Source organism: Crocuta crocuta, unplaced genomic scaffold (assembly GCF_008692635.1).
Source record: "Crocuta crocuta isolate KB4526 unplaced genomic scaffold, BGI_CrCroc_1.0 scaffold133, whole genome shotgun sequence".
Classification (NCBI taxonomy): Eukaryota; Metazoa; Chordata; class Mammalia; order Carnivora; family Hyaenidae; genus Crocuta; species Crocuta crocuta.
Window position 1 is genome coordinate 5,579,885 of NW_027529438.1, and position 71,647 is coordinate 5,651,531.

Genomic DNA, 71,647 nt, shown 5'->3' on the forward strand with positions numbered 1-71,647 from the left:
TCCAGAATGATTCAGGGCGTGCAGCGAGCAGAGCAGAGATTAGAAAGATTGGTTAAAAGCAGAAGTAGAAGAAGACACGGGATGAAAGGCACAGCAGAGGGAATATAGTCACTGGTACTGTAAGAGCGCTGCATGGTGACAGATGGCGGTGACACTCGTGGTGAGCTGGGCATAACCCATGGAGTCAGGGTGTACACCTGAAGCCAGCGTAACATTGTGTGTGAACTGTACCTCGATTAAAAAAGGTGTAAAGGTGAGAAAGACAAATATATGATTTCACTCATGTGGAGTTTAAGAAACAAAACTAGTGAGCAAAGGGGGAACAGAGACACACACACACAACAAGAAACAGACTCTTTTTAAATTTTTAAATGTTTTTATTTATTTCTGAGAGATACAGCATGAGCAGGGGAGGATCAGAGAGAGAGGGAGATACAGAATCTGAAACAGGCTCCAGGCTCTGAGCTGGCTGTTAGCACAGAGCCCGACGTGGGGCTTGAACCCACAAACCGTGAGATCATGACCAGAGCCCAAGTCAGATGCTTAAGCGACTGAGCCACCCAGGTGCCCCAAAACAGACTCTTAACTATAGAGAACACTGCTGGTCACCAGAGGGGATATGGGGGAGGAGATGGGGGACCTAGGGGATGGGGATCAAGAGCGCACTTGTGAGGGGGCACGTAGGTGGCTCAGTCTGTTAAGTGGCCAACTTCAGCTCAGGTCATGAACTCATGGTTTATGAGTTCAAGCTCCTCATTGGGCTCTATGCTGACAGTTTGGAGCCTGGAGCCTACATCTAATTCTTTGTCTCCCTCTCTCTCTGACCCTCCCCTTCTCATGCTCTGTTTCTGTCTCTCAAAAAATGAATAAAAACGTTAAGAATTAAAAATAGTGCCCATATGATGATCACCAGGTGGTGGATGGAAGTGTCGAGTCACCATATTGTACACCTGAAACTAATTATTACACTGAGTGTTAACTCTGCTGGAATTTAAATAAAAGCGTAAAGGTGATTTTACAAGAGAATTCAGGGCATAGATTGATGATTGTACCTAGTACTTTAAACCAGCTTCAGGTGCAATGTATCTGAAAGTCAGCCCTCTGTGGACATGGCTGCAGGGTCCATGCTTAAATCCTACTTGGGAATTGTTGTTTCCCTTCCTCCCCGTGTGAAGCATCCTTTGCATAAGGTCTTAATCTCCTCAGCTTCGGCACCAGAGAAATGGACAAAACGTATGACAAGTACCTTAGTGGGACAATGATCCAACCTAACAAGTTCTGAAATCAGCCTTATCCCCCCACCCCGCCCCCCAGAGATTCCTCCTAATTGCCAAGCCAGCACTACCTTTCAAAATGTTAGTCCCAGGATGAGGCAATGAGCCTCCTGAGTAATGAGGTCCCTGGACGCACTGCCGTTTGAGTTGTGTCCTCTGCTCCTGGTCACTTGGGAGTAGTCGGTGCTGTTTTGGGGAGAGAGACCCATGAGTCTGGACAGGAAATCTGCACCTTATTAAGAAACCTCAAGCCAGAGTTACTACTGCTTTGTGACCCAAAGAAGAGTTCTGTCTGAGGAAGCTGTGGGAATCCAAAGGACTTTTCCTGTCCATCACTTGTAGGCTCAGGCACTAGAAGACTGTGTATCCTTCCCTTCCTTTCTAGTTTCTTTTCAGTATCCCCTTCTGGTCAGTATCTCGAGAGTAGCCAGTAAAGGGGGGAGTTCCTATGAAACCACAGCTCTGCTCAGTAAGACGTTAGTGATCATCAGATAAGAAAATACGGAGAATTTTGGTAAGATGGCGTTAGTTTTACAAAGTGACTCAGACTTGAGTAACTGATGGATTTTAAATAATCTCAGGAAGGGCATTGACAAAAATCTGGGAAATGCTTTGTAACCATGAGTCCAAATCCATACGTTTTGTTGCAGGCAGTCCCGTTTCCCAAGTTGGGGGATGTGACTCTCAGAAGACCAGAGAAACGGGCTGCTGGTGAGTTTCACTTCCTCATATGCCGGGACAGTGCATGTTGATTGCAGCGTGATAGCCAGTCATCACAGAGCCAGCGATGATCTATAGAAGGAGGACCATAATCTCTCATGGAGAACTTGGGCTTTTTATCATTTTGGAAATGTGTATGTGTGAACTAATGTGGGGAGGAGGGACACAAGACTCGAGGGGTCTTTATTTGGGTCTGAGACAAAAGGCTGTCCAGAAATCTAAGCTCTGCGAGGGCACGGACCCTTGCCTGGTTATCTTTGTGTTCCTGATACTAGCACGGTGCTTACTCTGTGACGTACTCTGCACATGGAGCTCCTGAAGAAATGGTTTTGCTTGGATTCAAAACAAAATTTTGTTATTTACAGGAAACTTAAAAAAAAAATCTGAGAACAATGAGGTAAATAAGTTCTCTTACCTGGAGAAAAACTGTAAGATTGGGTCAGGGAGAAGCTTCGGTTCCCTTTTTTTGTTGTTGGCGTTTATTTGAGAGAAAGAAAAAGTATTAACTCCAAAGTCCACTATGGTCTGAATTTGGAGGTTTCTTTCCATCTGTACCCTCCCTACATTTCTCTCTCTCTCTCTCCTTCCTCACCTCTATTTCCTACACCCAAGATGAGTAGCACTCTTCTTGGCAATGTTTCTCATCTCGCCATCCCACCATGTGCCCCTTTCCTGGTGGTTTTGGTAGAGCCCATCACCACAATGGTACTGGGGTAGAATTGTTTCAGGTGATATAATTTAGAGCTGACTAATGGTCTGGAGGAGGAAGAAAGCAAATATTCTAGGCTATGGGCATGAGTAAAATCTTTTGCCAGGAAAGTGGAATGAAGTTATAAGAATAACCTGGATGAATTTCAATGTAAGTGTGCAAATACAATAAGATCTGTGGTTTTCGAGTGATGGGTTCCGAACTATCCATCAAAACCCAAGAAGGCAACCTGTATGTTACTACAGACTATTCCTACCTGCATAAGCTGGATGGGCCTAAGGGAGAAAGAAAATGTTGGACATTTCCAGGAAGGGGATTCAAAGCAAAACTAAAAATCTTGCTCTACTGGATCCACACTCTATTGGGTTAGTACATGTAGGACCACATTGATCTGGTCTGTGTACCGCAAGGAAGACTTTAAAAGCGCGTGATGAAGTTTATATGAACAATTGGAAGGGAAGTGATAAAATGTATAAAAATCAAGTCTGGATAATCACAGACTTGTTTACAAATCCTTGAACGCTGGGCTGAAGCAGATTAAAGAATTCTTTTTAATGTTTATCGTTTTAGAGAAAGAGCATGATCAAGGGAGGGGCAGAGAGAGAAGGAGACCCAGAATCCGAAGCAGGCTCCAGGCTCTGAGCTGTCAGCACAGAGCCCAACTCGGGGCTCAACCCACGAACCATGAAATCATGACTTGTGCTGAAGTCGGACGCTTCACCGACTGAGCCACCCAGGCACCCCCAAATTTTTATTTTACTTCCGGTATAGTTAACATACAGTATTATATTAGTTTCAAGTGTGCAACCTAATGATTCAACAGTTGCATACATTACTCAGTGCTCTCACAGTAAGTAGGCTCTTCATCCCCTCCACCTCTCTCTCCCATCCCCCACCGCCCCTCTGGCGACCAGCAGTGGGTTCTCTATAGTTAAGAGAATGGGATGTTTTGGTTTGTTTCTTAAATTCCACATATAAGTGAGATCATACGGTATTTGTCTTTCTCTGACTGGCTTATTTCGCTTAGCACTGCACCCTCTAGATCCATCCATGTTGCTGCAGGTGGCAAGATTTCATTCTTTTTGAGGACTGAGTAATAGTCCATTGTGTATATATACACCACATCTTCTTTACCCATTCATCTATTGATGGACACTGGAGCTGCTCACATAATGTGGCTATTTTATTTTAACTTTTTTAAATGTTTTATTTATTTCTGAGAGAGAGACAAGGATGAGCAGGGGAGGGTCAGAGAGAGGGAGATACAGAATCTGAAACAAGTTCTAGGCTCTGAACTATCAGCACAGAGCCCCACGTGGGGCTTGGACCCATGAACTGTGAGATCATGACCTGAGCCGAAGTCGGACGCTTAACCAACTGAGCCACCCAGGTGCCCCGCCTTTTTTTTTTTTTTTTTTAATAATGTGGCTATTTTAAATAATGCTGCAATAAACCTAGGGTTGCATAAATCATTTTGAGGTAGTGTTTTCATATTCTTTGGGTAAATACCATCAGCAGATTTCTTCCATTCAGGAGGCTGGCTTGGACTTGACTAAGGTCAATTCAATGAGGGACCTTGGTCGGGAGACCATTGCGTCTCTGCAGAGAATGACCGTTGTTTGTGCTCACAAGGTAGGTGTTGGTGGAAAACATAGGGAAGAGGGGACAGAGAATACAGAATTTCTATGTTTTCCACGTAGAAAAGGATGGTGTTCCGTTTTCTGAATGGAGGTCATGGTTAACCATGGTGGGGTCTATGAGAAGTAGATATGGGTTTAAAGGGCAAGACTAAATCTGCCGCTGTCCAAGTCTGCAGTTCTCAGCTCCTATGAGATGAGCCCATTTCTATCACTGTATCAACTTGGAATATACACAGTTGAAGAAAACAGAATAGAATATCTGGCCCTTCTCCAATTAGATGAATTTATCTCTGCTCTCACACTAGGAAAACCCATTCCCTTCTGGAAAGGATATCCTCGGATTGTTTCCATCTTATTTTCTGGTTGAATTTAAGGAGATAAACCGCATACCTGCAGCGCCCTACCAACCTTCTCCATGGCTTGAGAGGTCACTTGGTGCAGGGATTTCAGGAGGGCAAGCTTGTTGAAATGCTCCCTTTTCTAGTCTTTCATGATCACTGGGGATTTTAGGTGCTGGGCTTAGTGAAGTGAAGCTGAGGACTTCCAGGGGCATTTGGCAGTGCCAGTGCCTTCCGGCAGGCGTTGCAAGGGTATCAGCTTCAGATGTGTTCTGTCTTTTACCTCAGTTACTATCCTCACTAGATCCATCCCGGCAAATTCAAGAGTGTTTGAGGACAAACCTCTTCCCTGACCCGGACTCGCCTCTTCTATGTCTGGGTAATTATTTCTATGGATCTCTATGGATCCCTGTACTTGGTTGCCACCTTTCCTCTGGGATCTGTCTCTGCTGTCAGTCTTGGGGTCCTGGAGTAGAGCCCAAGAAGAGGGTGGGTAGACGTAATGACAGCAGCCAACACTGATGACCAATGAGGTCTGGAGCATTTGCTCAGACAATGTACACGCTCTTTACTGAAGGCTTTGGGTTACCCTTATGTCTTGTACAATGGGCTTATCACACCTGTCCTTTGCCCAGACCCAGACCTCCCTCAGAGCCAATGTCAAACTCTACCACTGTGACTGAATTCCTCTTTGAAGGGTTCTCCAGCTTTGGGTGGCTGCACAGGGTGGTCTTCTTTGCCATCTTTCTGAGTTTGCACCTGCTGACTCTGTCCAGCAATGTCATCATCATGACTGTTATTCATCTGGACCGTCACCTCCACACCCCCATGTACTTTTTCCTGAGCATGCTGTCCCTCTCTGAGACCTGCTACACTGTGGCCATCATCCCCCGGATGCTTTGGGGCCTCCTGAGTCCCCACCAGCCCATCACTGCCCAAGCCTGTGCCACTCAGCTCTTCTTCTATCTCACCTTTGGCATCAACAACTGCTTCCTGCTCACAGCCATGGGGTATGACCGCTACGTAGCCATCTGCAACCCCTTGAGATATTCAGTCATCATGAGTAAAGAAGCCTGTGTCCAGTTAGCAAGCGGATCCCTGGGAATTGGCCTGGGCATGGCCATTGTCCAGGTAACGTCTGTGTTTGGCCTGCCATTCTGTGATGCCTTTGTCATCTCTCACTTCTTCTGTGATGTGAGGCCCCTGCTGAAGCTGGCCTGTGCAGATACCACTGTCAATGAGATCATCAACTTTGTTGTCAGTGTCTGTGTCCTGGTTCTACCCATGGGCCTGGTCTTCATCTCCTACATCCTCATCATCGCCACCATCCTCAAGATCCCCTCCGCCCAGGGCCGGAAGAAGGCCTTTGCCACGTGCGCCTCCCACATCACGGTGGTCATCGTTCACTACGGCTGTGCCTCCATCATTTACCTCAAGCCCAAATCCCAGAGTTCCCTGGGGCAGGACAGACTCATTTCTGTGACCTACACCATTCTCACTCCCCTGCTGAACCCTGTCGTGTACAGCCTGAGGAACAAGGAGGTCAAAGATGCCCTGTGCAGAGCCGTGGGGCAGAAGCCCCTTTCCTCTTAACCAGGACAGATTGGTGAAAGGCTTTTATTTGATTTTGTAAATATGTATTAATTTTAATGCTGTTTCAAAAATGCCGTTAAATATGGGATCAAGAAGGGCGCTGGGGTGGCTTAATCGGTTAAGAGCCTGACTTGGCTCAGGTCATGATCTCACGACTCCTAAGTTCGAGCCCTGCATTGGGCTGTATGCTGAAACCTCAAAGCCTGGAGTCTGCTTCGGATTCTATGTCTGCCTCTCTCTCTGCCCCTCCCCCACTAGCACTCTGTCTCTCTCTTCTTCAACAATAAATAAACATTAAAACATTTTTTAAAAATTTCCGCTAAGCTCCTAAACTTGCAGAGGTTAATCTTGAGAAGTTTCTTCTTAGATCCTCCCAACTTAAAACCAGACTTAAAGCCAGCATTCCTGTCTGAGCATCACAGAAGGTGAGCACGTGCACTCTGGTGCAAGGCAGGTCCTTTCTCCCTCATCCTTCTGTGCACGCTGGCATTCCATGCTGGGGAATGAGATACCCTGACTTACAGACACCACTCCTGCAATGCTCAGAATCCAGCTGGCCCCACAGGGTGACCCTACATGGGCAAAATATCACTTGTGAGAGTGTCACAGAGTCTGCTGGTTATGAAGGATGGGACAAGGCAATGGAAATGAGTAAGTTCTCCAAGTCAAGTTAACATGTCTGACTTTGCAAAAAACACTAGTACATAGAGTCAGCCTGAAGATCAAAGATACCTTTGCCTTCAGGTCTGAATTTGTAGAAATGATAGCACCAGCACCTTGTTATGAGGATAGTCAAAATCATTTTCAGAATGTTTGGCTTAGTCATTCTGCTTAATCCAGATAAAAAAAACTGTTAGGTAGAGGTCTGATGGCTGGGGTCTCGCTCTCTTCTACCACAGTTGTACTCACGGACGCCACGCTAGCCTACCTGGATTACTTAACTTTGGGACTCACACCTCCGTTCCCTCAGCTGCTGGGAGGGTCTGAGGCAATAGTGGTCAGTTGAGTGGCTCTTCAGAAATTGCTCTTGGTGAAGACCTACTCTCTCTTCACCAAGAAGAGTTTCACACCTTCTGCCAGGGCACACTGGCTGCAAAGACAGGTCTACTTCCGGGTGTAAAGAATGGCCCCTCTTCCTCCATCTAAGATGATTAAAAAAGGCTCTTCCCAGCTCCAAGACTCTTATGAGGGAGCTGGTTTGACGTTTTCTGTGACTATATCACATTTCATCCTCTCCCTCTGCCAGGGTCTGCTCCCGTCACTCTCACACGGATGTTGATGCCCAGGGCACTCTCTGAGAAACGTGTTACATTTCAATCAGTTTCAGCATCTGTTTTCTTTTCTTTTTCTATTTTTTTAAATAATGTTTATTTACATTTGAGATAGCATGAACAGGAGAGGGACAGAGAGAGAGAGAGAGAGAGAGAATCCAAAGCAGGCTTCAGGCTTCGAGCTGTCAGCACAGAGCCCGATGCAGGGCTCGAACTCACGAGCTGTGAGATCATGACCTGAGCCGAAGTCAGACGCTCAACTGACTGAGCCACCCAGGTGTGTCCCTGAGAATCTGTTTTCTGAGGATCCTAATCTGCAACAGTTCAGCATCCCATTTCTAGAACAGTCCTTGGGAAGCAGAGAACCCAGATTTTTAGGCTTGATACATTCTAGTGAAGGCAGAAGGCTAGTGGCTTATATATTTTAATTAAACAATCATTTCCCCCCATTAATTGAACTATCTTTACTTGTGGCTCAATTTGATTGGTTGTAGTGCAGTATTATCCTCTTGGAAACTGGCAAAAAAAAAAGTTAAAATGAACTTTTCTCAGAATCCACAAGAAGTTATTCCTTTATCTTCAGAATTTTTTCTGTGAGCAATTTTCAGTTGCCTGGCAGCCTTGAATCTCCTTTCAATTACCTTGCAGTGAGATTGCTGACCACTCTCAGTGATATTTTTTAAATTTCAAATACAGGAAAGGCTAAATGTGAGGATATGTCATCTCAGTTTTCAGGAAAGGAAAGAGTGTGGATGCTATAACTGATATGGACAAGTCAACTAGCCAGTGACTCTGTGCACATTTTTAGGTGAAAGGTTTGGGGTGGAAATGTCATGAAGATTGGTGAAGCAGCAGATGGGACTTGGGCTTCATAAGTAACTGTCCAGAGCAGAGCTAACAGCTTGACACAGGAAGGCAGCACTCCTCTCTGAGGTTATCTAGGGACCCAGACTGGCAGGTGCCTCTGGCCTTCTGGACATAAAGTTCCCATTGCTGGGTTCAACGAGGTGGTCCTGTTGTCCTATTTCCCATTTCATGAGTAGAGAGACAGAGCAGACTCTCTCTTCAAGTGCTCAATTCCCCAACACACTAATGAGGTGAATGTTTTGTCTGAGTTCCCATGCTTAAGGTGACCAAGAGAATTTCACTTTCTCTGGCCACCAGAGGGGAGCTAACTGACTTGATCTTCCAAGAACCAATCTCTAACTATTGGGAACTCATGATGATTTGTGGCCCCAATTTGGAAGGGCAACTATGGGGAAGAAAATTTACTCTATGAGCTGGCTTAGTCCAATTTGGTAAGAAGCTGGAGGTAGCAGAGGAGACCCTAAGAGTGATGTGGCGGTGGATTATTTCCATTTCAATTGTCCCTAAAATATACATGCTCCCTCTCTGGCATAGACAGAGTATTTTATGTATATAAAAATAAAAACATTCTTTTATTTTTATTTTTTAAAATGTTTTTATTTATTTTTGAGAGGGAGACAAAGCATGAGCCGAGGAGGGGCAAAGAGAGAGAAAGACACACACACAGAATCTGAAGCAGGCTCCAGGTTCTGAGCTGTCAGCACAGAGCACGATGCAGGGCTCGAACTCACAAACCGTGAGATCCTGACCTGGGCTGATATTGGACGCTTAACCGACTGAGCCACCCAGGTGCCCCGAAAACATTCTTTTAAATGCCATATTTTGGAGCTCCACTAAACAGAGCCCTAACTCTGTTCCACATTTCTTATGGAACAAGAGATGTATGAAGAAGAAGGAAATAGGAAGAAATGAATGGTAGACATATGTCTCAGACAAACCTGAAATTCACATCCGTGGAAGAGAACAGTGAAGATAATGTGTGGAAGATGAAGAAAAAAATGCCCATTAAGAGCTTCTTGGGGATGTGTTCTGAGCCTTTGAGCCTGTGTAGTTACCACATGGGAAGTAGGCTTCCAAGTGACAGAGGACAGAACATCTGGGGTCAAGGGAGCTTAGAGGCCACCTAGTCCAAACCCCCTCTTTTTACAAAGAAGGAATGGGATCTCAGAGATGGGGAGGTGGCTTGTTCCAGTCACACAGCTAGCTCATGGCGGCTTGAACGTCCAGGTGTGTTCTCTCAGCAGAGCTCTTGCAAGCTTGGGAGCTTGGGTGGGGATAAAGGGGAAGTGAAGGTGACTTGTGATACACCAGAATCTAGAAAAACCCTCAGAAGATGTGTCTTGAGCTGACCAAGCCTGGACTTTCTATCCATGTTAAATATCCCTCAGTTCTTAACTCTGGGTCATCTGGCCTCAGATCCTCAAAGGAGTTAAGTCACTCAATCTCTCGTCTGATGGGTATGATGCTGTGTATAGGACACTGTGAAGCAAGATGTTGTTAGTGATGGTGGTGGCAAGACCATGGTCTCAAGGCTATAACCTAAAGTGGATCTTCTGTCTTTCCTTAAAGGCAGAGAAAGTATCTGGGACAATGCCAAGGATCCTCCTGTGGGGACTTTTCCTGTTTCTCCTTTTTCTGTTTCAGGAAACTCATAAAGCCTGTTTATATGAAGCCAAGGGACTAGGCTGTTCACTGGGAATCTAGTCATTTCTTCTGTCTCTGAAATGATTTGGGGAAAAAAAGTAGAGGGTCAAGGAGGTTCATCCCAGATACCTATATTTAAAAACAAAACAAACAAGCAAACAAAGCCCACCAATAGTTCCCTCTGCTTTGTGGTCCAAAAACATCTTTTGGAGAAAATGGGACTTGTCAGTCTCATGGGAATTTATGAACCACCCACCACCCCCGCCAGATTTACTTCCTCCTTATGTTAGTAATTGTTCTAAAATATGTGAAGTTATAGGTGCTCTGATCTCTTGTTGACTGTTGTGAGCTCATGGTCAGTGTCGACAATAGGTTGCCTCTCTTCCCTAACCCCCTCCGGGCACCCAGGATAAGTGTGCCCATGGGCAAGGGTGGTGTGGGGGTGGGAGAGCAAAAATTGGGTCTTCGCCTGAGATCTTTCTCAGCCCTGGGCTGTTTGCAGAGCTGAGGGTTCTGGTGATTCTTATGTGCTGGAATTTCTCCAACATGTTTAGTTCAGGTGCTCTGAGAGGAGTTTCAAGCACAGATTTGGGAGATATTAGAGAGAGAAACAATCACAGGGAAATCTTAGACTGAGTCTCATCCCTGGGGTCCTAAGGCTCAAGACTGCCCCAGCTTCAGCATGAGCTAGAAGCTCATAAATGGTAAGTTGAAGTGGGAGCATAACAATGAGAGATCTCACCAGCATACTGCCATGTCTTCATCGGCCGGGTTCAGATTTACAATAGTTAAGAGAAAACATTCTTAACCTAGAACCTTATGGTTCTTGCCTCTAGAAACAAAAACAAAAACAAAACAAACAAACAAACAAACAAACAACAACAAAAAAAGAAACTAGCAAGCATCAAATACTTAGATGCATCATGTTACCTGGTTCCATACCCCTTTTATTCAAATTGGAGATCTTACAGATGCTAATAAATGAATGCATTCATTCTTTCATTTGTTTAACTGATGTTTATTGAGCAGTTGCTATTACATGCCACTCAACCAGTTTCAGTTGGTGTAATGAAGCAGTTCTGTAAAGCCTTGTTTACGGACACTCCCGTGTGCACTGTGAGCTGTGTTTGACCGTGGAGAAGTGATTACTAATGCCGGAAAGAAGTTGCTGTTGCAAATGTGTCTTGAGCAGCAATATCAGTTGATTTTGGGGTCTGGCTTGCGACGTGGGTCCATAAGGTTCTTGCCCTTCCTGGTCCTCTTCATCTTCAAGAGCAGTTTCAACTGCTGCTGGGTCAAGATAAACAGCCCTGTGTCCACAGCAAACAGAATCACCACCAACAATGGGATCACAAATTGTAGCCAGTAGTATTTGCTTTCAAGTTCTGTGGGGAAATCTGGATGCAACAGGAAACATAAGCCATATGAGGAATTGAAGAATGGGGCTCAGGGCTTCATCCTCCCTAAAAGAAGAACCTAGCATGGTCTTCTGTCTTCTAGCACTAACATGATATGCTGTCCAGGACCTGAGGGCAACGCTCAGGGATTTGGGAGGTGCAGGACTCCTGAGACCTTCCCCCAAGGCCCAGGCTATAGGTCCTCTGGCCAGTGTGCCCAGTGGGGAAGGTCATAGGAAAGGTGATCTCCTTCTTGGATCTCACATATGACTTGAGGCTGGAAAGGAGACAGCGAGGGATGATGGGCATTCACCAGTGCCTCATTTCTGAATCATTCATCATTTACTGCATGTCTGTTGGGTGACATGAGAACACTGGGCCAGAGCCTCTTTAAGCTGCCTTACAATCCCCTTCTCTTGTGATTCTATTATTTTGTTTACAAGACACCGATTTTTGTGATTATTGTAGAATTACAGAGCTCCAGAATGTTACAGCCACAAATCCCGTAGAGATCACCTAGACTCCATGGCTCTCAACACTGGCTGCCCATGACCATTACCTGAAAGGGCTTTTAAAAATACTGATGCTCAGTCCTCCAAACCAGTGAAATCAGAATCTCAAGAGGTAAGATGCAAACATCAGTATTTTTAACGTTCCTCAAGGGGCATCTAGACCAAGCCCTTTATTTCACAGATAAAGATACCAGAAGGCCAATGACAATTAAATAGCATTTAGGTCTCAGGCTAGTTAACAGAATATTGACATTAAAGCTTAATTCTGGCTTATAGTCTCCTGCTGTTTTAGACATTAATATGAACCAGGTCTGCCAAGCAAAAAGTCTAATTTCCTCCTTGCAAGGCAGGCATTCCAAAGACTCTCTCTCTTCTTTGGAGTTTGGAAAGAGCATCTTCATATCTGGCCCCTGAGGCAGCGCACCTGCCCAGGTCTCCTCTTGAGGCTCTGTCTCCTCACCACCTGGTCACACCACCCACTGGTGTGTGGGTCTCTGTCCCCCGCCCTCCTCCCCGAGTATGGTGTCTCCAAGCTCCTCACCACCTTCATTCCTCCAACACGGAGGCTCTCTTTCAATTTGACAACTAGAAGTGTTCTCCCGAGGAGCAACAGAGGACTCTGGGATCGGACCGATGACTATGATCCTTTATGCTTGTGTAGTGCTTCACAGGCTGCACATACATTTCACAAATATCACCGCATTTAGTGTTCATACAAATTCCACCATGTGAGCAGGTATTACTATCACCAGCAAACAAATAAGGACTCCAACAGAGACTGAGAGATGTGCCGTCCCCCCCAACCCCGTGCTCCTCCCTGCAGGCCTGTGGGCTTGACAAAGTGCCCCAGCTGTCCCATTCTGCACGCCGCAGCCATTTCAGGCTCCGGTGTCCTCTCTCTCCCCTCCCCTGTGGTGGCCTCCCTTCCTTCTTTACCAACTCACCTTTTGTCACAGCAATGTTCAGGAAGTTAGAGGTGTGATTTATTTTCCAAATCAAGCCGGTGCAGTAATAGGTACCACTGTCTCTTACTGTGGCATTGTTAAAGGAGATGTTGTGGTTTTCGTACCAGTACTTGAGGGCTTTGCCATTCCTGTAGTAGGTCACTTTTCTGACATCCCGATTCTTCCAACCATGGCACCTGATGAGGAAGGACTCACCCTCCATCACCACCTCAGGAGAGACCTGGAGGAGCAGCCACTCTGAAGAGCAGTCATTATGTTATTTAACAGCAAATGGATAGATAGACACAGAAAGACAGAAAAAATAAGAGTGGCCATGTACAGAGTCTGTGTCAGGATCCACAGTTTATCATTAATCCATTTCTTGGCTCATAAGAGCAATTAAAAGGAAAAACAAAATCATGCTTAGAGTCTGTCCTCTATATGGATACATCTCTCCTCCTGAAAGGCAAGTCTGGGGCTATAAAACCACTCTGACATTTCTGCTGAGCCCATCCATGGAAGGCTTGAAAGCCAGTATTCCCTTCAGCTCTGTTGATGCAAGCTCTGGCCACTAAGGGAGAATAAGACAATTCTGTCCAGGGAGTCCTCACCTAGGGGGCAGATTTGTTTTGTCCTCTTGCTTTTTAGGGACTCCTTAGTTCTACTGTTAATCGTAGTTGGTTCCCAAAGTTCCCCAGTACATGTATGCTAATTCTAATTATGTATGTAGTTACTCACTTAATGTCCTCTTCCTCATTTGGTTTCATACTTCAGGAGGCCAGGGACCATGTCTGATCCTTACATTAGATCCCCAGTGCCTAACAAGATTAATTCAGAGTCCGTAGGTACTCAAAGAATGCTTGTTAACAATGAGTCTGTAAAGTCTAAGAGTTGGGTCCTATGGCTAATGTCATTGTAAGAATTGAAGAGCATTCAACGAAGGAGAATTTGGAACAAAACTCTGGCTAGGCTGTGCAGGGCACAGTTGATTTAGAAGCGATTCTTGAGGATTTTCTAGAATCTACTCCAAGGAAATAAAGAAGCTATTCCCTCCTGCTTTCATTTGTATTTGGAATTTGCATATGGATGTTGCCATGCCTCCAGTCACTCGAAAAATATAAAGTATGTTTAGCCTTTAAAATATATTTGTATTAAAAAGATAAAGCAAAATATATCCATGACCTAGCCATTTAAATGAAATCATTTCTTTGTTCATCCAGCATTTACTAACTAACCCACATGTGACTGAACTAATGTGCTGTGCTAATGGTTGGCGGCAACAGTCACGAAATTTAAGCAAACATAACATTTGTCCATTAGTAGCCATGGAAGTTGTGAGAGGTCTACCTGGATGTCTTTCAAAACTAAGAATGCAACCTAATATCCAGGTCATGGCTCATGGAAATTGTTGAGCAAACTGGACCTTTTGATCCTATTTCAGATGTTCAGCTCTTTGCAGTGTTCACAGATCCAACAGGCCATGTGACCATATCATGTACATCTCCCCCAAGCAGAAAAAGAGAGGTGAGGTGGACTGGAAGGATACCACTGGGAGACGGGAGATGGCCAGAACATGGAAAGGACACAGGGCCATGCAGGGGTAGCAGTGGAAGGACACAGGCAGGTCTTGAGTGAGAGACCCTGAGTCACGCCCCAGTGTGCCAAGCCCTGGAATAACTTGATCTCTCCCCATCCTCACATGGGCCCTTCCTCACATGGAGGAATCTATTTTTCCATAGCCCTGGAACTTACCACGGAGGACTTTTAGGTACACAGGTTTACTCAGGATGGATCCTTTGTTCCGACACCGGTACTCCCCACTATCCTGGGCTTGGGCTTTCACAATGTCCAGATGTGAAGTTGTCACTCCCAAAAGGGTCTTGTTATGGAACCACATAGTAGAGCTGAGTTCAAGGGAATTGTTTACTTTACATGTAAGAGTCACATTGTCAACTTCCAATATGGTAGTCCATGGTGGATTCAAGGACACTGTAGATTGCCGGATGTCTTTGAGGAGACAAATTGTGGAAAGAGATATAGAGGAGGTGCAAAGGGTTCCAAAATACAGATGGCAATAGTCAGACAGTTAGTGGTCAGTCTACCCTTGTACTGCCACCAATAAGAAACTGTCTTGATTCCTAGGATTACAAGAATGAGGAAACAGTGCTGTGGCCCCAGGGAGTCCTAAACTCAGGGGAAAGGTGGAACACAAATGTGACATGTTAGAAAACAAACAAGTGAACTCACTTACTGTGTGACAGAGGATAACCACTTCGGTCCTCCTGATTTCAATACCAGTATCTGTCAGTGAGGACTAGAGCCTCTGATCAGGCAGAGACAATGTCTGTCCTGTTCAGCCCTAGCTCAGCACAATGGCTGGGACATAGGACGTATTCATTAAATATTTACTGAGTGGATGAACGTGTGAATAATGGATGAATAAATGTGTTAGACTAGATGAAACATAGTCTCTCCCAGCTCTAAATTTTTATGACTATTTAACTGTGAGTGGATATGGAGTGAAAAATGCGTGTCAGTTCTGGGAGGAAGTGAGAAGCACCGAGAGAATCAGTCCTAATAGGTTTTCAGGAACAAAGAGATGTGGTACAAATTTAACCAAACCCTAGGAAGTGGCCAGTGGCGATGAGGTACAGAAACAGAACTGGATTTGGACCCCAGGGGTTTCTGTTAGAAGCTGGCCCTTGGTCAGCCATGTGACCTCCAGCAAGGCACTTAATCAGGCAAAGCCCTCAATTCTAAAATGTCGGCACTACTAACCATGATGATGATGTAAGAATTGAGTGAGATTGTGTGGCAGTGCCTGGGCAGGGGTGGGGCAGGGCAGGGCAGGTGAGACATTTAGATCTTCCACTGACATGGTTGTTGCCATAGAAAGAGGTGGGGTGCCTCGAGAGAATGAGGTGGTACATGAGAAGTTGTTGAAGGGGGAAAGAAGGCAGGCAGGCAGGGAGTAAGTGGGGCTCAGGCTGGGCAGGAAGGGACAGATGCCTAATCATTAGAAAGCAGAGGAGGTGGCGTGAAGGGAAACAATGTAGTGGGGAGTGTGCCCAGCCATGTTGAGACTGATGGAGCAAGGACCAAGGACTCACTCACCTGCTGACATGCCACCTGGATCTGCAAAATTCCAGAAAGGATAAGTTAGTGTCTCTGTCCAGCCTTCTGGAACTCCTGAGGATGGGGGTCTGGGGATGGTGATGAGGTCTATGTACATGGAGGGTTTTGTTTTGTTTTGTTGGGTTTTTAAATTTTTTTTAATGTTTGGGGCGCCTGGGTGGCTTAGTCGGTTAAGCGTCCGACTTTCGCTTAGGTCATGATCTCGTGGTTCGTGGGTTCGAGCCCCGTGTTGGGCTCTGTGCTGACTGCCAGCTCAGAGCCTGGAGCCTGTTTCGGTCTGTGACTCCCTCTCTCTCTGACCCTCCCCTGCTCACGCTGTCTCTCTCTCTCCTAGAAATAAATAAAACTATTAAAAAAAAACTTTTTTTAATAGTTTTATTTATTTCTAGGAGAGAGACACACACATACAGCACGAGCAGGGGAGGGTCAGAGAGAGAGGGAGATACAGAGTCTGAAACAGGCTCCAGGCTCTGAGCTAGCTGTCAGCACAGAGCTTGATGTGGGGCTCAAACCCACAAACTGTGAGATCATGACCTGAGCTAAAGTTGAATACTTAACTGACTGAGCCACCCAGGTGCCCGATTTTTTAAAATTTATTGGGAGAGAGAGAGAGAGAGAGAGAGAGAGAGAGAGAGAGAGAATCCCAAGCAGGCTCCATGCTGTCAGTGTAGAGCCCAACACAGGGTTTGATCCCATGAACCATGAGATCATGACCTGAGCAGAAATCAAGAGTCGGACACCAACTCTTAACCAACTGAGCCACCCAAGTGCCCCCAACATCCATGGAGGTTTAAAGGGTCAACTATCTTCTCAGGAATCTGACCCAGGGAGAGAAGAAACTTCCCTCTTTCCTCTGCCCTCCCTCTCTTGCCCTCTGGGAGATGCCAGAGTGAGTGCAAGAACAGGCTTTCGGGCTGGCTCCCCTGTGGGTGTTGCTCAGCCCGGTTCGCTCTGCTCCCCAGCTGTGTCCACTATGGATTCCCGGGAGAATCCTCTGCGATTTGCACAGAGCCCATGAAACTTCGTCACGAAAAGTGTCAACGTTTCTACCCCCTCCGCTCCCCAGATCCATGTTGGCCTCTCCAGGAGGGGTCACCAAGCCTCTACTTACAGAGGAGCAGCAGTGCTGTCCATAGCAGAGCAGGGCTTCCCAGGAAAACAGCCATCTCCTCCCTGGTCCCCAGATGCCAACTGTACTGGAGAGACCTAACGCCTTAATATAGACCTGAAACCAGAAAGGAGAAGTAAATTTCTTCTGTACCATATCTGGTTACCTCATCAGCCACGCCTGGGTTTGCTTTCTTCTCTGCAGATAATATTCAGAGTGGCACCTAATTTGGCAATTTCATATTTACCCTCTTAGCACACTCCCATCCTGGGCCAGAAATTGCCAAAATTTGCTTGTGGTTCTCTGGAGCCATGATCACACCTGTTACCTAATCTCCTGCTGGTCCACAAGCCTGCCAATCCATACATTTCCATCCACTCTCTGAGCAGCCAAACTGGGGCTGTTTTCAGAGACTCCTCTTCCACTGCGTCTTGATGCAGCTCACACCACAGGATGAGATGTGAGACCATGGCTTCCAGGGTCTATTCTAGAATTTATTTTCTTTTTCAGCTTTTATCCATTTTTATGTTTCTAATCTTCTGGCATGACCTCCCTTTTTCCTTTCAGCCCACACCAGCTCTCCTTCCACCGGGACCCCTTTGACCAATCATTCTATGTTTTAGCTCTGGGTCAGAGCTACTCTCCTTCTTGAGGGACTTGGTATTGATGACGATCCTGGAGATGATAACTTCACAAATACCTGTAGTCTTTGAAATTCACAGGGTGTTTTTATTTTATTTTATTTTATTTTATTTTATTTTACATGCAGTATTTATTCTATTAGGTCCTTGTTGAAACTCTGAAGTAGGCAGGACAGGTCGAAGTTAGCTAGGCTCACCTTGCTAACTTCCTTACTGACTGTTGGAGTAAGTCTCCTGAATCAACCATAAAGTTCCTCTGCAGGTGGACCTAACCAAAACTTCCAGCTTTTGTGGAATTAGAGAATTTGAGGCTACAAAGATTCATACATAGAAATTTCCATGGGGCACCTGGGTGGCTCAGTTGGTTAAGCACCCAACTTTGGCTCAGGTCATGATCTTGCGGTGCGTGGGTTCAAGCCCGCGTCGGGCTCTGTCCTGACAGCTTGTTTCAGATTCTGTGTCTCCCTCTCTCTCTCTGCACCTCCCCCACTCACACTCTGTCTCTCTCTGTCTCTCAAAAATGAATAAATGTTAAAAAAATTTTTTTTTAAATTTCCAGATAAGAGAGATTGGTGACTTGTTTTAGGCCATGCAATGGTTTAGTGATAGATCTTTAAAGAAAGTAGCAAGTTATTTTGAAAAAAGGCAAGTTGTTTGTATTTGAAGATCTGAATTAAAATACTCCCAGTATTTGTCATTAAGGTTTACCGATAACATAGAGACAATAACGGCATCCAGGTAAAGGCTTTATTATGAGGTGTAATAAGATAATAAATGCATAAAGTGCATCACCTAGCATCTGGTATATAAAAGAGGCTCCATAAATAGCACTTCCCCTTCTTTAGTACCATCATTTATTAAAGACTTTTAAGGGGTGCTTGGGTGGCTCAGGTGGTTAAGCGTCAGACTACGGCTCAGGTCATGATCTCACAGTTTGTGGATTCAAGCCCCACGTTGGGCTCTGTGCTGACATCTAGGAGCCTGGAGCCTGCTTTGAATTCTGTGTGTCCCTGTTTCTCTGCTCCCCCCTGCTCACACTCTGCCTCTCACTCTCTCCCTCTGTCTCTCAAAAATAAATAAAGTTAAAAAATGTTTTTAAGGGGGCGCCTGGGTGGCTTAGTCGGTTAAGCGTCCGACTTTCGCTTAGGTCATGATCTCGCGGTTGTGGGTTCGAGCCCCGCGTCGGGCTCTGTGCTGACTGCCAGCTCAGAGCCTGGAGCCTGTTTCAGTCTGTGACTCCCTCTCTCTCTGACCCTCCCCTGCTCAAGCTGTCTCTCTCTCTCTCCTAGAAATAAATAAAACATTAAAAAAATGTTTTTAAGAGAATTCTGAATTTTAACTGGACTAAGGCAATTGGTCACCTACCTTTATTTGATAGCTGGTATAGTTAATTTACATAAAGCAATCTCATTCATCTCCATAATCATGATGAAGGGAGCATGATAAGGAAAGACTTGAACACAAAAAGTTGTTCAGTGAGGGTGGGGAGGAGGAGAAAGAAGTGAGGAAGATGATGTTTTTATGGTGCCATCAGAGCAATATTTGAATAACAGGATCCTGGAAGTGAGAGATCTACTTTACCACTTTGTTGAGAGTTTGTCCAGGGCACTTATGGGATATTCCTTTTTCCTAGGACACTGATCTTACAATGACATTGCCCTTCAGAGACAAACGCTTTCCTGTGATTCACACAGTGTATTTGAAAGCTTCCTCCTGAGACCCCATGCTGTCCAAACACTTCCTTCTTGAATGGGAGGGAAAGTGGGCTCGTTGAGGTGTACAGTCTTCTATCAGAGAGAGGATAAGCTTCGGGGTGAGAGAGATCACTTTCATTTGCTGCACCTCCTAAAGCTTTTGATTTGGTGTCTGCTGTTGAAATGAAGGTAGTGTTTGGCAGTGGTGAGGGCAAAGAGTTTGAGGATTCAGCAAAAGCTGTTCGTGAAAGCTTTAAAAACAAACCAAACCACCCTGTCCATCCAGCCCTGAGACAAAAACAAAACCGACAACAAAACCAGCAGCAGCAACATCAGGAAGAGTAAATCATCCCCACAGTGTGCAACCACAGGTACTGAAAGGAACAAATTGACACTGAGACAAGGCAGTAGCTCCACTTCCCCTGGAATAATGGGTTGATGCACAGGTGGAATTCCATAGTCCTTTCCCTTCTATAAAAGTGAAGTCCTCAAAATTTTACATCCAGTCTCTCTGGCTGGAATGTGCTGTTAATTTCTTGTATGTCCTGCCTCTCAGTATCAGCAAGTGCACACACTGAGATCAGTAGACTGGGTCTTTATCTCCTTTCTTCTCACAGGTTTTACAATCCAAGTATTCCCACACAGCATCTCTTTCCCATATTCTGACCTATTGTTGGTTCTTGGAAATCTTAGTTTGTTTTTATGTCACTTGGTAGCAGTGGAGAAGAGAAACACCAATAGCCATGTGGGAACGACAGGGCTGGTGAGCTGTGGCTTGTCTTTCTGCATCTGGAGCCAGAGTGAAAGGCTTCTGATGGGGGCTTTTGTGACTTGGGACATGCTAGCCACGGAAGGGTTGGTCCATAGGATCTGTGGGCATTTGTGCCCTTCTCCAAAACTGGGAAGCAGATGGAGGGCTAATTTATTTGCTTTTTCTTCTCCATGTTCTTCAGCACAAGGCAAGGTCTGTATGAAATTGGAATGTGAAGTGATGAAAGAGCAAAATAGCTGTCCACTTGTGGTGTGAATGCATGTGTAAGAACACTGATCTCTCCCTGAGGACTAGGCACAGGGCTAAGCAGGCGACACGTCTAATCTGTTTTGCTCCCACCAAATTCATGTGGTTAAAGAATGAGGAAATTGAAACACAAGGAACTTCGGTGACTTGTCTGAGCACACAGCTGCTAAGTGGAAGAATTAAGATTTGAAACTCGGCGGTGTTGCTAAAGAGCCCGTGCTCGTGACCATTTCCATGTAATGTCCATCCATCCAGTCTACATACCCAGCATCCTCCAAGTGCACATGGCCTCATGGCACCACACAGAAAGTGGGTTCCCAGGGACCTGCAACCCACAAATGGAAAACCATGATCTGGTCCAATCTCCTTCTACAGTTTCTTTTCTTTGTTTTTTTTATTTTTTTAATTATTTTTATTTATTTCTAGGAGAGAGAGAAAGACAGCGTGAGCAGGGGAGGGTCAGAGAGAGAGGGAGATACAGACTCTGAAATAGGCTCCAGGCTCTGAGCTGGCTGTCAGCACAGAGCCCGACGCGGGGCTCGAACCCACGAACCACGAGATCATGACCTAAGCGAAAGCCGGACGCTTAACCGACTAAGCCACCCAGGCGCCCCCCCCCCAACTTTTTTTTTTTATTTCTACAGTTTCTTTTCTTTGTTCCATGAGATGGCTTCTCCAACCCTAGTCACACCGTGCTGTTGGCATGGTCGCATATTCGTTATGTATATTTCATAGATGTGCCTGGAGAGAGGAGAGAGAGATTCTTACCTTTTAATCTAGACTCTTTTTTTAACTTTATTTTTAAATTATTTTTATAATGTTTTTTATTTTTTTCTGAGATAGAGAGAAAGACAGCATGAGCAGGGGAGGGTCAGAGAGAGAGGGAGACACAGACTCTGAAACAGGCTCCAGGCTCTGAGCTGTCAGCACAGAGCCCGACGTGGGGCTCGAACCCACGAACTGTGAGATTGTGATCTGAGCCAAAGTCAGACGCTTAACCGACTGAGCCACCCAGGCATCCCTTAATCTAGATTCTTAAGGCCAGGAGGTCATCAGCTCTCTTTGCCACCAGGACAGGAGCCTGCTCAGGTAAGAGCCCTCAATAGCGGTGCTGCCTGCCTGATGGACTTTCACAATAAAGGCAGTGGTGTTAATACTTTTTTTTTTATTCTTGTCTTGACCTGAACAGTTACCTGCTTAGGGTGGATCCAAAAGAAATAAATGGAAACTCCCAGGACTCCTGAAGCAAATACCACTGAAAAGGAGATGGGGACAGGGGTTATGGAAGCCACAGTTTTGAGTGTGGAAAGAGACGTTTTCCCCCCAAGAAAAGAAAAATAAGATGTCAGAAAATAATCTTAAAGATGATCTTTTCCTTCCATGTTTAGGAGACTAAGACTAACTGCTTTCTAACATGGAAATGACAATCCGTGGAATTTTTCGCAGAAATATGGATTTGAATGGAGACCAGCCACAAATACATTTCCAGTATCTGATTTTAATAAAATATGCTATTGCTCTAATGCAAAGGTGACCATAGTATTTGGATTTTATATAGTGATACAGCAAGAGCAAATTTCCTATGAACTATTTATAGGCGAGTCCTACCACATATCCAGAAGGCTGCCAGTGGTCAAAGGGCCTGGCTCAGGTACACGGCCATGCTCTTAGTGTTCATAAATGTTCAGTAGACTGGGAAAGGTTTCCTAACTAGGGCTATAGTTCTTGGGTGTCCTCTAAAACTATAAAATACAGAGAGAAAGCCCTTGAATCAGTCTCCTAACATTCCGTAGTGCTGGACCACTGCCCGAGTGTGATATGCACCGTGGGTGTCCAGGGTACCATGCTGCCTGTCTTTGAGCTATGTTCCCAGCCACTCACTTTCTAGATGAGGCATCTGGGTGGCATCCTGTAGTTAGGAAGCAGTCTGAGCCACGGGGTGTGCACAAGCAAACTGACCATGAACTTTGCCTTGTAAATGCTGAGTTCAAGTCCAGAGATCCAGAGATCCAGAGGCCCTCAGACTTGCCTTCCTACCTTCTAACAAATGCAGATCAGTTTAAGTGAGTTGAGTTTTCCTTCTGAATGGGGAGAACAGAATTGTAAGCCGGTTAAGGAAGATTCTCAGAGGGAATGGTGGTATTTTAAAAAAAAGTTTTATGCAATGTGAGACTATTGCATTAAATTTTAAAACTTATTTAAGAGCAAAAATAAATTTTTGTCCATGCATATTTTACAGAGATTAAGTGTAAGACTGATTAAAGAGTCCAGGCTCTGAACAGGCTCTGCAGTTTGATTCTCTGCTCAGACCACTTATGATATGTTGCTCAGCGTCTCTGTGCCTTAGCCTCACCTCTGGGAAAATAGAGACAGTGATGGCACCTGCTTTTGTGAGTGTTCAAGGAGTTAATGTAGTGAAAGGTTTAGATAGAGGTTGGCAGAAAGGAAAGCTGTGTATGTGACTTACTGTGTGATTATTTTGTAAGGAGCCTTTGGACTTGAGAGGAACAGAGATAGATCCTCTTATACGTCCATGGGAAAAAGAGCTCGAAAGGTCACTGGTGGCTCCAGCGGGCAAAACTGGGCCCAAGGTTGCAGGCTGCATGCCCAGGCCAGGCATGCACGGGGTGGGGGTGGAGGAGCAGACTGCACCTCCCTCTCAGGTGGGCAGGGGTGCTCAGGGCAGTTGCTCTTGGGGGGTCCCGGCTCGTTCCCAGGTGCGCTTCCAGACAGAGAAACCCCTCTTGTGGTCAGCCTTCAAGTCAAATGTAGTGTAGGCCAATTTATTTTATGCTTCCTTACAGAATTACACAGTTAAAAAATGGAAACAGCCTTCTCTTAAAGGAATCCCTTTAGGCTGTTAGCAGATAAGGACAAGAGGTCTTAGCTCAGCCAAGGACATTTGCATTTTAATAGGTAACTTCTGAAGTCCTAATCTTTCAGGACCTGCCAGACAGTCTGTGACCAGTGTTTCTGGGGGTGAGGATGGGTACCAGTCGGGGTTGAAAAATGAGAACCGAGGGAGTTATTTGCACCTCGCAGGTCATATCAGGGAGTAGATCATCCCTGCCTCAGGCCATCAGGAAATGGGTGTGTGTGCAGGTGCGAGACAGAGAGCGAGAGCGAGAGCGAGAGCGAGAGCGAGAGCGAGAGAGAGAGAGAGCAAATGAACATGTGTGTCTGAGTGTGTGCGTGCAAGCACGTGAGTGTGTGCGTGTGTGCAATCACATGTGTGTGCGTGAGCACATGTGTGCCTGTGTTGTGTGTGCGCGTGTGTGTGAGTGAGCACATGTGTGTCTGAGTGTGTGCATGGAAGCAGTTGCGTATTGTCCCAGCCATGTGTGCAGCACACATCGTTAGCTTTCAGTAGGCACCAAACACTACACACCATCCAGGACAGCCTCTTAGGGAAGAAAGAATGGCCCTGCTTCTGCACGACCTTAGAACGTCCAGCCAGCTCTTTTATCATGATTTGAGCCTTGAATCTGACTGTTTGACAAATAAATGCAAAGTGTTTCTTTTTACATTTCTTCCTATATGCTGGATGGTCTAGGGGGAAACCCGTGTCTGCTGAGAGAAGATGAGTCTTTTCTCTTCCTCGAACAGCATCCTTAAATCATTCACTGTGTGACCAAATCAGACGCCCGCAAATGTGCTTCCTAGCCATGGCCTCACCAGCTGCTCCCCTCCTCTCTGGCTGCATGGGGGCTGGCACACTCATCATGAGTGTGTCTTATCATAAAGTTATTTGGTTTTATTTCTCCTGTAGGCTAAGACTTTCTGCGTGTACGAGAGGCGGATCTGGCTTCAGGTGCCCCCAACTTCCACAGCTTGGGCCCTCCTTAAAAAATTGGATAGAAGATGATGAATACAATATTAGGTATTAGAATGACAATTTAGGACAAGAAATTATATCGCAAAAAATTATAAAATATAGGTGGAAAATGACGTGAATGTTATAAAATCCAGAAAAGCTAGCAATTCATTTGCTACTAGACATTCCATTATAATACTTTTCCTATGTACCTTTACTGCATAGTCTTTGATCTCCTCTTCATCAGTGAAACTGTATTATCATTTTTAATAGAGAAATTAGAAATACAATTCGTTTTTTCTCCTAGCATTGCTTTTTTTAAGTTTTTATTTATTTCAGAGAGAGAGAGAGAGAGAGAGAGAGACTGTGTGAGCAGGGGAAGGGTAGAGAGAGAGAGAGAAATATGGAATCTGAAGCAGACTCCAGGCTCGGAGCTAGCTGTTAGCACAGAGCTCAACGCGGGGCTCTATCCCATGAACGGTGAGATCATGACCTGAGCCAAAGTCTGACGCTTAACCGACTGAGCCACCCAGGTGCCCCTCCCCTAGCATTGCTGATCAGCAGTTTTTTTCTTCTTCTTTTCTTTTTTTAAATTTCTTAATGTTTATTTATTTTTGAGGGAGAGAGTGAGACAGAGCACGAGTGGGGGAGGGGCAGAGAGAGAAAGACACAGGATCCAAAGCAGCTCCAGGCTCTGAGCTGTTGGCACAGAGCCTGATGCAGGACTTGCACTCACAAACTACAAGATTGTGACCTGACCTGAGCTGAAGTCAGACACTTAGCCGACTGAGCCACCCAGGCGCCCCCAGCCGTTTTTTCTATTATTGGTACTTGGGGTGCATAGAAATGCAGTTTCTGTGAGATGTCCACACTGTTTGTAGTACGGCTACAGGCTGGTGCCTTGCAAACACAGGAGTCCTGAAATTTTTGGTTCTGTTTTATTTCCCTGAAAAAAAAGACAAAAGCATCATGGTGAGTTTATCATTTTGTATTTCACGTTACTGAAAATATTCCTGAAGGGATAGGACTTCCATTTTCACTACACCCTGAAATGTCCCACATCTTCTGCTTACAATTTCACACACATCTGATGCTTGGGAAAATGTTCTGACAAGATTAGCTTCTGACTCCAGATATTTCAACATTGGTTTTCCTTTGCTGCCTCCATTCCAGTGCCGAGCGCTGAAGGATATGGGATCGCGCTGTATCCTGACCTCTGCCTCGACCTTTGTGTCCTGAAGCCCAGGCACTTAGCTCTTTGATGGAAGCCATTCCCACCACGATGGCTCAAAGTGCCTCCCCTGGTCCTACCCTACCTGGCAGGGACTGCAAACCACGTGCATCTATTGCATTGAACCCGAACACCCTCAACCCACGTCCTCCTTAGCTGGACCCCAGAACCTTCCTGCAGCTACCCTCATGTTGACAATAGGAGAGGAAGTGGGGAGAGACAGTGGTCTTATCCAAATGTGCCCCCTTGGAGAGGCCTGCGCCAGTGAGGGGTCATGACAGCTTTCATGAGCCTCTGCTCCCCTCCCAACTGCATCCACAGGTGAGTCTGTGATCCATGCATTCTCATCAGGAGAGCAAAGAAGGTGTTACCAAATATAGGCCACAAAATGGGATCTGATGGGATTGAAAAGTACCGATCTGGGTTGTGAAGAAGAAAAGAGGGCCAGATGAAGGTGGACTAGGTGCCTGATGCTAGGCAGACTACAGAGAAATCTTCCTTTCCTTCAAAACAGAGGTTCAGGAAAACCTGTGTGTGTCGAGTGTCTGACCCACAACTGGAATGTATGGTCCGGCAAGGGATGTGGGCAATGGACTGAATATTGGAAACACATGCAGCGTCAGAAAATTCAGGACATTTTGGTAGCTGTTCCAACAGGCCAACGTTTCTCATGGGATTTCTCAAGGATTTGCAAGTTTTTTTAATGAGGAAATACAGACATTTTTCACTGGTGATGCTCTACACAAATCAAATATGTTGCCGCTCGCTCAGGTGACCATTTCACAACTAAAATCGCCACTTGATTTCAGCGCCTTCATGTGCATTTTTGTTTACAATTTAAAGCTGCGTTCCGTGACTGTCAAGTCATTTTGTGCCCTTGAAAGTGGGTTAAAAGAGAGAAAAGTGGGAAGACGTATCCCCCCGCACAAGGTCCCCCGCAGAACCCACAACCTTCTGTTTGGTTGGGTTTGGCATAAACCGAACTGTAATTGACATACAGCATCCTGTTAGTTCCAGAGTGACTTGACGTTTTTATACATCACAAAACGATCCATGCAATAAGTCTAGTTATCTGTCACCTTGTAAAGTTATTGCAGTTTTATTGACACTTCCCTGTACTGTACATTACATCCCTGTGACTGACTTATTTTACAACCAGTAGTTTATACTTCTTAATCCCCTTCAGCTGTGTCAACCGCCCTGGTGAGCCCCTGTTTGTTTCCTGCATCTGCGAGTCTGTTTCTAACACAACTCTCTATCACAGCTCCGACAACGGTCATGTTGCCAAGAGATGCATGAAGGTCCTCTTTGCACACGACCCATGGGGCAACAGTTGATTAGAAAATATAAGTATGAAATAAACAATTTTTGTATACTCCCAATTCCTAAATTAGATTTATACCAATTTATAATATATTTCAACATTGTCAAAATGTTCATCTTTAAGAGAAAAAGAGAACCAGGCAATATTCTCAAGGGCTGCCTCCTAGAAGTCAGCATTTGAACATAGATTGCTGGTAGGGCTTTGGTAAATTCTATGCTCTAATTTCCCAAAGTGAACAAAAAAAGCCTTAAAGTCTATTAATATCACTCACTACAACATGCTTTTCCAAACAGGCAATCCCTGAAGCTGAGTTATTATGACCGTGAATGAGGTCATAGGAATGACTTAAAAATAGGTATAGAATGACTACTCGATCATCCTACCATGAAATCCCACACACAAAATTTTGTTTCAGCACAAAAACATTATTCATCATATATTTTCCTTTCTCTTTCCAACCAACATTTATGTGCTAAGCATTCTGTAATGTGCTAGTAATGCAAACGAGAACTAACTAGAGAGAGCAGATTTCTTCCCTCACAGAGTGAAGATTCTGTTGGAAAAGATAGACAGTACACAGGTAAACAAATAAAATGGGAACAGCTTGTAATTAACGTTTATAAGAAGTAAATAACTTTGCTGTACAGATTCACAGGAGTCATTTAGATAGGACAGTTAAGAAAAGGCCTTTCAGGGGCGCCTGGGTGGCTTAGTCGGTTAAGCGTCCGACTTTCGCTTGGGTCATGATCTCGCGGTTCGTGGGTTCGAGCCCCGCGTCGGGCTCTGTGCTGACTGCCAGCTCAGAGCCTGGAGCCTGTTTCTGAGTCTGTATCTCCCTCTCTCTCTGACCCTCCCCTGCTCATGCTGTCTCTCTCTCTCCTAGAAAAAAATTAAAAAAAAATTAAAAAAAAAAAAAAAAAAAGAAAATGCCTTTCAACAAAAACGGCTTAGAGCATGAAATAGAATGGACCAAGCAAAAAGATAGAGTGAGTTGGAAGTCCCCAAGACAAGAAGGAATTTAAAGAATTCCAGGAATTCAGAGAAGATAAGTGGGACTGAAACATAGCATAACACCTCAAAATATGATTAATAGGTACATAATGACTAGGTGTGGCAAAGTGTCAGGATTTTATCTGAAGTGTAATGAAAAGCCATCAACCAAACTATTTGAGCAAGGGAACACACACACACACACACACACACACACACACACAGAGGCATTTGTGCGTGTGTTCACCTTTAAGTGCTTTAATTGTGGGGTGTCTGCGTGGCTCAGGTAATGATATCATGGCTCATGAGTTCATGTCTCACATTGGGCTCTGTGCTGACAGTTTAGAGCCTGGAACCTGTTTCAGATTCTGTGTTTCTCTCTCTCTCTCTGCCCCTCCCCTGCTAGCACTCTATCTCTCTCTCTCTCACAAACAAACTTTAAAAAAAATCTTATGGGGTGCCTGGGTGGCTCAGGCAGTTAAGCATCCGACTTTGGCTCAGGTCGTGATCTTGAGGTTTGTGAGTTCGAGCCGCACGTCAGGCTCTGTACTGACAGCTCAGAGCCTGGAGCCTGCTTCAGATTCTGTGTCTCCTTCTCTCTCTGCCCCTCCCCCATTCACGCTTTGTCTCTCTCAGTCTCCCAAAAATGAATAAACATTAAAAAAATTTTTTTTAATCTTAAAAAACATTTAAAAATAAACAGTTTGATGGCTTCTGTCAACTTTAAGTATGCACACATATATGCACACACACATGCACATGCACACCACAGCTGTGTCTGATAAAGATGTTTCCAGCAGCAGTTGGGAGATGGTCAGGACACAATAAAACACAATGATAGATCAGCCTGGAGAGGGAGCAGTGCGGGTGAAGACAAGTTGATGGAGTTCAGGCATATGTTGCAAGTAGTATTAACAGGACTTGCTGACAGATTGGAGCATGAGGGAAGCATAAAATAGCATTCCCAAGTTTCTGTTTTTAATCACTGGGTAGACAGTGATACCATTCATTACGTGGTGAAGACTGAGGAAGCACCAGATGTAGGAAGAAAAGTCAAGTGTTCTGGTTTAGAGATGCTTTAGTTTGAAGCATTTCTGTGATATCTACGTGCTTATGCTCAACAGGCAGTTCTAAGAATTGGGAGACCAGAACAAATGTCCGGACTAGAGAACATAAAGTTGAAAATCACTGGCATATGTTTAAAGCCACTGGAGCAACATAAGATCAGCCACAGAGAGAGAAGGAGCCTCTGGGGAAAGAGAATGTCCCAGGACAGAGCCATGAGAAAATCTGATATTTAGAGGGTGGGGAGAAGGGGAAGCTCCAGAAAGAGACCAGAAGAAAGGACCAGTAAGGTAGGAGGAAGCACAGAGAACCATGTCACTAAAGCTGATGAGTGAGTACGGTCCTGGAGGAAATGGTTGATTATATTGAACTTTATTGAGAGATGAAGCAAGATGAGAGAATACAATTGTTCTTTGGATTTAACAATATGGAAAGTTCTGGAGCCTTAACAATGGCAGTTTCAGGGAGCTGGTGTGTGTGTGTGTGTGTGTGTGTGTAAGCCAGCTTGAAGTGGGCTGGAAAGGGACTAGGGAGTGAGGAAGTAGAGTGAGCATGTCTGTTTGAGTTGTGCTGTGTGACAAAGATGCACGAAGACACAGGGTCAAGAGAGGGTTTGTATTTTACAGGAGGTGCTAGGTCCTATTGCTAGCTGGTAGGAATAATCCAGTAAGTGGAGACAGACAGTGAGGGAAAACAGAGTGAGGTAGTGCAAAGAGTGAAGTCCTTGAATCAGCAAAAAGGGAGAAATGGCTTCCATTCATTCAGTCCACTTAAGAGTTCTTGAACATAACACAGGTGCTTCTGCTATAAAGTCATATGCATTTATTTTAAAAAGTCCTTGCATTCTGCAAAAACACACACTAAAAATAACAAGTCTTTTGGGAAGAAATATTGTGGCAGATCATGCAAAACCTATACCCAGAGCATTAACATAAACATTAGCATTTCTGTGAAATAAATTAAGCCATTTTTTAAATGTAAAATCTCTAATAAATGAATACAGTCAACAGTAGGTTTAGGACTTCATCTCCTTTCAAAGGTAAAGGAAGTTTGATGGAAAGAGGTGATGAGGGGGAAACACACAAAAGCCATCAATAGGAGCAAATGTCTGATAAAACTCTCAAGACACACGTATGGCAAAACTAAGTCACCTTTAAGCAAATGGTCATTGTAGAGGGACTTCCAGCCTCTGCTGTGCTGAGCTAGTAAGATCTCTGGCCACTCTTTCTTGGTTGTTAACATTAACATGCTGGGAAAATTCTCATGGGAACTAGCTTCCACATTATATTGACATGATTCCTGGAGTTACCAATAGTATCTGGAACGTTTGCATTCCAGAAACATATGCATCAGCACAGAAACTATAGTGCCTTTCGTATTAAGCAGCTGCTGGGTGCCTATCAATATACCAAGCACTGTGTAAGTCACAAAGGTGCAAGAAACGAAGTTTCCCCTAACCATGTTAGACTTTGTCAAAATCCTGATTTCCAGAAGCAGAAATAATAAAGGAGAGCCTGCAATGTGTTCTAATAAAATAATAAACATAGAACAGCAACAATAATAATGGTTGACATTTATCACACACGGGATCTATGGCAGAGGGCTTTATCCCATTTAATACCCACAAGAACCCCATGGAATGGGCCTGGTAGCATCCTTGTTTGCCATGAAGTAGAGGGGTCACAGAAGCAGCAAATGGCAGAGCCAGGATTTAAAACTCAGAGGTCTGAATAGCTAGGTTCTTGAATAGGAGGAAAGAAGGCATTCAGTGTGGCATCCCAGTATTTTCCCCACAACATTTGAGATTATTGAATCATTCCCTCCACCTCCAACAAGTTGAGAACTCATGGCCATCTTTTGTCTTACAGCTGATGAAACACTATTCTGGAAGGGCACCTAAAGCTGGTGGAGCTGCAGGAAAAGTCTGGAAAAAAGTGATTGGACCTGACAGAGCAGATGCTGGGAGTTAGGCTGTATTGTCATCATTCCATATGGTACGACCAAGCCCCTGTCCCACGGGTCAGACAGGCAAAAGAGAAGGTGATAGGGGCTTGAACCATCTTCCCTATCCCCTCTGTTCTTTGGGTGATGGGGACTCCACTGACATGAGGGTGTGGAGTGGGTTGCTTCCAATGACAGCCAAAGGAGATGGAGCCTGAGATGGGCAGGCAGATGGGAGGTGCTAGGTCCCATTGCTAGCTGGTAGGAATAATCCAATAAGCAGAGACAGACAGTGAGGGAAGGCAGAATAAGGTAGTGCAAAGAGTGAAGTCCTTGAATCAGCAAAAAGAGAGACGTGGTTTCCATTCATTCAATCCATGTAAAACCCTATGAAGTCCCTTTTCTGAGAGCACCTATATTTGGATAACTGACAGAGAAGAAAGAACTGATCAATAATGTTGAAGACATAGTGACAACTAACAAAAAGAGGACCTCACCACAAACATCCCTCCACTTATGAGGTGGTGGTCATGTGCGGAACAGCAGTTACAACAAAGCCAGGAGCGACAGCCCTGACACTTTGGGTGACCATGTCTCATTTTGCACCCTCTCCCTCCAACAACGAGGGACTGGTGCTGGAAAGAGAAAGGGGCATGAGTGGTGAGGTCACCCCCCTTCGCCTCCCAACACACATCAAGAAACTGAAGACACAAACCCTGTTTTATGCTCAGGCAGCACGGGGAGGGGGGGGAGGTAGGTGGAGGGGGTGGGGATGATAGAAACTGGAATTTCAGGTAGAATATAAAATTAAAATTTGAAAACACAGGATTGTGTTTAATAACTCCAACAAGTCTGTTTTAGTAACGTAATGTGATTAAAAGTTTATGAAACTGGTGTAAGATGTCATTGCGGGAGCATGCTGCTGGTAGGAGTGGAGCCATAGTAGTGGCTATTGAAAAAAATAATGATTTCATGTTTGTATCTCACAAGTTGAGACTCTCTTCAAAACAGTTGTGTCTGTGAAATGGAAAGGTTGGACCACATGAGCCGTAAGGTCCTCTACAAATCCAATATCCAAGCACATTCTGGCAGTTGGGATTGGAGGAGTTTGGGCAGCTCAGTTACGTGGATAGTGTGGCCCTGTGGTGGTTCGCAAAAGGCAGTGGCTGCCACTGCCACCTGGCCGAGGAGTCCTCGGTTCCCCTCTCTGGTCCACCAGGTGGTAGTTCAGGAGGTGCCATAACCTCGCCTTCTGTGATCCTGTGTCACACTGGCAGAGGTGAAAAGAAAAAGCAGGAGGTGGTGATAGATATGACAGTGGAAGTGAATGGAAGGATGGGGGTGAAAGCACAATACAAGAGGAAGGTAGGATTGATGGTAACCATGGGGCGTCTGGTAGAAGTGACTTGGGGGACATATGGCACCTTCAGTTTCCTTACTGGTTTTATCCTAAGTCCCAAAGTAGGGGGAAATATCATAAAACTTTAAAATAGGAAAAGACCTTAGAGATAATCAACTTAAAGTTCTTATGTTAGAGTGAGAAGCCTGAGCCACAAAACGTGGTTTGTGTGAATTTGTGTGGCCATCTAAGCCATTGATTAGAGGCAAACACAGGACAGAATTATGAGGCTTCGTTTGTTTGTTTGTCTGTTTGTTTGTTTTGACTGAAGATTCAGGATGAGGAAAGGATGAGAAACCCAGCGCTCCTAAGGACTATTCTAGTCCAGTGTGGGGAGAAATATACTGAAGAAATGAGCAAACAAATGAGCTAAAGCATCCCAGGTAATAACAAGACAGAAAATTAAGTCAGAGCGATGTGATAAAGTGAACATGGGTGGCTCATTTGTGTATCTAGCTTAATCATAGACTGAAATGATAACGGGGCAGTTGACTCTCTCAATTTCAAGTTCGGTGAATCACCACATGAAATGACACTCACCCTTGGCTCTGCAGAACAGAATGGCAGACGCGTACCTTTCCCTACCTGACCGTGGCTTCTCTTTAGGAGAAACACCAGCACACAGAAGTGTCACTGAATCAGGGCTGAGGAAAGTCCCAACACTGGCAGTGATTCACAACGCTGCATGCATCGAAATGATCAAGGTAGGAAACTGAGAAGAGCCCAGTGAATTCGCTCATTCGAAAATCTTGGTGTCGTCCCCATCATCCGGGGTTTGCATCTCAGCTGTGCAAGTCCCACTTTCAGGGTCAAACTCTCTAAAGCTGACCAGTCTCTGAGGCGTTACTCAAACTCACTAGGTGGCCCCAAATGCGAATTCGTTCATTCTTTATGATAAATAGACCAGACTAGTCACATCTTTGTGGCTTTTGCTTCCTGGTGGATATAAGTAATTAGTAATATTAAAGTGCATGCCAGAAGATTGCTTATTGTTCCCATATTACTACTCTGCTTCTACCCTATCAAAGAACTCATCACAATATATGAAAAGCTCGTTGCTTTTGTCTGATACCTCGTCACATACCATGTGTGTTTGAGTCATTGCTCTTTACCTGGTGTTTAGCACAGGGCAGGGCACGTATAGGTCTTCAGTAAATATTAGAGGTCTAAATGGACAATTGGCTCACTGATTACTTCTATCCCATGATATTGCAACCTTGTAAATCATCTTTCTCTTCCTTAGAGACAATTTTCTTTAAAAAAAAATCTCTTTAAGAGCATTAGGAGCATGCTCAACACCTCTGTGTCGAATTGTCCATCTCTCCTGGGAACTATGAACCTCATCTTTGCCTCTGTGCGAAGGAACACCGACACCCAAGACCATACTCTTCAATCAGTTCCTATGGTAATCCCATTGAGTGTTTTCTTTTATGACTGATGGCTTGCCAGGTCTGCTGAGACATATAGAGTGTGGGAAGGACTGAGCCTCTGATTCTCTTTCTGTTATAATAACCACAGGGTACTTAACTACACATTTAACTAACTGGAAAGACAGTATAATAAAGTCAATCAATGAAAAGGAAGATGACGTTCCTTGTGCTGCCTGGCTCTGATTTGTAGATGCCCTTCACCCCGGGCACACATCACCTCGCTGAAGAAGAGTCTCCTCTGACCTGCCGTTCAGGGTGTCTTTGTGACAGAGACTCCAGTTCTTCCAGAAACCATGAGGAGTTTGACCTTCCATGGCACCTCCATGGCAGTGTGCATGGATTATTCTGAAATGTGCTACTCAGACCTGATGGTGAATGAGAAGATGTGCACCACACTTTTCTCCCCTGGATCCATCACCAATCCCTTGTTTCTAGACCTTTTGTTTCTTCTGCTCAAAGAATCACTTATGGGCTTGCTTCCATTCACAGACACCGCTCCTACCAGGGGGCTGTCCCCATCTCATATCTCAGCTGATGTGACACGGGCTGGCTGCAGTGTGACTGTGTGCTTCATCCACACATCAGCAGGGAATCTCCCCCCACATCCCACCCTGGATATAATGGAACATGCACTAGACTCAGATTAGTGGGACCAAGTTTGGATCCTTTTTTTAAAATATAGTTTATTGTCAAGTTGGTTTCCATATAACACCCAGTGCTCATCCCAACAAGTGCCCTCCTCCATGCCCATCACCCATTTTCCCCTCTCCCCCATCCCCATCAACCCTCAGTTTGCTCTCAGTATTTAAGAATCTCTTATGGTTTGCCTCCCTCCCTCTCCTTAACTATCTTTCCCCTTCCCCTCCCCTATGTTCCTCTGTTAAGTTTCTCCTGTTCCACATATGAGTGAAAACATATGGTATCTGTCTTTCTCTGCCTGACTTATTTCACTTAGCATAATACCCTCGAGTTCTATTCACATACCTAGGAATAAACCAAGTTTGGATTCTGTTTCTACTCACTCTCTTGCCCTAATGGATGAAAAGAAACTTCCACACACAAACAGTTTCACAGAATAAACGTAAGAGCAATGCCATGATGGGAAAAGCACTGTTTGCAACTTCTAATAAAAAATTGATTTAGACAAAAGTCATCAAAAGATGAAATGATAAAATATTGATGGGATCAATTTGAATAGAGCACCAGGCTGTTGCTCCCCAGAACGTGGATCAATTTTGCACTGCTTAGGGTGGCATACCAAATAGGATGTGCCTCGGGACCGGGCTGTCAGATAAGATGCAAGATGCCTTGCTAAATTTGAATTTCAGATAAACAATGAATCATTTTTAGGGTACATGTGTCTCATGTAATATTTGGGACATACTTAACCTAAAAAATTATTTTTTGTGTATTTAAAATTCCAATTTAACTAGGTATCCACTATTTTTATTTGTTAAATCTGACAACTCTACCTGATGTAATGCAAAGCTGTGTGCACATGTGTGTATAGTCTAATAGACATATAATGTATATGTAAAGCTTAATATAGTATAATGCAGTTTATGGTATATATAGTTTAATATAGTTTGTATCATTTAATAAGTTTTATCTCGTGTGGCCTTTAGAACTGACTTCCACTTTAGAGGAAATACAGGGTATAGAAAAACAAATGATACAATGTGTAAATGATATCCTGAAGGTGAGATTTTGACCTGGTTTTTATTTATTTATTTTTTTAGTGAGAGGAAATGTTTTATTTTTTAAATGTTTATTTGTTTTGAGAGAAAGAGAGAGAGAGACAATCCCAAGCAAGCTCTGCACTGTCAGCAGGGAGCCTGATGTGGGGTTCAAACTCATGAATCTTGAGATCCTGACCTGAGCCGAAATCAAGAATCAGACACTTAATGACTGAGCCACCCAGGCTCCCCTGACCTGCTTTTTGAACATGTCAATGAAATGGAAAAACTGGGTGGGGGGTGACAGAATGCTCTAGACCACAGATGCTCAATGGAGGATGATTTTGCCCCTCCGCAGGTATTTTTGGCAATACTTAGAGATGTTTTTGGTTTTCCCCAATATGCTGCAGGGAGGGGAGAGGATGCTAGGGGAATCTAGTGGGCAGAGGCCAAGAAAGCTGCTAACCATCTTGTTACACATGGGACACCCCTTGCCCCCACCACACCATAATAAATGTCAGGCCCCAGAGGACAGCGGTGCCACTGTTAAGAGACCCTGATCTGGACTAAAAGAGGCTTTGAAGACTCTACAGCTGATTGCTGTGCACAGGCCTATCTGCCTCCTGACGCCACACTTCACATACAGCATGCCTATGATAGAAGGCAAGACAGCTAATTAAAAATGATATGGTACAAAAATGCTTATTTACATGGGAAAGGCTCACAATACATTATCAAGAGGAAAAAACAACGGGCCAGATATAAGGAAGTTTGTAGCTCATGACCTCATAGTATTGAAAAGGAGAAAGAAGTACAAAAATAAGTCATTCCGCTTTCTCTGTAAACAGAAGAGTGTGTGTATAAACAGATATACACATATGAACGCAGAGGAAAGCCATTAGAGGATTAGTCACCAAAATGTTAATAGCGTTGGTATTTCTAAGTTGGAGAGCACCGTAAGTGATTGATATGATCTTTTTTCTCTTGTCTGTGTTTTCTATGATGAACGCCTATTACTTTTTTCATCAGAGTGTAGATAAGATTGTTTTGGAAAAGAAGTTCTTGGTCCGGGCTGAAGGGCAGAAAGACAGCAATCCTTTTTTGCAGCGCAGAGCTGAAATGGCTCCTCAGATATCTCCCATGCCTCCAGAGAACCTTGATGGAGACAGTCATGCTGAGCCAGAAACTAAATGAACCGGAGCACAGGTCTGCTGTGTCATTCTCTCCCCAGCAAGATCCAAGAATGAACCAATGGAAGCACAAGGAACGGGCCTGACAACAGCCTCTGCCCTTTCCAAGTATGGAAGGTGGGCCTCCCTCAATGGGAATTAGGGTGGGATGTATGTCTGGTGAGCCTTAACACAAGTGGCTATGGGCTGAAGCTGGACAAGACCTGACCGCCATACCCCTCTGCTTGCCCTGATCGTATTTGGATATGCTTCAGGAAACTGTCCTCTAGTCCTGAGAAACTAGAATGTAGGGTCTTCTCTTTGTAAGCTTATCCAGTGTTCTTATGGTTTACTTGACTGAACTCAATGCACTATTAGTTCCTGAAACACCAACAATCCCCAACAATGAGTCAACCTATGAAAACATCTCCCTCATCTGCTACCCAAGTTCCTAACGAAGCTCTTGAGACAAAGCCCTAGGGCTCTCTCATCCTTATCTCTTGGTACCTCAGAGGGATTTTCAAAAGGATGGTCCCAGGAGACTTGGGGTAAGGGGATTGCTTGTCTTGGGGATGATAAATATCCAAAGCTCCTAAAATCTGGAGTTTAAGAGATTGCATTTTCCCCACCCTGAGCCATTCTCAAAGCCAAAGGAATCACTGTCCTCAGCTTCAAGCAATACAGCAATCATGTGAGGTTTTCTACGACCCTAGAGAAGGCTGAATTTTCCTTGCTTTGTACATCTTAGCTTCCCTGGTAAATGGCTCTGGAACACAAGATGTTTTTACTGGCTTCCTTTGAATAGATTCAGCCCTTTCAGTGACTTTTAAAAAATCACTGTCTGGAAAGTGATTCCTTCTTCCTTTCGCCAAGGTCAGAAGCAGTGAGTGGCTGTGGGTGGAGTGAAGTGAATAGAATGCCGTGTGTGTTTTCTAATTTTTTTTATTTTCCAAGTTTTTCATTATTTTGGTTGTATTGATTCTCATGCCATTAATATTATATTTCTTCATGCTCATCTTGCTGTGGTCATGGATTCAAGGACAGGAAATTTAGCGGACATGACAGTAATCTTCCACTATCGGTCTGAAAAGGAAGTAGAAGGCGGGATATTATAGGGAGGTGGCAGGGAGACAGATATTGAGTCAATAGGAAGTGATATTATCTAAGAATTAAGGCCACTCAAAAATAGAATTGATGATATTATATCTATGTGGAGCTGTATGGGGGGGGAGTGTGCCCTGCTGGTAACGAAGATTGAGATAGACAGACTCCACTGTTGTGAAGAGTATTCAAGATACAATATTAAGTGAAAAATGCTAGTTGTGAACTGGTATGTGCAGTTTAATCTCTTTGGGTAAAATTGAAATGATATGGAAATATCATTGTTCTTAAAAATTTCTAGACAAAATTTTATTTTATATTTTAAAACTTTAAAAAAAATTTTTAATGTTTATTTATTTTTGAGAGAGAGAGAGTGTGTGAGTGGGAGAGAAGCAGAGAGAGAGGGCAACACAGAATCAGAAGCAGGCTCCAGGCTCTGAGCTGTCAGTACAGAGCCCAATGCGGGGCTCAAACCCACGAACTGTGAGGTCATGACCTGGGCAGAAGTCGGATGCTTAACCGACTGAGCCACCCAGGCACCCCTTAAATCTTTTTTTAAAATAAATATTTATTTTTGAGAGAGAGAGAGAGCACATACAAGCAGAAGAGGGGCAGAGAGAGAGGGAGAGAATCTCAAACAGGATCCAGGCTCTGGGCTGTCAGTCCAGAGCCCTACTTAGAGCTTAAACTCAGTGAGCCATGACATCATGACCTGAGCTGAAATCAGGAGTCGACTGGGTCACTTAACCAACTCAGCCACCCAGATGTCCCTAGAAAGAAATTTTAAAAAGAAACAAACATGAATCATGTTTACCCCTGGACCCAAATATGCAAAGCACAGAAGGAGAAAACTAACTTTCCTGTTTATACCCTTTGTACAGATGGCTGTTTTTACCCTGAAGCATTTTTATAATATAAAAAGCCTAGTTTTATTTTTTGAGTAAACTTAGTAACTTAAAAAAAAAAAAGAGGGGAAGCTAACTTGTAAGATAATGAATTTCCAATCATTGGAAGCACTGAAGCAGAATTTGGGGGAATATTTGTGAGCAATGCTTGCTTTTAAAATTCCCTCCTGGTGCTAAGGTCCTGTGATTCCGTTATATGAAAGGACTTAACGCCACTGAGCACATGCATTTTCCCCAGCTTGCTTCCCCCTGGAAAGACTTGAATAATGAAATGGATAAGGTTAACCCATTGTCCAGAATTGCTTGTCAGGTCTAAGCAGAATGTGATTTCTCTAGAAGGAAATACTTTGACTTTTTTCAGGGTGGAGGGATGTTTTTGGCTACAGATCCAGAATCCAAGAAAATGGAAAGTGGTGTAAAGTGTTGCTCTTCACGGTGACATGGATTCCACAGATGTAGGCTGCCATTTTGTTTCTGCTGTCATGATCTTACTATCCTCATTAACACTCATCAGGTCTTTACCATCTGGATGAGTCTTTGTTTTCCTGAGGGTGATGAGAGAAGAGACGACATTCCAGGCATGCACAAGCTCAATTCAGTCTTTTCTCTTCTTACCTTCTTATCCCCCTTAGCGGAGGTAGGATTGATTTTCCAGGTACCTAAGATTGGGGTTTCACCTTGTTCAGTAACACATCATGAATCTCCGTTAAACAGCAGTGGCTAAAGACTGGCCTATCACCACCTCTCAAAGGAAAATGAACACATATTTTGCTCTCCACTTTGCCCTATATTTTGCAAATGCTTTATATTTTTCTGTGCTTCAAAATCTTTGGTAAGAAAATTCCAAAATCTGTCCTTACTTAGCTGCTTGCATCCCACTGTAGTGATAGTCAGAATTGATCCTGTTTTTTTTTTAATTAAAAAAAATTTGGGGGAGGGGCGACTGGGTGGCTCAGTTGGTTAAGCCACAACTTCAGCTCATGTCATGATGGTTCCTGAGTTCGAGCCCCGTGTCAGGCTCTGTGTTGACAGCTCAGAGCCTGGAGCCTGCTTCTGATTCTGTGTCTCCCTCTCTATCTGCCCCTCCCCTGCTCATGCTTTGAGCATAAAAAAAATAAAACTTTTTTATGTTTTTTTTTAATGTTTATTTATTTTTGAGAGAGAGAGAGACAGACTGTGAGCAAGGCAGGGGCAGATAGAGGGGGAGACACAGAAACAGAAACAGGCTCCAGGATCTGAGCTGTCAGCACAGAGCCTGACACAGGGCTCGAAATCACAAACAGTGATATCATGACCTGAGCCAAAGTCCGACAGTCAACCGACTGAGCCACCCAAGTGTCCATTTTTTTAAACATTACTCTCTTTTAAAATTTTAAAACTTTATTTATTTTTAGAGAAAGAGCACGAGAGCACAAGATTAAGAGATCAAGAGAAAGATCAAGAGTTGGACGCTTAACTAACTATGCCATCCGGGCACCCCAGATCTTGCCTGTATTTAAAATTTCAATATTTTATCATGGATTTTTGTCTAATTAGCTTTTGAAAACAATATTGCATTAAAATTGTCTTCATCTTGATCACTGTTTTTGGAGCTCCCTTAAATGTTGCACCCCAGAGGAGTGCCTTAATGTGCCACACTTTACTTCCAGCACTGTCCAGAAAAGATTTTTTTTTTTTTTACCAACTACAATCTTTCTTTAAAAACTGAAGTTGGGATACTTGGGTGGCTCAGTTGGTTCAGCACTTAGGCATCTGAATCTCGGTTTCAGCTCAAGTCATGATCTCAAGATTTTGTGAAACTAAGCCCGCGTCTGGCTCTGCACTAGCAGCATGGAGGCTGCTTGGGGTTCTCTCTCTCCCTCAAAATAAATAAATATAGTTTTAAAAATAATTTAAAAAATTTTTAATTAGAAAACAAAGTTAATTTCCTCTGGATCTAACTGTTGGGTACCCAAATTTCTATGAAATGCCTATTCAGAGACTAATTTGGTCTTGTGATGCTGTCAATTTTCTCTTCTCTGGGGCCAATTAACCCACTTTTACCTTTCCTCCTCAATCCTCTGTGCAACCTCACTGTAGAGTCTCACTGGAAGAAGAATCTCACAGTTAGAGTTTTTTTGGTATGTTTGGAAGAGACACTATTAAGAAGAAAATCTGTACTATACAGAGGGTACAAAAAGAAAAATAATTTAAGATTCTCCATTTACTATCCAGGAAAAAATATCTTTAGCATTTTGGTATATTTACTTCCAAGCCATTTTTAGTGGTATGTGTACCATTCCACGTGTTTCCTTTCTTTTCCTTTCTTTCTTTATTACTTTTTTCTTTTCTTTTTCTTTTTGAAAAATTATGGACTGCCTATCTATCTATCTATCTATCTATCTATCTATCTATCTATCTGTCTGTCTGTCTATTGTATAAACATGTATTCCATGTCCGTGCTTATTAGATATATAATGGTTACATAATTCCTATCAGACGGATATATTGTAATTCATTATTCCTTTGCTTATTTGTATTGTTTTCAGTATTATTATAAATAACATCCTAAAAGCTTCTTATACATATATCCTGAAACATAGCTGTGATTATTTCTTTAAAATAAATAATTGGAAGTGGAAGTATTAAGTCAAAGAGAACAGACACTCATTGTCACTAATATGCTAATATTCCATTTACTTGCCAAGGAGAACATCCTAAAATTTTTCTAGTTTCCCGTTTTCCAGATTTTCCATTTTTGTTCCCATGTAATCTTATCCCCAGAGTGAGGAAAATGCATTCACTTTTTTCAATAAAAAATCTGGGGAAAAAAGTGTGTTCTTTCTCAGCTGTTTAATAGCCATGATGCTACTTCAGGCAGTTGTGGGGTAGGACAAATGACATTGGCTTTCAAATGGGAATATTGGGTCTATGATGTACTAATTTGGGGCAAACCATTGAATCCTAAGTGTCTTAGATGCTCCAGCTGCAAAATGGGAATAATGGCTACCTAATATATGGGACTGATATGCCATTATATAATACAGATCGAACCTCTTTATAAACTAAAAGGTGCCATAAGGGACTGTTCTTGGCTTCTATTATTATTATTACCATTATCATTACTACTACTCTTTTTTAAAATATTGGTCTCTAAAACTCCCCAGATAGAGAATAGGGAGAGTATGCAAACTGGTTTCTCCAAAGGTCCCCAGTTTATAATTCTGAAGAAATTAGAAAAGAGAGGCTCGGCATCTACTTGTGAGTCATACTACATGTGAAAGTTCACATCCAAGTGCAAGGTGGAAAACATGCAAATACACACAGCGCTCGAGAACCAGTTAGGGAGCAACACATAGTGACTGAACCACAGTCAGCAGGCACACATCAGCAGGGTCTGGCTGGTCCTGGGAGGCCTCTTCAAGCAAGGGGAGGCTCCATCAGTGCTAAAGAAAGAGGGGAATATGTCTGGTTGAAAACCACTGTCGGGAGTCGGGAGGCATTCAGGTCTGAAGCTGTTGAATGATTTGTAAAAAGATGCAGACAAGCGGAACAGGGACAAAGCAAACACTCGGTCCCCTCGGAGCAGAGAGTGATGTCCCACTTGGCAACTCAGAAGGTAAGACCTTTAAGAAGATGGTCAAAATTGTGGCTTCTACTCCTACGAGGTAGAAGAGGTTGACAGATTTGTTTTAGGTAAACAAAAATCTGAGACTGTAATTCACGAGAAAGTTTGTCTCAACTTGATGCATTTTCTTTTCCTTTAGCTCCAGCTCCCCGTGTTCTGACTCACCAGGAAACCTCTTCCAAACCTACCTAGGGTGTATTCCACCTTTCTCCTACAGGCGCAGCAGGTCCCATTACGCTGGCGCATCTGCAAGGGCGGGTCCTTGTTGCCCCTTCTTCTAGTCCTGAGCAGGTGCTGGGTGCTACAGCCTCCATCCTATAGACCCAGCATTCATCAATGAAGATAGAGAACTACACAGTGGTAAGTGAATTTGTTCTCCAGGGTTTTTCCAGCTTCCGCGAACACAAGATCATCCTCTTTGTGATATTTCTTACCTTGTACCTTTTGACTCTGGCTGGCAATGTCATCATCGTGACAGTTATCAGCTTTGCTCGTCACCTGCACACCCCCATGTACTTCTTCCTTAGTGTTCTTTCCACTTCTGAGACCATCTACACATTGGTCATTGTACCACGGATGCTTTGCAGCCTCACAGGCCTAAGCCAACCCATCTCCTTGGCTGGCTGTGCCACTCAGATGTTCTTCTTCATCACCTTGGCCATCAACAACTGCTTCCTGCTCACGGCGATGGGGTACGACCGCTATGTGGCCATCTGCAAACCCTTAAGGTACATGGTCATCATGAACAAGAGGGTGTGTGCCCTGCTCGTATCAGGAGCTTGCAGCATTGGTTTGTTGGTGGCCATAATTCAGATTTCCTCTGTGTTTAGGCTGCCCTTTTGTGGCAAAGAGGTGGCCCATTATTTCTGTGACATCCTCCCAGTTATGAAACTCTCCTGTGCTGATACCACTCTACATGACATAATTAATTTTATCATCAGCTCACTCGTTATTGTGGTTCCCATGGGCCTTGTCTTCATCTCCTATGTCCTCATCATCTCCACCATCCTCAAGATCACCTCCGCCCAGGGCCGGAAGAAGGCCTTTGCCACCTGTGCCTCCCACCTCACAGTCGTCATCGTCCACTACGGCTGTGCCTCCATCGCCTACCTCAAGCCCAAGTCAGAGAACACCAGGGATCAGGACCAGCTGATCTCAGTGGCCTACACCGTCATCACCCCCCTGCTGAACCCGGTGGTGTACTCCCTGAGGAACAAGGAAGTCAAGGATGCTCTTCACCGTGTTATTCGCAAAACTCCTCTTGCTTAGAACCTATGGCAGTTTGACACATGGCCTGTCATCTTCTGGGTATTTCATAATCTCAAAAAACAAACAAAGAAACAAAAAACTGGACCCGGTCATTTATTCTCTACCCAGAAAAGGTTACAGGATGTGGTGGTGGCTGTAGCGAGGAGTCTAGAGTGCCTTGACTTGAAGTTCATTTTCATCATCATCATGGTCCCATGCTTTCTACTAATCTCAGAGGCTACCTCCAGAGGCACTGCTCAGAAGGTGGAGAGCTGGGCAGGAATGACAAGCTAGAGGCTGGCTCTTCATTACCTGTTTGTTGATGGCAGGAAACTGGGCCATATGATACTTACATGAAGTGAGGGGTTGAGAGAGCCGCCTGAATGTCAGGCAGAGCGTGAGCTCTGAAACATCAAGGGGGCATGGTTAGTGCACATGATGTGCTGGAAAAATGGGCAAAGCTACCTTCCCACTTCACCACTTTCTCCGCTGCGTAGTGACGAGAGTAACAGACCCTGACATTCCAGAAGAAATACTCTCTGCTTTAACATGCTCACCTGCCTTGGAGACCCATGAAATTCCTTCCAGTTTTACTGAAGCTCACACTAAAACTGTCTCCTTGGTGAGTCTCATATATCCGCATGTGCGTAAGGAAGTTGACCCTTCCGGCCGCTGCGTTCCATCGCCGTTGGGGATGCGCTCTGTGGGGTGACGCATGCGTGCTGCGTTCACGGGTGTGGGGGTATCTGAAGACCTTTCCGGGAGTTGAATGTATTAGCCCTGCCTCCCAACTCACTCTGGCTGTCTCGGATCTGGGTCATTAGCACGTGTGAAGCCTGAGCAGACACACGTGTTGCCTTCCTGTCTTCATTTCTGCATTGCCGAATTCATTTTCCGTCAACAGTGGGTGCCTACTTCCTCAGTGTGAACACTTGTCTAAACAGGCACTGGGCGTCTCCCAGTTCCTACCACGATGGTCTTCTGAAGAGGAAATTGTACAGATTTGTAAGAAAGGTGTAAGGCTTTAGGGATGTTTGGCCTGGCGTGGAAAAGGGGCAGAAGTTGCCAAATGTCTTCCTGTCCATAAAAGGGTGACATTAAATAATAATCATCGTCCAGATTTCCCATCTGCCATCTTTCTTCTGCTCAAGGACAGTCCAAGTGTCCCCACTGAGGATGGATTGAGGGCGTATGCCTCACAAGCAGCTCAGAGATCCTTTTTTTTAATTATTATTATTTTTATTTATTTCTAGGAGAGAGAGAGAGAGAGAGACAGCGTGAGCAGGGGAGGGTCAGAGAGAGAGGGAGACACAGACTCTGAAACAGTCTCCAGGCTCTGAGCTGGCAGTCAGCACAGAGCCCGACGCGGGGCTTGAACCCGCGAACCGCGAGATCATGACCTAAGCGAAAGTCGGACGCTTAACCGACTAAGCCACCCAGGCACCCCTACAGCTCAGAGATCCTTAATGGTAGAGGAGCCAAAAAGGGAAATCCTCGTGTTTACAGCACATTACCTGAAAGAGTGAAAGCCTTGCCTCCTCACAGCAGCTGCCTTATCTTTGGCCTTATCTGGGTTCCCTGAACACACCTTGGAATCCTGTCTGGGCCAGCCCAGGTTCAAGGGAAACACTCTCACGAGCCTGTTTCTCAGAAGCCCCACTGGAGATCCTCTCTTTGGGGGTCCCACTCACTGTAGCACCCTGTACCCTAAAGCTGCACCCAATAGTCAACTCATTTTTATTGATTGCTGAATTTTTGCACATGGACACCCCCCCACACACACGCACAGGACCTTCCACAGCTGTCCAGAGCTTTATAAGATTGGTGCCCTTATTAAAAACAGTATGTTCCCCTGAGTTCCTATAGTTTGATGCTACAGAAAATCATGGTGTGATTTTCCCAAAGTAATATTTGCAACAATAAAGAATGTGTGCAAAAGGCATACCTATTCTTTGTCTTTTTTTTTAAATGTTTTATTTCTTTTTGAGAGAGAGATAGAGACAGCATGAGCAGGGGAGGGTCAGAGAGAGAGGGAGACACAGAATCCGAAGACAGGCTCCAGGCTCTGAGCTGTCAGCACAGAGCCTGATGCGGGGCTCAAAACCACAAACCGTGAGATCATGACCTGAGCCGAAGTTGGACACTTAACTGATTAAGCCACCCAGGCCCTCCTCTTTGTCTTTTTTAAATGTAGTTTAGGGGCACTTGGGTGGCTTAGTTGGTGAAGCATCCAACTCTTGATTTCAGCTCAAGCCATGATCTCACAGTTAGTGGGTTCAAGCCCCACATCAGGCTCTGCACTGACAGTGTGGAGCCTGCTTGGGATTCTCTCTCTCCCACTCTCTCTGCCCCTCCCTCTCTGTCTCTCAAATAAACTTAAAAAAATTTTTTAAATAAAAAATTAAATGTAGTTTATACCATTATAACAGAGCCAGAAAAAAATTAAACCGATGCATTTAATTTCAAAGAGAATGTGTGACTAATTCTCACTCAACACAAATCATGTCTGAACAGAGTGAAGCTGAAGCCCACACCTTGGGCTTAGTCACCACAGCATAGCCATTATCTTTAGAAGTCAGTGCCTGCCAGTTCAGGGCAGTAACACAAGCTCACATCTCCTTTAGGGAGAACACTAGATCCCACAGGGACACATTCTGTATCTCCCCTACAAAGGATTGTTTTGCATCAAAACATCCCTCAAAGGAATCCTACTCTTGTTCCAAAATACTCTGTGCCTCTCTTCCGACACAGGATCCCCTTCTCACACCCGTTCTCCTCCTCACTGGCATAGGTGTGGAATGGGGTATAAGGGGACCAGGGCTTTTGTAAGTGACTTTTGCAAGTGACCTCAGCATTCCCAGCAGACGGTATGCACTTGCCTGCTTTGTTGACGAAGAGAAGCAGCTCCCTGTCCTCAGGCCGGTGCTGTGGAAGGGAAGGTGGGAAGGGCCGGTGAGGCCAGAGGGACTGAGGGTGAGGCCAGGCAGCAACTGTCTGGTCAGATTCACCTTCACTGGAGCCTGGAGGCCACCTCAGAACAGAGGATGCACGGCACGCCGAGTTTACAGGAAGCCCGTGAGCACATGAGCTCAGCCACTATAGAAGCAAATGCTGTGTGAAGGCACAGGTTTTGGTACAGCTGTCTGCTAGAAGAGGAAGTAAAGATGTCCTACATCAGCCCCCGCTTCCATCTTCTCTGCAGATCTCATCTGTGTACAGGCAGCAAACACCAGTCATGGAACAGGAAACCCCGCTGACTCACCGAGGGTAACTGATAATGTCCAGAGCACTGCCAGTCACGCTCAGTGACATCTCCCATGGGACAGGACACTTGTGGCTGTGGGCTGAGGGCATTGCAATGGCTCTTCTGGAGACACGGTGTGGCTGTGCTGGACCCGTGCTCGGAGCCAGTGCACGTCTGATGAGAGGAACTGTGTGCACGGCCTTAGGCCCCTTCTTGTGCACTCCCTTTGTGTGGCTCTTGGGTCCAGGACCAGTTTTCCACCGCGTGTTCCCCATGGCCACAACCTCAGGATCCTGGAATTACTTATCATCGACTTAGTTCCACTTAAGACTCCTGAGAGAAGAGGGCTTAGTCATCACAAAATCAACTGTTTTTCTCTTGCTTAGGAAGGCAAATTTAACAGATATTATGGTCTGGAAATAAATTAGAGAATAATGGCTAACTTAATCAAGGGAGGCACAGTTTAGAAGCTCTATGAAGTCCTGAAGTGAGTTAGTTTTACTTTATAGTAGGAAATGGGAAAACAGCATGCATTCTTGTTTCCTTAGATACAAAGGTTTCTTAAAATGCTCACCCTAGACAAAGAATAGGAACAGAGAATTTAGGGAGAGGGAGCTAGGGGGAGATTATAGACTTTAATATTGAGAGAGAGGGAGAGCACCTGTAGGGAGTGGGGGGCAGGGAGAGGGAGGGAAAGGAGAGAGCGAGCGGGCCCTTCAGCAAGAACAGCAGGAGTTAGGAGGATGGCATTAGTCCCTGTGATATAATTATCCCCCTGTGTGTGGTTTGTGACCTTGTTAATGTACAAACCTGGGGCAAATAGTGTGGTTAGCGCAAGAGTGGTGTTTTGAATATCTGATCGCTTGTAGTGATATGATAGAGGGGGTGAGTGTCTTGAACTTGAGAAATTGAGGCTGTATTTAATAGGGGAAGAAAACAAGCCTGCTAGAACATTTAAAGCTTTGTTTTTGCTGCTAATAAAAACCAACTTCCTGAAACATGTACCCGTCACAAAGTACATTTTGCTTTTAGACGATCTCACCCAACCTTCAAACCAACTCTTTCAAGACTGATATAATTCTTATTCCTATTTTGTAGGTGAAGAAAGTTGAGGCTCAGGGTTCAGGGACCTCACAAAGGTCTTTATAAGGTTTTGTGTTCTCTCCCTCCCTGCCCTGTGACCCAGACTGAAGGACTGAGAAGGATCAGAGAGGGAACACCCCAACCCTGCAGAAACTTCTCTTTTTCTAGAAGCCGCCCATCCCCTTTTGTCCCCTCAGGTGAGGGGACACCCCTCAGGTGAGGTGTTCTCGTCCAGTAAGCACACCACTCTCCTTTCTCTATCCTGGGGCTTTCTTATTCCAGGCACATCCATACTACCCAACATCTGTGGTAGTTTTAAAAAATGTCCCCAAATAACTCTCCTCTCCTTGATTGTGGGTTAACTCACTTCTACTGAGGAGAATACAGCCCAACTGAAGTGCATGATTTCCAAGATCAGATTGCGGGAAGACTGACTTCCCTGGCTCACTCTCTGTTGGGGAAACAGGCGCCATGTTGTGAGCTGCTCTGTAGAAAGGCCCACGTGGCAAGGATCCAGTGAGGGCCAAAGGCCCCCAATCCAATAGAATGGACCCTGATGATGGCCACGTGGGTGAGTGTGGATGCAGGTCTTCTCCTGGTCAAACCTGAGGGGAAGCTCCTCCTGATTTCTGACCCACAGAAAGTGTGAGGTACAAAGGGCTCACGTTCGAAGCTGCTAGGTTTTGAGGCACGTGGCCTGCGGTGGTGGGTGATTTCTACATCATCCTTCATTCGTGTCTTCCTTAAAACAGCAGCAGGAAGAGCAACACCACAAGGTGCTGTGCTCCTGTCCTGCTGGGGATGTCGAGAAATGTCTTCCCAACAAGACTTAGTACCTCCCTGACTGCCACACCTCCTGAGAGAGTGGTGAGGAGCAGGGCTCCCACAGGAAGCGTCTCCACCATGCTCTCCTTGGGTCTCAGGAGCAGTGCCCCCCACCCCACCCCGTCTGGCTTCTTAGGTTATGCCTTAAGGGGCACAGCCTTTGTTCCAGCAACAGAGGGCAGCATTTTTCGTTTACTTAATTACCTGAACCAGGATATGATTAGAAATAAATGCACTTACTTCACTATATTCTTTCAATTGTACAGTCTTTCCTTTCTCTTTTTATCATTCTCTTTCCTGCCGAGCTGTCCTGTTCATGCCTCCAAGGAAAGAGAAGCTACGTCCTTCTAAGGGGACATTTGATTGCCCGAGGTGTGTGAGGAATTGTGGCACTGGACTGTTTGTCCTATGAGATAAGCATCATTGAGGAGCCGCTGGAGGAGCCATTTCCTTCCAGGCTTAGGGCTGGGTTGTCACCAGTAGACTAAGGACATTCAGTGGTTCAAGTGGTTGTGGATTTCAAAATGGTGTGAAATGGAGACTCTGTGGGCTGTGGCAGAGTGGAGACCCAGTTCTCACGGTCCTGGTGAAGTTGCCAGGTTGTTGATAAAGGAGCTTCTGGATGTTGGCTGTTAGGATAAAGCCTTTCACCTGGAACCAGGACATCCGCTGGGGAAATTAGGAGTTCAAAGAAGGTATCTGTGAAGACGGATAGACCAAGCCCGTCTGAAGAGGACGTAGAATGGCATCTTGGTCCCTGTACCAGGGAACTCACTATATGGACCGAAGCCTATGATTCGCCAACCTATTTATAACCATTTCATCCTAGTGTTTGTTTCTCTGCCTCCAATCAAAACTTTTTATATGCTACTGTATCAGTTCCCCCTTTTTTGTTGATCAGACATTATAAGTAAGACTTTAAAGTCCAAGAAAGGGTTGGTGGTTTCCCCCACAGCATAATCTCCAGCATCTGTCACTGTGATTTATTCATAGGAGCCCTACAACTGCTTACAGAATCGAGTGAGCTGGGTGTGTCCAGGTTCGTGAGAAGTAAAGGAAGTTGCCTGGCTTAAGGCTCCTGATCTTGAACAACAAAAGCCCCTGCGGCTACTTGTGACCATTCACCTCGCCGTGCAATAAACCACCCAAAACTCTGTTTGTGAAACAATAATCATTTATTTAGTATCTGAGTCTGTGGGTTGGGGGTTTAGGGAGTTTATTTTTCCTAAGTCTCAAGTAGGTGATTAACAGCAAGTCAGCGTATTTTAGATGATAATATCATCTGAGTCAAAAATGGAATGACGGGAATTAACACATCTTAAGATCCTTGTCTTATTTGTATAATTTTAGGTTGGTCTAAATCAATCGTGATGTCTCTCTCTTTTCATTCTAAAACTCCAAAGCAATATATAACATCAAGAATTCCCTAAGTAGCTTTTAAAATCATTTTTTCACAGTATATTTTTGCATAATATACAAATATTTTCCATAAAATATGGTACTTTAGATCAATATATTACAACTAAAGGTTACACTGAAAGTTAATTTTATAAAGTCTTTTTTTAAGTTTATTTTTTTATTTTGGAAGAGAGAGCAGAGAGGGAGCAAGAGCACGAGAGGAGGAGGAACTAAGAGAGAGGGAGAAGGAAAGTCTTAAGCAGGCTCCATACTCACCCTGGAGCCCAATGCAGAGCTCGATCCTCTCGAACTGTGAAATCGTGACCTGAACTGAAATCAAGAGTTGGATGCTTAATCAACTGAGCCACCCAAACACCTCTCAAAGTTTAAAATATATATATATATATATATATGTTAGATATATATATATATATAGTATATATGTAAAAAGAAAAGTTTGACTTGTCCACATTTACTAAGTGTTCCATATTATTGAATTAACTTTAAAATAATTATGTGAGAAGGAACATGATTTATGAACAGATTCATAATGGCATTTTATATACTTTCATTCAGGGATAAAAATATATGCATTAAAATGAAGATTGAAATTTAACTACTTTTCACTACATCAGAAATACACAAAAACTCCTTTGATGGTCTTAATCTATGTTTCTGAGGTTTAGAGCCTAAGAAAACCCCATGCATTGTCTTTTTAAATAATATTCATGCTTAGTTTCCAAATACTTACTTTCTAAAGATTTAGTTAATTGCTGAAGACATCTTGATGTTCTATAGAATATTTATTAGATTAAGATCTTTTTGGTGATCAATATGGATAAATTTCAAAAATAGAATACATATGTATATTTGGAGTAATATGATATAGTTGTAAATATGGACATATGTGCTAATGTATAAACAGGCAAAGGAATAACAGACACACAGGAAGGAAGGGGAGGATGGGTGAGTTCCTGATTATATCCATCAATGCTATAACCTTAAAAAAAAAAGAGATAGGAAAGGGGTGCCTGGGCAGCTCAGTCGGTTAAGCTTTTGACCCTTGATTTCAACTCAGGTTATGACCTCATGGTTCATGAATTCGAGCCCAGCATCAGGCTCTGCACTGTTAGGATTCTCTCTCTCTCTCTCTTTCTCTGTCCCTACCCTGCTCACACTCTCACTCTGTCTCTTAAAATAAATAAATAAACCTAATTTTTTTTAAAAGATAGGAAACAATTATGACAAATATGGCTTAGCAAATACATGGCATTTAATTTTATAACTTTTCTCCACTTTTTTGAAAGTTTAAACTTTTCACAGTTCTTGTCTTTTATTTTTAAAGAATTTTATAGTTACAGAGAGGGAGGAGGCAAACCATAAGAGACTCCTAAATACTGAGAACAAACTGAGGGTTGATGGGGGGTGGGGGAGAAGGGAAATTGGGTGATGGGACTTGAGGAGGGCACTTGTTGGGATGAGCACTGGGTGTTGTATGGAAAGTAATTTGACAATAAACTATATTTTTATAAAAGAATCTTCAGGTGAATTCTGAGTGATCTTTTATGTTCCTCACTAACATGCTATTTCAACATGAACGTTCCTTATGAATCATAACTTTCACCAATGACTTATTGTGCATGTAAATGAAACAAGTGTATAAGCAAGAAAAAAAAAACATGTAAAATGGTCAAAACCATTTTAACGGTCAAAACCACCAGCTCATCACTGCAAGATGATAAACTCTCAGAGTGGTTGAGCCATGAACAGGCATTTCTAAGCTCTGCTAACCACCGGCCCTACTCACCTGATTTCCCCCTGAGAGGTCTCTACCGGGCTCCACTTTAAAGGAACAAGGTCAAGAAATGGAGAGCCTACCCACTGGCTTCTGTTTCAAAGCCCCTCCCCCCACCATGGTGAATGATGTCAGTTGTCTGATAAGATACTGGTCCTCTATATTTCCATACTGAACCAAGACCTGGAGACACTGATAGTAAATATCAGAGGCTGTCCCCTCATGTAGACAGGGAGCCTGCCCCCTTGTCTGCACTCAGGAGAAAACAGCAACAGAGAAGCTAAAAAAAAAAGACCCTGTTCTTGGAAGGAGAGGGTCAGAGGCCAGGTGGTGGGCATCTGCTCAGACCCCTGCAACTCTGGAGGGTCCCCTCTGCCCTCAGTATTCCTAGGGGAGAGAGGAGGGAGGCACATTCAGGTAGGTACCCATTCCTGGGGGGAAGTTTCCAAGCTAGAAAAACAAGGAGACACTAGAGGTTTTTTGTGCTTGTTCATTTGTTTGTTGACTGGGGAGAGACGTGAAGGTGGTAACAGGAAGAGGTCGTGGGAAAATGGGAGAAGTGGTTTTCTGAGCATCAGGGCCAGAGAAAGGAGAGTTGATGTGGCTGCCAGATGGGAGCACTGTTACTTCTTGTGGGTTCACAAACCAGTTTCCTGTACGCAGAGGGCGGGAGTAACTGAAGAAAGAGGCAGGCCATTCCAAATTGGAAGGTGGCAGTCTTTCTAAAGCAAGGGAACAAGGGAGCTCATCTAAGAGGCTTGTCCAGGGAGGAAGCAAGATGAGTAGATCCCTGCACCCACCCCCCAGAATCTGAGAAGTTTACAAAGACTTAACGGGGTTCAGTCCCATGTGCCGTCCAGATGCTGTCAACACCACATCTATGCACATGACCCTGAAATCAAGAGTCAGACACAACCAACTAAGCCACCCAGGTGGCCCTTCTAAGAGTTTTTATAGTTTAAGCTTTTACATTGGGTCTTTAATTCATTTTGAACTAGTTTTTGCAAATGGTATATAGTAAGGATCCATCTTCACTCTTTCGCAGTTTTCCCAGCACCATGTTGAAAACAGTGTCCTTTCCCCATTGAATGACCTTGCACCCTTATTGAAAACCAACTGGGCTCTCTATTCCATTGGTCTCCATTTTTATCCTTATGCCCCATATACTTTTTGCTTGGATTTACCAAATGTTAATATTTTACCATTTTTGCTTTCTAGCTCTTCTGTATGTACACACACACACAAACACACACACATGCACACACACATGCACGTGAATGTGTGCATAGATATACATGTATATTTTTTATCTACTTCTTTTTTTGAACTTCTGAAAGTTAGTTGCAGACATGATGCTCTTTTACCCCTAAATACTTTAGTGTGTATTTCCTAAAACAAGGATATTCTTATATCATACATTTTCAGTAGGGGTAACACAACCCTCAAGGGGCCAAAAATTGATTGTATGGGTTAAAAGTGTTTAGATAATTATAAATGACCTGTGGCTCTCCCTAGCTCAGTCCTACCCAACAAAATCATATTTCTTAGTATTCAATGTACCTTATTAGTGAGAGATTCATTTAACTATCACTTAATTGATTAATTTTTCTCCTTTGGCTGTCCGATAATAAGAAAAGGTTGAGAACTGTCATGCATACTCACACAACAATTCTCCAAAAATATGTCAGTTCTTAATTTTTATTTTTAATTCATGAATGTCAAGGTTGCATACACAGTGGTTTTTCTACATGTATAACAGGCCACCAGGGTGCCTAATGTCAGACCAGTTTGGGGGAAGTCTGATTTCTATTATGGTTATGTTTATATACCTGACTGAGCTCTAGACAAACAGGGAAAAGCTCATGACATTAAGGTTGTGTTTAGGCTCAAGGGTGGATTTACTGAAAAGCTAATGAAACTTAAGCTTCTCCCTCATTTGCACAGAAAATAAACACTCATTTTCAGGGACTCAGAGCCCGAACTCTCCCCTAGTTAGATGCCTATTCACAGAATGGAGGTCAAGTTCTGACCATCTGTTTCACTTGACAGGAAAAATCCTGGTTTCAGGATCTCATCTCAGACCCTATCCTCAGAATTTCATGGTGTGACATACAACTTTTCCCTTCTCTCTGGAGCACAGCGTCTTTTCAATCACAAAATGCCTTTTTAGACCATTTGCATCACAATGTTGAGCTCCCACTTTCTCTTCTCTTGGACACCCCAGGAGATTGGTTGCTGAGGGACACACAAGCAAAGAGATTTAAAGCTGCTGTGTATAAGAAGTGCCCTGAATTTGGGTGGTTCTCTGGAAACAGAAGAGAATGGAGGAGAAGGTGGAGAGAGGATGAGCAAGATTACATAGACAGTGACCTATAAAGCAGCGTACAGGTGTACAGTGACAAGGAGTGGAGATTGTTGAGGAATTCAAAGACGAATGATCAGATATTAACACTGACACAGTTTGCCGTGTGGTGCTATATTTAATGGAATCGTTCTCCATCCTTTCCTTCTGTTAGCTCTTCTTCTGCTATAGGAACAAGTATCTGGCAGACTGTGAGTTTGTGGCAAATTAGACAAATGGGCTGGATTCCTTTTCTGTGTTGGTACGGGATCAAGAAAAGACAGGAGCTATAGGAAGGAAGGGCAAGGCAGAAATGGAATCAAGAAATTAGAATTAAGAGCAAGCCTAAAAATAAGAATCCTGGTGATTTTGCAGAAATTATAACAGGGTCTTGGACTTCCCATCAGACACAGAATGGTAGGCTTGAATCGATTGGAAGCAATTACATGTACATGTCAAAGGACAGATTGAGTCTGACATCTGGGATAACTATGTATGTGGAAGAATTAGCAAATATTTTGACAACCATAATATATTTGGTAAATCTTGAGATTACCTTTCCTGGGGTACTGGGGGTTTGGGGAGGACCAGTGACCATTAGTGGGAGGGAGAGTTTGTAAGCCTTAATCCATGTGTGCCTCCAATTGGTTGTTCTTTTGAGAAAGACAGAAGCAGACCTACAGGATGAAGAAACAGAATGGACAGTGGAGGGAATGCTATACTCACAGCTGTGGGTTCACGTGTCACCTCTGCAGTAACTTCTACTTGACTCTGGGCTAACAGGTCACTTTTTAATTTATTTACACACCAGCCATTCAAACCACTATCTCTCAAAGGCCACCATCAGTGTTTCAGGACTGAATCCTTCAAGCTCTATCTTATGAGATATCCATTTTTGTTCCATCTTGCTTTGGGCAGGTGGCCAAATCCCTCAGTTGTCAGCAAGTGCTTTTGATGACAGCTATGACTTACTGACAATACCTAATACCCTGGTTTCCAGTGTCATTCACAACATATTGCCTTTTGCCCCTTTCCCTAAAGAATTCTCCTTGATTGCCCTCAGTATGACTTTCTTCTCTATCCAGACAGGATAATCATTCTTCAAGGTCTTCCTGACTCTTCACCCTAATTAAGTCCTAATCAGTGATGCCTATTGCCACTAACTCCCACTGGCAGAGAGCCATCCCAAGCTTAACTACTTCTCTTGATTATCCAGAAACTGCTACCCCCCCTTTTTTCATTTCAGATGAGTTTATTGGCTTTTGAGGGGGTAAAGATCAGGAACTATTCAAAATGAGGTTGGTGTAGACTGCCATACACACCACTGATGGCTTCCTATCTATTAGAACAAAACCCATAGGAAGTGTCGATTAAACAAATATTTTCCCATGCAGTTAAGATGAAGGAGCTTCAATTGTGTGAGTTGACTGGTTTTATTTTAGGGGGAGTTCCCTTCTCTTTGTTTATATTGATCAAAAGAGTTAGAGACTAAGTGTTGGCAGTATAATATAGCATGTTTATCAGAAGAATATACCATCAATAACATGCTTATAAGAAGAATACATTAATTAATGCTTATCAGAAGAGTATACTATAGGGGCGCCTGAGTGGCTTAGTCGGTTAAGCGTCCGACTTTCCCTTAGGTCATGATCTCGAGGTTCATGGGTTCGAGCCCCACGTCGGGCTCTGTGCTGACTGCCAGCTCAGAGCCTGGAGCCTATTTCGGAGTCTGTGTCTCCCTCTCTCTCTGACCCTCCCTTGCTCACACTGTCTCTCTCTCTCCTAGAAATAAAAAAAAAAAAAACGAAGAAGAATATACTATAGACGGTATGCTTATAAATAGTTAGACGTTAAGTTCTGATCATGTAATACAGATAGCATGCTTATCAGTTTAGGATCTTAAGCTTATTACCTTTAGAAAGAACCCTTTTTATTATATACTGCTGGGCCTGCATATTTTTAAAGGTTTTGGGTTTTTTGCCAAATGAATTGTGTTTCCCAAATATTCACATTTTCATTAAAAAAAAAAAGACCTCTGAAAATCAAAGGCTTCTGGACATGTGCTACCAAAGTTAATTGAAGCAATTCAAGCAAAAGCAATGGAAGTTGACATGTGGTTAAGCTATACTACCTTACAGAAAGTAAAAATACAATTCTTTTAGGACATTTAAAATACAGGAAAGAATGTATTGGTCTTCACCAGGCACAACCTTTGGACACTAGGTCAGAGACAGAGCTAGAGGGCTGAATGGTGTTCTCCCAAAAGATATGATCATCCAGAACTTCAGAGTGTGCCTTATTTGGAATAAAGGTTTTTGCAGATATAATTAAGGTAAGGATCTCAGAATGAGATATATCCTGCATTAAGGCAGGCTCTAAATCTAATGACAAGTGTCCTTACAAGAGACAGAGAAGGAGAAGTCATAGGCACAGAAGAAGAAGGCCATATGAAGACAAAAGTGAGATTTATGCAGCCACAATCAAGGACTACCCAGAGCCTTCTGTGGAATGTGGCATTGCCGGCACCTTGATTTCAGACTCCCAGCCTCCACAACTGTAGGAGACAACATCTCTGTTGTTTTAAGCCACCAAGAGTGTGGTAATGTATTACAGCAGATTTAGAAAACTAATAAAATTACCTTGCTGGGATATTCTAGTAAGAGCTTTAGAGGGTAGCAAACTGGGAAAAATATGACTAAGGAATCCAGAACTACATTGAGGAGTTGAGGTTGGCTGGGACGGATTCCAAACATAAAGGATCAGGGGAGGGTTTCTTCTTGGATTGGGATGCACAGGGAGCTGGGTGCGGTTGGTCAAGACCATTATTTTCCAGTCATGACTCTCCCATACCTTTCTCAGCACAACTGAGAGACATCAGCCAAACTTAAAGGGTTTCATGCAGAGATTTCTGAGAAAACAAGGACCATAATACTAATTGTGAGATTTTTCAATAAGATAGGTATTTCCAGGGAGACTTGTTTAAGACGGGCCTCAAATGGTTTGATCTTACCTGCAGGTTTGGCTGCTTAGACTCTTAATGTTCCCACTTCTCAATAAGCATGCCAGGCCCTGAGCCCTGGTGACAACCAGAAATTTCCCAGGGATATGCACACCAGGAAGTTAATCCTATGGAATTAACACAATGGTAAAGTTTACCCTAATAAACTCCCAGCCTCAAAGCCACTCTGATTCTTCTGCTTTTTCTTTCTTTTTTTTTTTCAGTAATTTAAAATTTTTGGAGCAGTTATACATTTACAGAAAAATTGGAAAGATAGTACAACGAGTTTCCATATACCCTGAATCCAGTTTCTATTATTAACATTCTATATTTGTATAGTACATTTGTCACAATTGATGAACCAATAGTGATCCATTGTTATTAACAAAGGCCATATTCATTCAGATTTCCTTGGATTTTACCTACTGTTCTTTATCTTTTAAAGTACCCCATTCAGGACACCTCATGATATTTAGTTGTCATGTCTCCTTAGGTTCATCTTGGCTGTGACATTTTCTCAAACTCTTGTTTCTGATGACTTTGACAGTTGTGAGGACTACAGGTCATGTATTTCACAACCTGTTTCTCAGTTTGGATTTGTCTGATGTTTTTCTCAGGGTTAGACTAGAGATGAGTTTTGGAGAGGAAGACCACCAAGGAAAAGTGCCCTTATCATGACATTATATCAAGGGTATACACTATCACTTTGGTGTTGACCTTGACCATGTGGATAAGGTAGCATTCATCAGGTTTCTCCACTGCAAAGTTCCCCTTTGAACCATTGTACCATATCCTAACCTTCCGAGGTAAGTCACCAGGCATAGCCCATACTTAACAACTGGGGACTTATGTTCCACTTCCTTTGGTGAAAGATCTTTTTGCCCATTTTTAAATTGTGTTTTTTAAAAATTATTGATGAGTTTTAAGGATTCTTTAAGTATTTTGCATACAATCTTTTTTTTTTTTTAACACATATGTGCTTCAAAAATATTTTCTCCCAGTCTGTGACTTTTCCCTCTATTCCCTTAGTAAAGCTTTTCAGAGAGGAGTTTTTAGATTTTTTTTATTTATTTCTGAGAGAGAGAGAGAGAGACAGCATGAGCAGGAGAGGGCAGAGAGAGAGGGAGACACAGAATCTGAAACAGGCTCCAGGCTCTAAGCTGTCAGCACAGAGCCTAACGCAGGGCTTGAACCTATGAACCGTGAGATCATGACCTGAGCCGAAGTGGGACGCTTAACTGACTGAGCCACCCAGGTGCCCTGAGCAGTTTTTAATTTTAATAAAGTCCAATATCAACATTTTCTTTCAATGATCATGCTTTTGGTGCTGTATGTATAAACTCATCACCAAACCCAAGGTCTTGTTGGTTTTCCACTATCTATGTTTTCTTCTAGAAGTTTTATACTTTCACATTTTACATTTAGGTCATAATCCACTTTGAATTACTTCTGATGAATGACATAAGGTCTTGGCCTAAATTCATTTTGTCATTATGAACATCAAGTATTCCCAGCACTATTTGTTGAAAAGACTATCTTTTTTCTTTTTTAATATATATATTTTTTATTTATTTCTAGGAGAGAGAGAGAGAGAGAGCGTGAGCAGGGGAGGGTCAGAGAGAGAGGGAGATACAGACTCTGAAGTAGGCTCCAGGCTCTGAGCTGGCAGTCAGCACAGAGCCCGACGCGGGGCTTGAACCCACGAACCGCGAGATCATGACCTAAGCGAAAGTCGGACGCTTAACTAACTAAGCCACCCAGGCACCCCAAAGACTATCTTTTTTCTTTTGATATACATTTGCTCCTTTGTCAAAAGTCAGTTTGCTACAGAACACTTTGCTGGAATTTTGACTGGATTTGAGATGAATCTGTAGAGCCAGGTGGAAGAATTGATATCTTACCAATATTAAACTACAATCTCTGTCTTTTCATTGGTGTATTTAAGCCATTCACAATTAAAGTGATTAATGATAAAGTTAAGTTCACATCTACCATGTCTGTGTCTATTTTCTACTCACTGTATTTGTTTTGTTTCTGCTTTTCCCCCTATATGTCTAGCTTTTCTGGTTTCAACAGCATTTTATGTGATTCTATTTTATCTCTACTCTTACTATACCTATTAAAAATAGAGTTTGCTATGGGGCACCTGGGTGGCTAGTCGGTTAAGCGTCCGACTTCAGCTCAGGTCATGATCTCACGGTTCGTGGGTTCAAGCCCCACGTCGGGCTCTGTGCTGACAGCTAGCTCAGAGCCTGGAGACTGTTTCAGATTCTGTGTCTCCCTCTCTCTCTGACCCTCCTCTGCTCACACTGTCTCTCTCTCTCAGAAATAAATAAAAACAAAAAAAAATTTAAAAATTACTTGCAAGACCAATCTCTTGACAATGAATTCCTTCAGTTTTCATTTGTTTGAAAAAAGTATTTCTCCTTCATCTTTGAAGAGAATTCTCTGAATGCAGAATTCTAGGTAGGTAGCTTTTTTCTTTCAAAGCTTTAAGTATTTCCCTTCTGCTTAGTTCTTGCTTTCATGGTTTCTGATGAGAAGTCTGCTTTAATTCTGATTGGCGTTCCTCTAAATAGAAAGTATCCCCCCCCCGCTGCCCCCCGTATTTTTTCTCCAAGATTTTGTCTTTGTCTTTGGTTTTCTAGAGTTCAAATGATATGACTGGTTGTAGACTTTTTGATCTTTATTTTGTTTGGTGTTCACTGAACTTAATGAATCTGTGGTTTGCTGTCCTTCATGAATTTTGAAAAATTCTCTCCATTCTTGTTTCAAATATTTCTCCTGCCTGTCTCTTTCTCTTCTTCTGGCATTCCAATCCTTTTGCAAGTTGTCCACAGTTCTGATGTTTGTCTCTTCATTCTTTGTCTTTTCAGATTGTGCTTTTTTTCTTACCTTATTGTTATCTTTGTAATTTTTGTTGAAATTTGGACCTTCTGTATTAGGATAAAAACTGAGGCAAATGGGCATTTAAAGTGAGGCTTTGTATTAACAGGGCTAGGAGTTGGGCTATGTTTAATATTTGCTGTACCTGCAGGTACCAGAGACTTCAAGTTCCTCTGCTGTCCTTGATTTTGTCTTCTCTATTGACTTAGGAATTCTCTCCTTAGGGAGAGTTTAAATCTTACAACTTTTAACTGTGAACCATAGTGATTACACTGGAGCCCTGTTGATGTGGTGGGGGCAGGGTATGGGGCAGGGGCAATTCTCTAATTTTATCATTAATTTTCAGTCCTTTAATGAGCCTGTGTCCATGAAATGTGACCTTCATGAGTGTATCTTACCCTCCCTCCCCATTCCTGGGTGTGAGAGCCGTGCTAAATGGGCCAGAGTGACAGAAATGTTCTTCCCCATGTGGGAGAAGGCTCTCGGTAAATATTTACCCCATGAAAGGAGGTATTTTTATGGAGAATACGCACACTGTGCTTCACTACAGCTGTGCATCCTGCACTTCTACCACAGCCCTGCGGTCCTTTCGTAGCTCCTCACGATGAGAGCCCTGCAGGGCGTCCGGAGGCAAGACTCACGAAGGTACGAGGGGTCCATGAAGACAACATCCCCCAGGTATTTGTCTCTCAGGACACTCCACACTCAGCCTACAGCAATTCATCCAAGTCATCTTTTAAGTGTTCCCGTTTATGGTTCCAGCAGCTTCTCCAGCAGTAAGCAGATCTGTGTCTACAGTTTGCCAAGGACACTTCGCTCTGCAACTTGAGTTTCTTGAAGCATCCACGTAAACATGTTGATTTTGTTTTTCTCTCATTTTTATTGTGGTTGTAAAAATGGGAGTGACTTCTAATTTCTTCACATGTTGGAAAGGAGAAGCATCTAATCTAATTTTAAAGACTGGATTTTGTTTTTTAAGGGAACCCTCTGGCTTATTCTCAGGCAGAAATATTAAGTCTATACAAATAGCACAAGTTATTTTGGAGTTTTCTTTTAATATCACCTCCTCCTTGAAGCTTTCTGCAAAGCCTTCATCTCACCCTGAACTCACCTTCATCTGAGTTTAAATCCCTTTCTTTCTTGTCTTTTAATATTGATGTGCACTTAATTGAATACTACTTAGTAACATTTGGTTTTGGACGATGAACTGCCTCTTCAGCTCATTTATGGGAGAAAGAATATTTTATGTAACTATTATACTCCTAGGTGTACCTTCCATACATATACATTAGGCATTGAGAAATACTGAATTAAGTGTTTAGGGCAGTATGGGGGTTGCTTACTTCTCTTTGATTCTGCTGTTGGTGAGGCTTCCTCAGACTTTCAGAACAGAAATATGCACAGGTCACTATAGTTAATAGAGGCTTATTGTCAGGATAGATGGGAGGGTAAGGAGGGGAGGACAAAACAGCCAACCCAGCAGATCCCACAGGTGACTGGCACATCGCTCATTACCAGTTTGAGATACAACAACAAATGAGTTCATTTCAAAGCAGGTGCAGTGATCCAAGAGCAGTCACCCGTGTGGGGACCAGCCCTGCACCTCGGCTTCCCCCTCTCTGCCCACGTTCTGGTTGACGGTCCCTTCTCCTACTCTGTCCATATGTGTCACCAATTGATTGATTTAAGGAAGACTCGGTCAGCACTCTCCATGTGCCAGGGACCCTGCAAGGCTTTGGAAATAATGAGGAGAAGAAACAGAGTTCCTGCGCACAGAACGTACAGTCCAGAGACAAGGACAAGTAGACTGGTCATTGTAGCACCGTGAGTGCTGTGATGGGGACCCTGGGCATATAATGGGAGCACGCAGAAGGAGAATTTCATCCAGTTGAGGAAGTCAAGAAGATCTTCTTCCAGCAAGTGCCACCCAAAGTGAGAAGTAAATGGAGAGAGATTCCACCAGCTGGGTGATTGTGGCGAGTCTTTATTACAGGCAAAGGGGACAGTTTGCCCGAATGCCTCGGGAAATACCATGGTGTTTGTGAAACAGAAAGAGGTTTAGAGTGCGTGCAGACTGGAGGATGGGATGGGAAGCAAGGCGGGATCTGGTGGGAATATAGAAAGATAGTGTCTTAAAGATACACAGGGTCAGATTATTAGGACATTTTCATCATGTTAATAAGTATGAACTTTTTATCCTAAATGCCCCTGCAGAGAAGACACTGGATACTTTCAGCCATGAAGATGACACAATCCAAGTGGCATTTAGGAAATACCATTCTGTTCACTGTTGGGAAAAGCCAAGCAAGGCTTGACACAAAGAGACTAGTTACTGAGCTTTTCCAGTCATCTGAGGAAGAGATGCTGAGTGTGATGAGAGAAGTGAACAGAAGGGAGGGAGAAATATTTTGGAAGTAGAATGGTGAGGCCCAGGACTTCCTACATGAAGTAGGAACTGGGCAGCCTTTGGATGCCACATTTGCCTCAGCATACCACTTCTGGGGGCCGGTCAGCTTGCTCACCGTGGGAAGTTGGGGGCCCACAACACAGGGCCATTCTGAGCTCCTGTATCTCTACCAAAGAGCCCCTGACTTCAAGTTCTTGAGGGTGGGACGCAATCATGACAAGGATTGTTGGATCAATCAAAACCAGGAACCAAGAACAAGGGAGGATTTTAATATGAGGCCAAGCGAGAGTCTTGTTGAGGATGGAAGGGGTAGCAGGAAACCAAAGGGGCTAATTCTTGTGTTTTCTAAAGATGGTATCGATGAGCAGGGAGCATCTAATGCCTCCCAGATACTCTTTGTCCACCAGAAGACAGATGTTCCTTCATGGAGACCCAGTTGGTAAATTGAAGCGGTTAGCTTTCCACTCTCCCAAGTCCTAACCTCCAGCAGCTCCTTGGGAGGGCATGAGAGTCACATGGGTCTCTCCAGACCAGCATCCTGACACTTAAGTACGTGGCTCTCATCCTGGGGCGATTCCTCAGTAGGACCGACCCTTGAAAGCCGACTTTCAGATTCACAATTTTGGATCAGATTTGCACCTTATTCATTCTTCTGTGCAAGGAGGTTTCACTCAAAATAACATTGTGCTGTCTAATTATTGTGTGATTCTGAATGAATGCAACACCCACCAGCAGTATCCATGCTGTTGTGTTTATGTCCTGATGGGTTACAGGCATATATTCTTGAGCTATTATGAAATTATTTCTGGTGAACTAAAAAAGGAAAAAAAAAAAAAGAGAGAGGAAAGGAAAAGAAAGAGTACTGCTATTTTAAACAACAGCTGCCTTTGGGAGGGTGATGGATTTTGTTAAAAATAATCCCAAGGACTGCTTGTCTTTTGTGCCCCTCATGTCGTAGATGGCCTCTTTGCCAAGCACTTTAATGGGTTTTGATGCAAGAAATATGAGCCCAGAAATTAACTTCGAGAGTGAAGATTAGAGGGAGCTTTCTTCTGCATTCTGTAGGAAAAAATTGAGAGTTCCAAGCAGGGAATGTGGATATGGGAGAAATGGCTGAGGACAAGACAGGAAGATGGGAGGGAGAGGGAGTCCACAGTTGGTGAGAAGCCAGTAAACCCCCACAAGTGCTGCAAACCTGATGGCTTTCCATGGAAGTGTGGCTGATACAAACTTCAAGGCAGGGATGACCAGAATCCATGTGTAGGTACCATCTGCGCAGCGACTTCTGTGAACCAGAGCCCTCCCCCATCGTCCTAAGCTTCTCAGTAAAGCCTGATACCATCATGTGTGAGGAGCTGTGAGCGGAAATAAAAGGGATTCTGCATGAAGGTGAACACACGAATGAGGCGGAATGCTGTGGGCAGGAAGCCACCTAGAGACTCAGCTAAGGCACCGGGGACCAGACATAAATATGAGAACATAAACCTCTGAGAATTCACAGCAATGATGGGGCAGACATCACACCTTCCGTAAGTTATGAATCAGGGGTTGAGAAAATATTTTTGAAACAAGGATGACCCTGGTTAAAACTGGGTTCTTCCATCCATGACTGCCCCTAGTGTGTGAGCTGTGGAAAAGTACGAATGGAATCCCACATCATCTAAGTCGATGTCTTATGAATCAAGTGGAAAAAATAGCAAATAAAATGTTCTAATATTTTTAATTTAAAGAGATAGGACAGGTGTGCACCTGAGCAGGGGAAAGGCAGAAGGGGGGGGGAGAGAGAGAGAGAGAGAGAGGGAGAATCCCAAGTAGGCTCCACACCTAGCCCAGCACAGAGCCCGAGTAGGGGCTCAATCCCACAGTCCTGGGATCATGACCAGAGCTGAAATCAAGAACCAGTCACTCAACCAACTGAGCCCCCCAGGGGCCCTAAAAAGTTCTAAACTTTTACCTAGACAAACATGTCTTCATAATGTCAAAACTAAAAATATGTATAAAGCTGGATGAGAAATGACATAAACACAGAATTCATAAAATATGTTTATTTCAAGAAATGTATTTTTTTGCCTTGATTTCAGAAAAGTCGCTAATTATGTTCTCTTATCAAAATTTTCATGTAATATTTGTCTTGTTCAAAGCAGTGCCAAATTAGATAATTTTCCCTGAGTTGTTGTGGGTCATAGATAGTTTTTATTAATTTCGACTTGTAGAAAATTCGCAAGTGAAACCAACAAGAAAATGCATAAAGCAATATTTCACTGAAAATGAGCTATAAAATTTATATATTATGTTTGAACATTGTGATGGGGTCAAATATAATAAATTACTGCAGAGTATGTTACCAAATGTTTAAATTTTATCATGTAAATTACTATCACTTACATCATAATTTTTTTTTTTGCTATCCTTTAAAGCAATAGCTGGATCCATATCATACTTAGTTCTTTCAAAAATGTCAGTGCTGGAATATTATTTAAGAAAACAAAAATGGCAATATGTAGCTATTTCTCTTTAGTTGAAACTATATCATTATCACCAATGGACTTAAAATAGTCTTTTATAGGCACTAATACCAGAATTTTTTATTGTATCTTTCCCTTCAGAGTTATGGAAATGCTTTTATTTTCTTTTTCTAATTTCTTTTCTGTTGTTGGAATATCACTTATACAGTTTCTTTTGACTTAGAAAAACATTTCCTCTACAATTTTGGAAAGTCCTTCTTTACCCTGTAAAAATTACTTTTTACTAATTTTTTTTAAATTTTTTTTTTTTATTTCTAGGAGAGATAGAGAGAGAGAGTGTGAGCAAGGGAGGGTCAGAGAGAGAGGGAGTCACAGACTGAAACAGGCTCCAGGCTCTGAGCTGGCAGTCAGCACAGAGCCCGACGCGGGGCTCGAACCCATGAACCGCGAGATCATGACCTAAGTGAAAGTCGGACGCTTAACCAACTAAGCCACCCAGGCGCCCCACTTTTTACTAATTTTTATTAAGTAGTTAATTTATTTGTTGTTTCGTTAGTTGATGATGTTATTCATAAGCTTCTGCTAACACTATTAATAGGAAGGAATAGCTCTTAACAATAACGATGTATAACAGAAATTAAATTTAATTTTATGTTTTGCATAAGATCATAATTTACTGGGGCGCCTGGGTGGCTCAGTCGGTTGAGCGTCCAACTTCAGCTCGGGTCATGATCTCGCGGTTTGTGGGTTCAGCCCCGCGTCGGGATCTGTGCTGACAGCTCAGAGCCTGGAGCCTGTTTTGGAATCTGTGTCTCCCTCTTTCTGACCCTCCCCTGCTTACACTGTCTCTCTCTCTCTCTTAGAAATAAATAAAACATTAAAAAAAATTTTTAAAGATCATAATTTACTATTTATTTCAGGAACTTCATTTATTTCTCTTCATTCTTTCAGCTCCTTTCTTTGCTTGACCTAAATGTAATTATTTTGACAATGATTAGTAACGTTCCCATCATGTGTCCAGCAGTGGTTTTAAGATCAATTTGGTAGACATGTCATCAAGATCTTCCATCTTTGATAGATCCAGAAAATATTGTATGTAATCTTTGATTTGTTCCAAAAAAATGTCATTTCTTTTGGCACAGTTGAGTGCATGTCTTACAATGGCAAATTTACATTATGCAATTTGTATGGCACTAAGGAAATCTTCTGAATTTTTGCCTAAAATTCTGTGATAGACACATTAATTTGAATTAGATCCTGTTTTGTTCAAAATATTCATAGAGTGTCAAAATAATGTAATGGCCACTTTCTAAGATCTTCATCCAATAAAGTGCAAGAGGTGTAGTCTTTCCCTCAGCTATGAAATTTGCCAATGTCATTAATCTAATTTTCTTCATCTTCACATGGGCAGGTCAAAATTACATTGGATGTTTCCAAATTGTTAAGTTTGACTAAATTCTCTTTTTCATTATCATTGTTTTTACCAGTAATTTGATTTTCAGTTAGTAAGGGATATAAAGTTGTAGGCATTTCATATTACCTGTTCAAGTTGCAGATTGGATGAAAATAGTTTTTTACTCAGGTATGTTGTTTCACAAATAATTAAATCTTTCATTAGAAATTGTAATATCTAAATCACAAATCTTACATTGGTCACACATGTCAGTAATGTGTTCACCTTAATTGTTTACAGTTCTAAATAGTTCAGCATCTTTTTTTTAGCTTTTTCTTTTTTATTCATGAGCTCATATTCCCCATTTCCTCTACCTTTGTTGAGATATAATTGACATAACATAACATGGTTTAAATTTCAGGTGTGCACCATGTTGATTTGATACATCAACATGATGCAAAATGATCACCAGCCTAGCTTTAGCAACCAGCTCCAACCTGTCACATAATTTACCTTTTGTGGTGAGAATACTTAAGATCTACTCTATTAGCAATTTCAAATATAGAATACAGTATTACTAGCTATCATCACCATGCTGTACATTAGATCCCCAGAACGAATAATGTGAATAACATTATAACTGGAAGTTTGTACTCTTTGACCAAGATCTCCCCATTTCTCCCACCCCCAGGCCCTGGCAACCAATAATCTATTCTCTGAGGTTTGTTTTTTTTTAATATCCCACATATATGTGATATTATACAGTATTTATCTTTCTCTACTTATTTCACTGAATCTCAAGGTTCATCCATGTTGTTGCAAATGGCAGGATTCCCTTCTTCTCATAACTGAATAATATTCTGTGTGTGCGTGTGTGTATACACAAACATCACACATCTTTCTCCATTCATCCATTGATAGACACTTGCAAATTTCTTAATGTTTTTTCCTATCATATTCTTGACTCATTGACCTAAGAAATTTAAAAATATCTTCCTTACAACTGTATAAAATTTGAACATATGTTCATTAGAAATTCAAATTAAAGTAAATGTAAAGGATTTTACAAACAACATAATATCTCTTTTCCAAAAAGTTATCTTTCTTCTAAAATATTTCTCTGTGGGAATCTACCTCCAAAACCAAGAGCATACTGTATACACTGTATGTTAGCCAGGTGGACAAGAAACTATATCTTTTAAAAATTTGCAGGGGTAGCGGCGCCTGGGTGGCTTAGTCGGTTAAGCGTCCGACTTTCACTTAAGTCATGATCTCGCGGTTCGTGGGTTCGAGCCCCACATCGGGCTCTGTGCTGACAGCTCAGAGCCTAGGGCCTGCTTCAGATACTGTGTCTCCCTCTCTCTCTGGCCCTCCCCTGCTCACACTGTCTCTCTCTCTCTCTCAGAAATAAATAAAAAAAAACATTAAAAATTTTTTTGAAAAAAGTCACAACTGTTTACTTGGTCACTCAAAAAAATTTCCATGTGTTAAAAGGCAAATACGAGTCATAATTAAAAAATATAAAAATAAAAATCATTTCAAGCTGAAGGTTTTAGTCTATATTTGAAACTTTATTGGAATCATATTGAGTGTATTTATAAAAACAAAGATGTTCATGATGCTAGAGTGTACTGTGTGTTTACCTGCCAATGTCAAAACTCTGCCATGTTTTTTGGATATTGTGGTGGCTACCAAGGTCTCAACTTCAGAGCAACATGGACTGTTTAACATTGGGAAACATTTCTTATGTGCCACGTGTCACCTGTGCTAGTTAGTGAGTCTCTGCGGAAATTACAAATTGAAATGCAAAGAGAAGCAAGAAAATGGACAATTGGCACTATGGGGAAATGATCATCTTTTATACAAGAACTCGCTGCATTCATGTTATCGGAGAGCACAAATGTGACAAGTTAATTAATTTGTTTTGTTCTGTCCTAAGAGCTTCCTCCATTCAAACCTCTTTTCACGGTGGAAGTATTCATCTCTTACTGCCACAACCTACCAACTTAATGGTATTTAGACACAATCACTTTTTATTTTGAAGACAAAGGACAAGAGCTGTGGAGAAGTGCTTCTCTGGGGGAGTAAAAGGGGTTAGTTATAAGAGCAGATGTCAGGATAATCTGTCCTTTGGCCATTGCTGGACACTGAATCCCTGGGGCAGAAGCACTAGAATGTTTTTTTAATAAATTCGCAGAAGCACTAGAATGTCTTTTTAATAAATTCGCTCTTGGTTGTGTTCATAACATGAATCCCTCTAAGACATGGGGCCTTGGGCAGGATCCCTTCACCAGAATCAAAAAGTGTTACCGACACTAGCAATTGTCTTATATATTTGGTTTAGCATCTTTACAAGGAGACGAGAAGCCATAGTCTCCTTCTGGCTTTACCTCCATTGTCAGCTGTAACATCAACAGCCTCATATACTTTGAATTTCAATCCCCCTTCCTGTGTCTACATTGGTTGTAATTCTTTCCCCTTCCTCATTTTCTTCTGCTTGGCTTCTCCAGCATCTGCACCTCCCCAGCTCTGGGCTGTGTTCAAGGAGATGGAATGTTCTGGTCAGCCAACCTGGTTATCTGCTCAGGACAGTCTTGGAAGAAAGGGGGTCTCACAACCATACTGGACACATGATATACGTTGGTCCATCACAGATGCCTTTCATACCCCAGATGTGAGGATTCCTTCAGAGATGGGCACACGGCCCAGGAGGGACAGGGGTTTTCAGAAGCTGACGTGGTCTCTGAGACTTCTCTACTTCAAAATTGTAAGCACGAAGAGCCATGGAACCCTAGAGATGCCCCCATATGTTTTTGCTGCAAACTAGAGAATGCCTCCCAGAAAATAAGCCAACCCAGAAGAAGAAGAGCCAAGAGATTAAGACAAAGACAACTGGTGACATCATTTGAGGCCCTGGATCCAGCCTCACCTACTGGAGTTACATAATCAAGTACATTCTTTTATTCTCATCTTTTTTCTCATCAAAAAAAAGCTTTTTTTTGGTCAAAGTTTTGCATTTCTGACCAAAGTGTTCGAAATAATACACAATCTTCCTTCCACCTGACTTCTGATTTTGTTCTTTATGTACTTCACGGTACCATTTTCAATGTGACTTCCCCGTTCAGATCTCTGTGATATTGAATGAAAGAGTGAATGGAGCTAACAATGACTTACTGTTTTTCCCCCATGTATGGAAGCATTTATCAGACCCTCCACTGTTTAATTATTTGAGATGTGTGTTATTCTCACGGTTACAAGTGTGGAAACATCTGCTCACACGGTTTAAACATCTTGTCTAAGATCACACAGCTAGTGGGCAACAGACACAAGATTTGGAGCCTGGTGGGGCGCCTGGGTGGCTCAGTCGGTTAAGCGTCCGACTTCAGCTCAGGTCATGATCTCACGGTTTGTGGGTTTAAGTCCCACGTCAGGCTCTGCGCTGACAGCCCAGAGCCTGGAGCCTGTTTCGGATTCTGTGTCTCCCTCTCTCTCTGACCCTCCCCTACTCATGCTGTCTCTCTCTCTCTCTCTCAGAAATAAATAAAACATTTAAAAAAAAATAAAAAGGAAGTAACTGAATTCGTTCTGAGGCTCCAGCCCCTCGCTGTTCCGGACCCCTCTCCGTACATACCACCTTGGTAATGTGACCCACGGCCACCTCCCTTCTGCAGGTTATCTCTCTCATCCCATCCGGACTTGACGGATATTGTGCCTGCCAGATAGCTTACGCTTTTTCAAACATGTGCTATTTATCCGCATTTCCAGGGAAATCTAGGGGTAGAAATGATGGACTTACCAGGTTGGAATCTAACAGGGTGATGGGTTTGGCTTTAGAATAAGGTATGGACCTGAGGACAGGAGAGGAAAGACATCGTCTCCTCAGCAACCCAAGGAAGCAAAGAAAATAGCCCTGGATTTGAGGCTGGGGGCGGTTGGGATCGAGAACAAAAGTTAACACCAGGAAGGAGGCTGGCGCTGACCGCAGAGACCAGCTTTCTGTGTCAGCAAATGCCGAACTGAAGCCATAAAACTGTGCTCATAATTATTCGCCCAGAGAGAGTTTGTACCCTGAGAGCTTTGCACGCGGTGGTAAAGCGTCCTTGTCCTCTGAAAACAGCTGTGGGGGAAGGATGGGGGTCTGGGGCATGATCTTTGACACGCTCCGTGTCCGACCTGGGCCGGTTCACCCCTCCTGAGGCAGCCTGGCGGTCCCCCGCTCCCGGGAGGGCACCACATGGATGCCGAACTCGGCAGCAAAAGTGGCCACGGAGCCTGCTGTTTGGGGCTGCCCTGGGCATCAGCTTTACGACACGGTCAGAGAGAATCGTGTGCTCCCTCGGGCCCAGATGGACGCCACCTCTTTCTGCGCCAACACCCGAACTCGTGGGCCCCGAGCAGCGGCCAGAGGGTGTGTCCTGACTCCATCGTAGCTGGGGCCCCAGCCGCCCCTGAGCGGAGAGCGTTGCTTCACGCTCTCGATTCTGCGCTCTGGGTGGAAAGGCCCCAGAGCCCGACGCTCGGTGCAAAACCAGCGCTGCCCTGCTCTGCCGCGTTCCTGGGACGGAGCAGGGTGACCTCTGGGGCAAAAGGGGGTCGGTCTGCTTCCGAACGAACCCTTCCCAGAGCATGGCATCTTTAAATGTGCCATCATTACTTGTATAAAGAGTTGATTCACTGATTAATTAACTAAAACATTGCTTCTAAGGGCACCCGGGTGGCTCAGTCAGTTAAGCATTGGACTCTTGATTTCAGCTTGGGTCATGGTCTCATGGTTCAAGAGATGGGGCCCCGCCAGTCAGCGCAAATCCTGCTTGGGATTCTCTCCTCTCTCTCTGCCCTTCTCCTCTCTCTCTCTCTCTCTCAAAAGAAGTAAATAAACATTTTTTAAAAAATTTAAATTGCTTCTGAACTTAATTTTTGGCTCCTGGAAGAAAGATTTAGGACTATGTCTGTCCTGGCCCACCCAAAGATAAAGTCTTTCTTTCTCCCAAACTCAAACTCCTTGAGGAAATAGAATATTATATATATCAAACAAATATGTATATTTTTGTGATATATATATATATCACAAAAGCCCTTATGTGATCCAGTCTTATCTCCAGGTTGCATTTAAAGACACCCCAAAAAGAGAAAATAAAGTCAGAAAAAAAATCATCTAATCTTTATGTGACTCAAAGAACACTTAAGGAAATCCCACTCAGGATCCACAGACGAAGCGTTTCATAAAGGGTAGTTTCGCTTACAGTTTTATTATTGGTTTTCATTTATTGCTTTATTTTACAACCCCCTCCCCATGCCCCCAGCACTACTGGGGTGCTGTCCTGGAACCCTAAAGTACTTTTGTGGGAGTGTCTGTTGTCACTCAACAGACCCACAACTGAATTATACAGAAAGCAGTTATCAGCTG

General features: G+C 43.4%; 3 protein-coding genes and 1 non-coding gene across 4 annotated transcripts; 2 read left to right on the forward strand and 2 right to left on the reverse strand.

The window, feature by feature from the left end:
• Window positions 1-5,338: 5,338 nt before the first annotated feature.
• On the forward strand, window positions 5,339-6,274 carry LOC144228221 (olfactory receptor 10J3-like). Its single transcript, XM_077760026.1, has one exon. It carries the CDS (start codon window positions 5,339-5,341, stop codon window positions 6,272-6,274), a length of 936 nt encoding a protein of 311 aa, XP_077616152.1.
• A 4,803-nt stretch (window positions 6,275-11,077) lies between these two features.
• Window positions 11,078-17,245, reverse strand: FCER1A (Fc epsilon receptor Ia). The gene is made up of 5 exons (XM_077759998.1): window positions 17,156-17,245; window positions 16,024-16,044; window positions 14,662-14,916; window positions 12,910-13,167; window positions 11,078-11,453 (listed from the first exon to the last, which is right to left on the reverse strand). The coding sequence occupies exons 1-5, from the start codon at window positions 17,208-17,210 to the stop codon at window positions 11,254-11,256; spliced, it is 789 nt and encodes a 262-aa protein (XP_077616124.1). The 5' UTR covers window positions 17,211-17,245; the 3' UTR covers window positions 11,078-11,253.
• A 4,192-nt stretch (window positions 17,246-21,437) lies between these two features.
• On the reverse strand, window positions 21,438-21,522 carry TRNAQ-UUG (transfer RNA glutamine (anticodon UUG)). Its single transcript has one exon. It is a non-coding gene; the product is annotated as a tRNA-Gln (tRNA).
• A 20,971-nt stretch (window positions 21,523-42,493) lies between these two features.
• On the forward strand, window positions 42,494-43,426 carry LOC144228192 (olfactory receptor 10J1-like). Its single transcript, XM_077759999.1, has one exon. The coding sequence runs from the start codon at window positions 42,494-42,496 to the stop codon at window positions 43,424-43,426; it is 933 nt and encodes a 310-aa protein (XP_077616125.1).
• Window positions 43,427-71,647: the final 28,221 nt, after the last annotated feature.

What these genes read in the sequence shown, in the direction of transcription:
- LOC144228221 (XM_077760026.1), top strand. Translation starts at nt 5,339, where the DNA reads ATGTCAAACTCTACCACTGTGACTGAATTCCTCTTTGAAGGGTTCTCC.
- FCER1A (XM_077759998.1), bottom strand. Translation starts at nt 17,210, where the DNA reads ATGGCTGTTTTCCTGGGAAGCCCTGCTCTGCTATGGACAGCACTGCTG. An exon ending in TCCAGGTGGCATGTCAGCAG is followed by an intron (nt 14,917 to 16,023) that starts GTGAGTGAGTCC and finishes GTCTCCTCAAAG; the next exon opens with ACATCCGGCAATCTACAGTG. An exon ending in GAACATTGCTGTGACAAAAG is followed by an intron (nt 11,454 to 12,909) that starts GTGAGTTGGTAA and finishes TGTTGCATCCAG; the next exon opens with ATTTCCCCACAGAACTTGAA.
- LOC144228192 (XM_077759999.1), top strand. Translation starts at nt 42,494, where the DNA reads ATGAAGATAGAGAACTACACAGTGGTAAGTGAATTTGTTCTCCAGGGT.